Source organism: Salmo salar, chromosome 05 (assembly GCF_965601325.2).
Source record: "Salmo salar chromosome 05, fSalSal1, whole genome shotgun sequence".
Taxonomy (NCBI): domain Eukaryota; kingdom Metazoa; phylum Chordata; class Actinopteri; order Salmoniformes; family Salmonidae; genus Salmo; species Salmo salar.
Window position 1 is genome coordinate 31,261,638 of NC_138295.1, and position 72,089 is coordinate 31,333,726.

The 72,089-nt window shown below is 43.8% G+C and overlaps 1 protein-coding gene across 1 annotated transcript; it reads right to left on the reverse strand.

Moving 5' to 3' along the window:
- Positions 1-1,315: 1,315 nt before the first annotated feature.
- LOC106604621 (ankyrin repeat domain-containing protein 50) lies at positions 1,316-42,592 on the reverse strand. The gene is made up of 5 exons (XM_014199439.3): positions 42,344-42,592; positions 40,332-41,392; positions 19,924-20,159; positions 4,530-8,071; positions 1,316-4,035 (listed from the first exon to the last, which is right to left on the reverse strand). The coding sequence occupies exons 2-4, from the start codon at positions 40,832-40,834 to the stop codon at positions 4,533-4,535; spliced, it is 4,278 nt and encodes a 1,425-aa protein (XP_014054914.3). The 5' UTR covers positions 40,835-41,392; positions 42,344-42,592; the 3' UTR covers positions 1,316-4,035; positions 4,530-4,532.
- Positions 42,593-72,089: the final 29,497 nt, after the last annotated feature.

A 72,089-nucleotide genomic window follows, 5' to 3' on the forward strand; every position in this document is an offset into this window, starting at 1 on the left:
TGTCGCCCTTGTTTGTAGTTGGAAGCTCTGAAGTCCATAGAGCAAGATTAGTCTCTTTGTTTTGATGGGCTCAATTCTGTATTACAGAATAGCCTGAAAATTGCATCGAAGGCACTACTCCACCCCCCAACCCACAACAACAAAACCTATAGTAATTATATTTCTATATTCGAAACCACAAAATAACAAAATTTTCCTGTTCAGTCAATGCCTGGATGAAAAGGGTGCAACGATCGAAGTTACTTACTGTCAAAAGCATGATAACAGAAAAGAGAAATAACCATTATAATCGACAACCTATAAAAATAAACTGCTAATAACTCTGTTTTGATTACAAATGTTTGCTTCAATCGGTTTCAAATCAAGCATAATTTCAACACTTTATTTATTTGGAAGCAGAATAAACAGTTAATCGCCCTTGCAACATACGATACCATCCCTGTGATCAGACCTCTCACGTACCTCTTCCTATGTGGTGAACTGAGTGAACCAGAGCAGTGATGGAGCTTGGCACAGCCCTCTGTTCCACTTCAGTTTGATCCAAGTGCTGCGATGCATGCAATGTCCTGGTTAGGCCCTCCTCCGTCAACTGCACAGTGGGGAAAGATTGACAGTGTAGCCTGTGGTTATATAGCTTTAATAACAGGAAAATCAGAACCTATTCTTTATCTACCTTCTGCATTATGACCAAATGTCCACCCCACTGGGGGCTACTGAATCAGGCTTTTATTTGACTTCATCTATGCTCGGATAAGTTGGCTATAAATAATTATGGTTGCAATACAATCTTCAATTTGAGTCCGATATCCACTATGGAGACTCATTGAAAAATGGGAGTTGGATAAATTTCAGTGTCAATTTGTCAGTAAAAGACATTATCCAATGAATCAACAGATTACCTTTGTATGTTGCATCATATAGCTAACCTCACAGTAGAAAGCCATGTATTATTAATAGATAACACAATTGACACAAGGTTCATTGGGAAATGACTATCCCAGAACGTGACATACTTCTCGAGTGGATACAGTAATCAAATCAATCTGTGTGTATAAGTAGGCCTCGTGAGATTCAACGCATTAAGGCAGGCAACAATGACAAAACGGGAAATTATTTGACAAGAGATGAAATGGTTGCTCAATGCTTAGGGATGCATGTAATGGCCTTCAACATGTAAGGTTATCCAATAGGGAACAGACATGGCATAGTATGCATCTCTGTTAAGTGTCTGGTACAGTGGTTAACAGGATTAATTGAGAATATGGTGATAATTAAATTACAATAATGTAACAATAGAGAGTCTAACTTCCAGCAGTAAAGCAAATATGTTTATTAAGCACTTTAATATACATCAGAAAATTCGGCTTAATAGAGTACAGGAAATACGTTTTTTTAAATGAAAAGTTCAATGTACATGGTAAGCTATTTACAATCAAATTGTTTAGGGTCAATTCAAAACAATATTACAGACAACACAGGCAAGACAAATAATGACAGTTTGATAGATGGCGAAACAAGTTTGAATACTTGTCCAGAATTGATCCTAAAACGAGACCTTCCTTTATACCTTCATACTGTAGCACACCTTCAAGCTGTACTGGAGAGCGGAGGGCTTTGACTTGGGCTTATACCGTATGCGTTTGTGCATGCGACAGCTTTCCGTTTTTTTTCTTTTGGCACAAAATTGCTCACTGTTAACATTGTGAAAAGCCTGCAAAAATATGAGACGCAAATGCTCACACAGCTTCACATAGTCCATTAGAAACAGATGTTTCCAATCCGAAAGCACCACCTCCAGGACCCTCCCCCTCCCTTGCCAGCGGCGCTAGAGCTGGGGTAACTGATCTGCAGCCGCTCGGGCGAAGAAGAAAAAAGCAGTTTCAACTTTGGCATGATAAGCATACATTTCAAACAATGCCTAAATAACATCATATTACTGAAGTCTACTACTAGGTGAAGTCGTGACAAGTGAACCTTAAGCCTTTTTTGTGTCTTGCCCCAAAATATACTGCAATTATCAAAACATAGCCACACCACAATAGGGGAAACAAAGCTTGAATTTAGTTTCTTGCATTGCAGGTTATATATAGAATTCTGTCAACGAATGCATTCACCCTGGCTTAAGCTTGAGACCTTTGCATCAGCACCAAACCCTGTAGTTGACAGTATACTAATGGTTATTTTAATCAATTTAAATGCACACAAAAACAAATGAAAAGTCCCACAGGGACAAAATGAAATCACATTGGTTTAACGTTTTCAACGAACTCTCCCCCTTAGGTACTGTATCTGCAGTACTACAATACACATAGCAAAGAAAATAGTATTAGGATGATCAAAATGGAGTCCAAAATAACTGCAGGAATTTTTTGAACACAGCACCATGATAGAGCTTACAATACAAATGAAAGTGGCTTTTTCCTAAATAAATATGCTTGATTATACTTGTATAGCAAATTGCCTTAACTATTATCATATTACACACAACATAGTCTACATGACCAGAAGTATGTGGACACCTGCTTGTCGAACATTTCATTCCAAAATTATAGGCATTAATATTTCCCTTAAATGGAATTAAGAGGCCTAGCCTGAACCATTTTCTATTTAACGAGGCAAGTCAGTTAAGAACAAATTCTTATTTTCAATGACGGCCTAGGAACAGTGGGTTAACTCCCTTGTTCAGGGGCAGAACAGATTTTTACCTTGTCAGCTCTGCGATTTGATCTAGCAACCTTTCGGTTACAAGTCCAACACTCTAACCACTATGCCACCCCATGAAAAACAGCCCCAGATCATTATTCCTCCTCCACCAAACTTTAGTTGGCACTATGCATTGGGGCAGGTAGCGTTCTCCTGGCATCCACCAAACCCAGATTCTTCCGTCGGACTGCCAGATGTTGAAGCGTGATTCATCACTCCAGAGAACGCGTTTCCACTGCTGCAGAGTACAATGGCGGCGAGCTTTACACCACTCCAACCGACACTTGGCATTACGCATGGTGATCTTAGGCTTGTGTGCAGTTGCTCAGCCATGGAAACCCATTTCATGAAGCTCCCGAGGAGCACTTATTGTGCTGACATTGTTTCCAGAGGCAGTTTGGAACTCGGTAGTGAATGTTGCAACCGAGGACAGACGATTTTTATGCGCTTCAGCACTTGGTGGTCCTATTCGGAGCTTGTGTGGCCTACCACTTCAAGGCGTGCCGTTGTTGCTCCTAGACATTTCCACTTCACAATAATAGCACTTACAGTTGACCGGGGCAGCTCTAGCAGGGCTGAAATTTGCCGAACTGACTTGCTGGAAAGGTGGCATCATATGACTGTGCCATATTGAAAGTCACTGTGCTCTTCAGTAAGGCCATTCTACTGACAATGTTTGTCTATGGAGATTGTATTTCTGCGTGCTCGATTTTATACCCCTCAGAAGCAGGTGTGGCTGAAATAGCAGAATCCACTAATTTGAAGGGGTGTCCACATACTTTTCTTTATATATAGTATATGTTTAGCACACTGAACAAAGTTAACACCGATTATTTGGGGTTTTCAGAAAGAGAGAGTATCAATGCGTACAACATTATCCCATGTCATCGATTATCCTGATGTCCCTCTGATCAGATGCGATAATGTACTCAGCGGTAAATTGCTGTTGGTGTGTATGATTGCAGGACAAAAACAAAAATTATATATATGATCCTTTTGAACAATTAGTTTGAAACACATGAGCATAAACGGGAGACTGAACAAATGCATGTTTGTCATTCTCTTTTTAAAAAGTGCATACACTGCATAAATATCAATACATTAAATTAAATGATAGTGTGCATGATTACACTGAGAAGACTGTAACAGATGTAGGCACATTGAAGTATCAGTTCATGTAAGCCTTGTGCAGCGATCAACATTCTTCCCTTAGGTTTTCTGAGGTGTTCCACTTGAGAGTGGAAAACAATTCAATCGGTTCTTATGCGGATGAAAATAGTTGCTTTGGCACATTCCCTCCGATGTCTGCATGACGAATGGCATTCAAGACATCTGAAACGGTAATGAAAATGATTTGGGTTAGTGCTGAGTTGGAAAACATTGTAGTCTTCTTGGCCAGAAAAGGACATTCTTTGAAATGCATCAGTCATGTTAAAGTTTGTTTAAGTTCTACTAATGATAATAAAATATTGACAGGAAATTTCCATACAGTGTTTCCAGTAGTGGTGAGTGAGTCATTAGATTGTATTTTAATAACAACATACTGTATCAACAACGTGGCTATCAATCATACAAGTAATATACAGACATGTATACAGGGATTCTGATCTTCAGTCTACATCCCATCCCTGCATGTTGTTAACTTGTACTTCTATCTTCAAGATGTAATGAAACCATTTGAAATCATACTGAAAATAAAGCACGTCTGAATTGATCATCTACTTATTATATCCTTAATAAAACAACTGTTGAACCCCAGAAGAACTCTAGAGCCAGTGTTTAATGCTTAAAAAAAAGCATGACATCAGATTAGTTTGAACACTTACCAACTATAATGGAGTTTCCTTTTTGTAGTTAAACCCAGGGTCAGATCCTTCTATCTGCAGTTTCAAGACTTGTTTAAGGCTTAATTCAGTCTCCCCTATAGGGTAGTTCCCCAGAACGTCTTGGTGTCCTCTATTCTGTACAGTCCTATGGACAGAAACCCTCCCGAGGAAAACCTGATTGCCCTGAAGATGGTAGTTGGGGTTGGTCATAATGCCATTTCGCTTCTTCTCTGCAATGCTCTGCTGTTGGATGAATAACTGCTCTTGGGTTAGTCCCCCTTCTGGCTGGGTGGAGCCACCAACCATGATCTTGCAATGAGGATCTTGCACCGCAATGCTCGCTACAGACTTGTTGAGCGCAATCCTCTTATCAAACTGGGTCATCTCATATTCTAACACCTGACCCTGGGTTGAGCCAATGCTCTTGAGCCTTTTCTTGTCTCCAGAGCCCCCTTTGCTGTTGGATGTGGTATTTTTGGTCTTACTCCCTTTGGTCGACTTGAGACCTGGCTTAACCTGATCCCAGTCAAATTCACTTGGAGACCCCGGCTGATGTCCAATGGACTTGGTGGTGGAGGAAGGTGAGACGATGGATTGTCGGCTCCGACTGCGAGGCAGAGAGTGTTGCTGGATTTGCTCTGTGAAGGTCATTCCGTGGAAACTATCTATCGGCACAGTCTGTGCAGTAGCTGTGGACGAGGTGGTTCTCAGTGAGGAGTTCTTAGAACTTTTGAGGGAATTATTTGAGAGAGACAACTTCTGTCTGTCCACAGTAGAGTCAGGAGATTCCGAAGGGGAGCTGAAGGCGTGGACAGGACCGTTCTGTAAACCACGTCCACATGACTGCATATCTCCAGCTCCTGTGCTGCCAGAGCTGTTGGATTTGATTGTGAGGGAGTGCATTTTCCCAGATACAGAGAGTGGGATTTTCTGTTCCATAGTGTGTACTGGCGAAGGACTACAGCCATTAAGACTTGAGGCCCCATACTTCTCAAGAAGTTTGATGATCATTGAATGCCCCCCTTTTGCAGCCACTCGCATGGCTGTGCGTCCAAACTGGTCTGCGTGGTTGGGGTCAGCGCCATGCTCCAGAAGGATCTGCACTACATCTCTGTGCCCCTCTTGGGCAGCAATGCCAAGCGCTGTTGCCCCCTGATTACATGTATTATCCACGTGAGTGCCATTGTCAATCAAGAACTGCACAACGTTTGCGTGGCCTTGCCAAGCTGCTGACTGGAGGGCGGATCGCTTCTCGTTGTCACAAGAGTTCACGTCGGCATGATAGTTGATCAGCATCCTGACCATTTCTACATGCCCTTGCCAGCAGGACACGTGGAGGGCTGTCCTTCCCTCTGTGTCGCTGACTTCCACATTTGCCCCATTTTCCAGGAAGTACTCCGCCATTGCTAGCTGATTCTCAAGTGCCAATATGTATAATGTTGGGCGTCCGTCTGCATCTTTATAATCTATATCAGCACCATGACTCAGCAACAGTTCAACAATATCCCTGTGGCCTTCCAGTGCAGCCGCCCTGAGAGAATTCCTCCCATCGTAACCTCTCTGGTCGATGCAAGACTTGTTTTCCAGAAGAATGTGGACACAGTCGTAGTGGCCCTCTTGCGCAGACAATATCAGGGGTATTCGACCATCGTTATCCACCTCTGTGCATCGGGCACCTTGCTCAATGAGGGCATCGCATACTTGCCGGTGACCCTCGAATGAGGCCATGTGCAGTGGGGTCCAGCCGGAGTCATCTCTGTGATTTTCATCCAGCCCTCTGTCCAGCAGAGTTCGGACCACCTCTACATTCCCTTGAGCAGACGCTATGCTCAGAACAGTTCTTCCTTCACTGTCGATGCTGTCTACAGCTGCACCCCAGAAAAGCAGGGTATTGACAACAGAGGCATGGCCCATGGATGCTGCTGCAAGAAGAGGCGTTCGGCCATTGTTGTCAGTGTGATCCACATCAGCTCCACCTTCCAGCAGCAGATCAACTACGTCCACATGTCCTTCATAGGCAGCCACAAGAAGGGGTGTCATGCAGTCTTTATCGCAGTGGTCGACCTCTGCACCCCTGTCAATGAGGAGGCTTACGACAGAGGCATGACCTTTACTGGCAGGCACACAGAGAGCAGCAACTGAGAGGGCTGTCCTTCCGTCCGCATCTTCATGGTTCACCTCTGCCCCGTGTTCCAAGAGGTGCTCTACGATTTCTCTGTGCCCCATGTATGCCGCTGCAATGAGAGCCGTCCTTCCTTCATTGTCTGCTTTGTTGACTTCTGCCCCGTGTTGGAGGAGGTTCAGCACGATGTCTTCATGGCCTCCCCAAGCTGCGGCTCTCAAGGCGGTTCTGCTGTCGGCATCAGCACAGTCAACTTTGGCACCGGCGTAGAGGAGAGCAGACACCACCTCTGAATGCCCACCCCAGGCTGCAGACCTAAGGGCGGTCCACCCATCATGGTCTGTGTGATTGATGTTTGCCTCACAGCCAATGAGGCAGTTGACCACCTTAGTGTGCCCTTGTCTTGCAGCAAGAGTAAGTGCCGTTTGTCCATGGCTGTCCTCCAGCTCCATGTTGGCTCTTCTGGATATGAGAAAGTTCACCACATCCAGGTTTCCACTGTACGCAGCATTGGCCAGCAAAGTTCTGCCACTAGAGTCACATTGGTTCACAGAGGCCCCATTCTCTAGCAATGTCCGAATGGAATCCTCTCTCTCCAATGCCTGCTGCACTATGCAGGAGGCATGGTCGTCCTCGTTGTTGACATGAGCTCCAGCTTTGACCAGAAGCTGCAGCACCTCCTGTTCTTTAGGTATGGAGGTGGAAAGAGAGTCTTTAGTGGGTGTGCCATTCCACACCATCCAAAGAGCCAGGTTGAAAGAGTCTATCTGCATGTTGGATTTGATCAGATGCAGGGCAAACTCCTGCACCTCCAGCGGTTTGAGCTGCTTGGCCCTGCAAGTGTAACTCATTGCCATCATTCTATGTCCCTCCGCTTCATTACACAAGTACTTTTGGGTACAATGCTTAACATCCAGGAGCCACTCGGCAAAACTGTAGTGAAAGAGGATCTTAGTACTTCTGAGGCCATCGATCAACAACTTGGAGAGGATATCCATCTTCTTCTGAAAGTCCTCCATGGTGAGGGCCATGTTTTTGGTCCAGACAGCATAGTAAAGCTCCTTGACAGTAAGCGGCCTGCAGGTTGCGAGGATCACGTTAAGGATGGGCTGGACTTTGGCAAACTGCTTCCGGACAAACAGCCTTTGGCAGAGCCACAAGTAGAGCCCATTGAGCGTGCCCGGGATGTCGCGGATCTCTCGCAGCATGATGAAGTTCTCCACCACCCCATCCAGCACTCGCTCCAGGTACAGGAAGCAGCCGCTGCTTTTGATGTGCAGCTGGTTGAGCATCTCGGCCGTCTCCTTGGTAAGATGATGGCGAAGGGCCTCCTCCTGGTCGAGCCTGTGGAGGATGTACTGCTGCACGTCCTTGACGATGTAGGCTTTGCGAAGGTCATCCAGGCTGATTTTACGGAATCCTAGAAAATAGAAGAAAAAAAACTATTAGTTCACCACCAACTTTAATTTCCACCAACTTCTTCCCAAACATTTCCAATATTAATATGGCAGTGTTACAGTATATCAGAGTAATACAGAGCGGGTATAATTAGTCTTTCTGTAATGTGTGTCGTATAGAGGAGACCAAGATGTGGCGTGTTGAGTGCTCATGATTATTCTTTATTGAAAACTAAACACTTTTACAAAGAAATAAAACGACAGCAAACAGTTCCGTCAGGCAACAGACAACCAAAACGGAAAACAATTACCCACCAACACAATAGAAAAAAACCCAACTTAAATATGATCTCCAATTAGAGGCAACGTGGACCAGCTGCCTCCAATTGGTGATCAACCCAAAATAAACCAACATAGAAATAGAAACCTAGAATAAACATAGAAATAGAAAACCACCCAAAAACACCCTGACCTACTCTAACCTAGAATAAACATAGAAATAGAAAACCACCCCAAAACACCCTGACCTACTCTACTATAGAAAATGACATATTACTAGGGTCAGGACGTGACACTTTCCACTGAATTTCAGCACTCATACGAAGACAAGTAATGCATTTTCCCATGGTGACCCTAAATTCTCAGAAAGACATCTGACCTTCAGAATATAGTCACTCTATTTTCCCATTGATCTTTTACCTTTGAAAAATTCTATTACGTCAAGCTTTCATTTCCTAAAGCAGAGACTAATTAGTGGTAAAGCCATGTTAAAATAAAACCTTTCAAAGGAATTGAGAGCGTGACCCTGGTCTCTGGCAGAGTAATCAGTTCAGCATCAGTATGGCAGATCTTTTGTGAAGGACTGTGGAAAACAAAGCTGCTGTAATTGATGCTCTAAAGGGGTATTTGATGCAGAAGGCCTTTGATTATCCTAAGAAAACACAATGCATTATCATTCCAATACATTTAACCAAAGACATATCAATAGGATTGTAAAATATACTACACAATAATATAAAATACAACATGCAACAATTTCAAAGATTTTACTGACTTGCAATTGATAAGGAAATCAGTCAAAAGTTCATTAGCCCCTAACCTATGGATTTCACATGACTGGGAATACATACATACATACATACATACATATATATATATATATATATATATAAATAAAGGTATTTGTGTTGGCCACAGATACCTTAAAAAAGTAGGGGCTTGGATCAGAAAACCAGTCAGTATCTGGTGTGACCACTATTTGCCTCATGCAGCGCGACACATAGAGTTGATCAGGCTGTTGATTGTGGCCTGTGGAATGTTGTCCTAGTCCTCTTCAATGGCTGTGTGAAGTTGGTGGATATTGGCGGAAATCATGCTGAAACATGAGGTGATGGAAGAATGGCACAACGATGAGCCTCAGGATCTCATCACGGTAGCTCTGCGAATTCAAATTGCCATCGTGTTCGTAGCTTATGTCTGTCCATACCAAAACCCCACCGCCACCATGGGGCACTCTGTTCACAATGTTGACATCAGCAAACGGCTCTCCCACACAACGCCATACATGTGCCAAACAAGGGCACTCCGTTCATCCACCTCTGGCCTGCTCGCCTCCCTACCTCTGAGGAAGCACAGTTCCCGCTCAGCCCAGTCAAAACTGTTCGCTGCTCTGGCACCCCAATGGTGGAACAAGCTCCCTCACGACGCCAGGACAGCGGAGTCAATCACCACCTTCCGGAGACACCTGAAACCCCACCTCTTCAAGGAATACCTGGGATAGGATAAAGTAATCCTTCTAACCCCCCCCATAAAAGATTTAGATGCACTATTGTAAAGTGGTTGTTCCACTGGATATTATAGGTGAATGCACCAATTTGTAAGTCGCTCTGGATAAGAGCGTCTGCTAAATGACTAAAATGTAAATGTAAATGTGGTGTGCGGTTGTGAGGCTGGTTGGATGCACTGCCAAATTCTCTAAAACAATGTTGGAGGTGGCTTATGGTAGAGAAAGTAACATTAAATTCTCTGGCAACATCACTGCTGGACATTCCTGCAGTCAGCATGCCAATTGCACACTCCCTCAAAACTTGAGACATCTGTGGCATTATGTTGTGTGACAAAACTGCACATTTTAGAGTGGCCTTTATTGTCCCCAGCACAAGGTGTACCTGTGTAATGATCATGCTTTTTAACTAGCTTCTTGATATGCCACACCTGTCAGGTGGATGGATTATCTTGGCAAAGGAGAAATGCTCACTAACAGGGATGTAAATTAATTTGTGCGCAAAATTTGCGAGAAATACGATTACTGTGCGTACAGAACATTTCTGGGATCTTCTATTTCAGCTCATGAATCATGGGACCAACACTTTGTATGTTGTGTTTCTATTTTTGTTCAGTGTAAGTAGTTTTGGAAAATAAAGCACGCAAGAAAGACTCTCATACAATACACATCAAAATCCTTAAAGCTCAGGGCCCAACTAATTCCTTAAAATGATCTCTCCTCACATACCACAGAAACATGCATTGAGACCTGTACTGTAATATATTTGAGAAAAAAGCCACAAAGTAGGTAACACCTGGGAGCCATTTCCAGTTTATAGTACAGCGATGGCCATAAGACAACTATATTGCTTCACTCATTAACAGACTACATGCACAGACCAGACTTTTAGAAAGAAATCACCATGGGTCTTAATGAATGACCTCACTAATGTGCAGTAGCAATCCTTTCCCAGATAGGGAAAAATTGCTCCATGCCAGACTGCTAACAGACATGTAGGGGGAAACTTCCTTCATGTTGAAGCAGTTAGCTCAGGCTACACACCCAAGGGCAGGGGAAGCATTTCCGCATAGATTTATTTACGGTTCCCATGGTCTCAGGCCTTCTGGGGCAGAGGGGAAACAGGAGACTCGTTCAATGTTGACATATTTCTCAATTCTAAACGAGCCTCCTGCTGTGGGAAACGGGTGTTAAATTCCTTTCTTTTATCTAATTGTCTAGATCATCAAAAACAAGCCGCCTCTAAATGTTTCCTGAAGAAATGGGCTCATTTCCTGCTGCCTGGGTTAGGGTAACCGGGTTAATTAAATCAAGGTACCTTAAACACACCCACATGATAAATAAAACAAACATTACAAAGTAAGCATCTGAGAGGATTCTAGACAGAGACTAATGACAACATTTAGAGACAATTAACATGCTCAGAATCAATCAGTGCCATTAATACTACAAACTGAGTTGGTTTGATTGTCAGCGCACATGTATCAAAAAGCCTGTGGCATTGTTCCCTCCATTAATAATTCTATGCAGAAAGAAGACTATGAAACCTTATCCCACACAGGGGCAATGGAGCCACACATGTAGGTACATGAGGCACACCCCTCTAATCATTGTCATTGTAGCTTTCGATACATGAACCTGGCAGTACTCATACATGTGCGATAAACCAATCCTTGAAGAATAGAAAATGTTTCATGCAAGTTACGGCTAATTATGTTCTAGATTATAAAATGCCATTCCTAATAATTACAAACGGCTATCTGTGGTATATTACCATTTCATGCTATAACGGAAACGACAAAAAACAATGCAGCTAATCTGTCCTACTTAATGTAGTCACTAATAACAGAGTACAGTAGGATCACCATAATATTACTTAGAACCCAATGACCCAAAGCCTCTGTGTGTCAGTCAATGTTTTTAGCAACAGAGTATTTTCCACTGCCTCTCCCAGGCCCTGTGGCCTCCTGCTCCACCTCAGTCTCATTCTCCGCTAAGCATTCGGGATCCCTCCAACGGAGACAGGAAACCCACTGCCCGAGAGGAGGAAGAGGCCATTAAGAGGGGGGACTGAACGATATCTACGACAGATTACCTAAAAGTCAATTTTAGCCAGCCGGGAGCCTTTGCCTGAGCATGTTGTCTTTTAAAAAGGTTGTCTCAATGTTCGATTTAGACATGTGTAACCTGCCATCAGAGTATCAGTGAATCAGACTGCACTGCATAGCAAATTGTAGCAGTTATTTCTTTCTCTAGACAATGATTAACAACAAATACACTCCTTCTCTCCTACAGTTGAGACTACTGTCCTCCCCCAGTTCCTACATAGTTGTTCACATGTACATCATGAACACTGGTGATGTGGAAAAGTCAAGAGGAGGAAAAGAGAGGGAGCAAGTTAACCACAGCCATCTTGAAATAGAGCATTATCCCTGAAAACATTTCCAGAGGCCCAGAGAAAGGAAAAGAAAGAAATGAACAAGTATGGGCCCCCTGTCTGAACACACCAGAAGTCTTTTAATTAAATTACTAGAAATGGAGGAATCTGACCTACAATTCCCACTTGAGTCACAGACATCACTTCATATGGCCTGAAACTCTGCTGTGCAGTCATGGCAATATCATTGTTCTTCTCGTGTGGCACAGATGAACACAAGAGGAAGTTGAGGCAACAACTTCGGCTCATCGCAGTAGCAGATGTAGTCACTAGCTACACAATTAACTGCTATCAGAGGTCTGCATGACTCATGCTGCACAGGCCTTTCAAGAAGCGTGTTTTCTTTTAACTGCAGGCAAGGACATGATGCCAGGCCTTGAAACTTTCCAGGTCAACTGGACCACAGTCAATTGTAACTGGGGGGCTGCAACAGCACGAGCATGGATGGCAGGGGTCTGAACAGAGAGGGACAGCTAACCAACCAACAACTGACGCATTCATCAGGCCAGGGATGCAGTGCCGAGTACAGGCCTCTGAGCCAGCTGCTGCTCGTTACGGAACTGGATAGTAGCCACGAGAGACACAGCCCAATACAAAATGAGGAACCGTTGTCAGATTACAAATGAGGTAGGGTGTGTGTGTACAGAGTGGGGGGGGGTGGTTACAGGTTCTGACCCATGGTCCTGGTTCTGACCGACAGCGTCTCAAATTTGTCACGTTCTTCGCGTGCCACCATATTAAGTCATAAGATCCAAAAGGTAAACAGAAACCCTAGCTCCTCTCCTCTAGCCTGCCGTAAACCCCCCCACCCCCCCACTCGACAAACGCCTGTCCAACAGCTGCAGAGGTCTTGGCTCCAACACCGAAAACGGCAGCCTCCCAAACACAAGTATGTGGGACGAGACTCTGCTCAAACCGTCTGTAGAAAAATAAGTCTTAAAAGCTTCAGTTGCCTTTTCATTTTGAAAAATGTTTGCTGCACGCTCTAACACTGATTACATGAGACAAATGTTAGTGAACTGTGGAAAGATGCCATAGTCTATTTGTTATTGAGAAATGTAGATGGAAGATGGTATTTATGAAAGTCTCATTTAAAAGAAGTAAGAAACGAAAACTGTAACTGTACTCAAGTTTAGTTGTTGGGAGAAATATAACTATGTAAATTATTTCTGTGCAATTTTTGTCCTTACGCGGCATCCTGACATGAGAAGCAGAACTAAACGTGCCACTGGAAACGACCACATAAATATTCAAACAATTAATTTGCAGAGAGTAATCCTGGTGGCACAAGCATGAACGGGTCTTGTCCGAACGTGCCCTCTCCTGAATTTCAAAACGGGAGAGGAGACCTTCCAGTTAGACCTGTTGTGGTAACTGAGTGGACTGGGGCACACTGAAAGGTATACACTTAAGGCCCTTTAGTACCGCCTAGTATTACAGTCTACAATCTAATGGTCCCATCAAGCCACCTGCATGAAAACGCATCACACGCTGCAGGAATACATCTATCAAAGATGATTTATGTGAAACACTGCAGAGCCTGCAGACTGATTAGGGGAGATATCCAGCCAATGAAACGCTGTGTTGTATTCCAGAGATACTACAGGATAGTGGTATGAGATGAATGCATAAGGCAGCACACCTGGGTGGCTATGCTCAGCTTTAGTCTTTGACCCACAACGGGTCACTATATCTACAGCTGGATTGACATGAAGCCTCCTTTTTACATGCAGCTGCACCAGTGACTAGCCTTTTTCTCCAGATGACATTTGAAAGCCTGCATTAAACTGATGGAGATACTATGTTTCACAACTAGGGCAGCCATTTATCCTTACCACATCACCTAACCAGTAAAGAATAGTTACTAGAAAGAACAGTATTGTTTTGGTAACATCTTGCCATGGTTCAACTCTTAATGACCTAATTCATTTATATATGTTTTAATGTATTGTCATTAGCAGACTCTTGTCTAGAGTGACTTACAGGAGCAATTAGGGTTAAGTGTCTTGCTCAAGGGCACGTCTACAGATTTTTCACCGAGTCGGCTCGGGGATTCGCGCCAGCGACCTTACTGGCCCAATTCTCTTAACCGCTAGGCTACCTTCAGCCCTTTTTGACCCACTCTTTATGATTTTCAATTTTCGGCACAGAGTAACGTGTCCAGCCTTGGATGCCAATCATGTTTTATTTGCCGTCACTTCAAATAAACCTCTATCTGCTATCGGTGTGCAGCAGAGAGTCTGGAACCATTTTGTTCAGCATGTCCACGCACCAGATTTAAAGCTCAGCCCATGGAATGTTCACAGAGCGCGCTGTAAAATCAGGTACTTGCAAAGTTATTCTTGGCATGAGAGTCGGAGTCAGTCTGGCATACCACCCTGTCTTTAGCACACTTTACCCCCCGTTGCAAGGCGAACCATTGGCTTGCCAGAAATTATAGGGCATTTATTTTCCTGAAATCAAATTAAGACCTAATTAAAGATCCCTGTATCGAAACGAGAACCGACATGCCTATACAGAAACCTAAAGAGAATACTGATCTTGTTATATGAAACCGGGATTGTTGGCAGGGCCATGCTGCATACCAAAAGGCCATCACCTAGAAGGCAAAGAGACAGAGTTCTTCAACCGTGTCTTGAGTCATGTTTCTGCGGTGCAGCACCAAAGGTCTCATAGATACACAGACACAGAAGACCTGTAATTTACTTGGCTGTCAGACTGCTCGTGGTAAATACAGCATTCAGGGGGATTATGGTTGTCTTCAGCACAGCCAAGTAGCGCTCAACACGCAGACCCAGAGACTAACCAGCATATAGGAATACAAACCTGATGCACAATCTGTAAACACCAACTCAGCAACTATGATGTTAGTAGATAACCATAATTAGATATAGGTTATATTTAACAATTTGATTGCCTCAAAAGGTATTAGATCAAAAGGTATTAAATCAAACATATCGAAATAACCATAGAACAACCAAATACTATAATTTTAAGGATATTTTAGTCCGTTGAGGCAATGCATTCTGTAAGCAATACCTTCCTGACAAATCAGTGGCCCACATATCTAGCACAAAGTTATTTGAATGGTCACTTCCACTGACATCCCTCCCATTTCTAATGATTTTACATCACCCGTACTATGTCCACGCTTTCTACATCTATGACAATATGTCATGACAGTGGAGCCTGCTGGTTAATGATAGGCCATCCAAACACCATCTTCATCCCTCTTTGGGGAGCATTCCTCTCCTGGTGTCGAATAAATTAACAGTCCTCGATGCTTTACATCCATATTTGTGTTGTCAGCAGGCCAGAATATAGTGAGGCCTCTCCATTTGCACAAAAAAGAAGAAAACAACTCCCAGGATGGAGACGTTTGAGTGCTTTGACTTTCTTTCGGAGGGGCCCTATGCTCTGCGGCCCCTCGTAACCAAGCTTGGGTCTGCAGACAAGGGCTGGTCTGATAGCTAAGGTGGGGGCAGGAGAGGCCTGCTATTTTCATTTCTGGTCAGTGGTGGTAAATCAGGCCTGTCACCTGGCTTTGGTGCAAAGAATGGTCCATTCACAGCCGGAGCAGAGGAGGAGGCACAGCTCCTCACCAGGGTGGACTACAGCTCCTCACCAGGGTGGACTGCAGCTCCTCACCAGGGTGGACTACAGCTCCTCACCAGGGTGGACTGCAGCTCCTCACCAGGGTGGACTACAGCTCCTCACCAGGGTGGACTACAGCTCCTCACCAGGGTGGACTACAGCTCCTCACCAGGGTGGACTACAGCTCCTCACCAGGGTGGACTACAGCTCCTCACCAGGGTGGACTGCAGCTCCTCACCAGGGTGGACTGCAGCTCCTCACCAGGGTGGACTACAGCTCCTCACCAGGGTGGACTGCAGCTCCTCACCAGGGTGGACTGCAGCTCCTCACTAGGGTGGACTGCAGCTCCTCACTAGGGTGGACTGCAGCTCCTCATCAGGGTGGACTGCAGCTCCTCACTAGGGTGGACTACAGCTCCTCACTAGGGTGGACTACAGCTCCTCACCAGGGTGGACTGCAGCTCCTCACCAGGGTGGACTGCAGCTCCTCACCAGGGTGGACTACAGCTCCTCACCAGGGTGGACTACAGCTCCTCACCAGGGTGGACTGCAGCTCCTCACCAGGGTGAACTGCAGCTCCTCACTAGGGTGGACTGCAGCTCCTCACTAGGGTGGACTACTCTCTCTCTCTGAAGAGACGTGAGAAGGAAACAAAAGCTGCTGACAAAACCACCGTTTCAGAGAACGGACGCAGCGTAAATGGTGACACACAAGCGTGGGGGGAGTAACAGGTATGTATGTGGTAGACATTAGTTATGGGAAAGATTTGTGCTCAATAGCCCAATGGATAAATGTTGTCTCGATAAAGAAATGAACAAGTGAAACATTATTTCCCTGTGGAGGGCAGAAGAATGTCCCCTGGAAGGGTTTAGGCTTCCAGCCACTATTCCTGGGTGAAAACTGAAATATGCCCGACTTAAAATCCTGTTGCTATACATGGCCAAAAAGAGAATACCATACTGTGTGTGTCAGCCAATACTGCACTGAAAACTTTATTGGGCAGATGGTATCCATCACTACAGTTCTACTGTACTCTGACAGGGAGACAAGACAGGGCTTCATCATGCATTCTGAATGAGTTTTCACATAATTAGTCAGTCATTTTCAGTCAAGACTACAATGTTTCGCTGTCCGCTGTTTACAAAGAGTGCAGGGCAAACATAGTAAGGCAATCAGACAGTCCGGGAAGAAGCTCTTTCAGCTTAAATCCTGATCATGTTAACCTTCAAGACAAATCTGAGAGAGAGAGAAACTTCCCCCAAAAATATTTGGAGATAAAATGAGTCGATTTCCATGTCAACACTTTTAGGGATACCATCCAAAATATTCTCAAGGATCATTTGAGCTGAATGGTGGCCTACCCAATGACCTTTTGGTCAGAAGTCGTTCTCCAAACTCAATCTTCACTATATTCATGCGACCGCAAAGTTCCCACAACCACAAGAACAGCGTGTACTGGGCTACAAACACCTACTCCACTCAGGATAAAAGTGTTATTTTCAATAGGCGCATGCGGTCGCCTTGCAGAGAACGTGACGCTGCACTCTGGCAGGGCTCTGCCAACACAAACTGGCCTCGTAAACAATACAGAGGACTATTTTTAGTGTACGCTTGGACTCAATTTGATACCCTAAGTCTTGTGGTCTATTTTCATCAAGCATCAATTGTGAGTATTCGCACAGCGGTTAAAATAAGTGGGTGTGTCTAATGGAAGATCAAGTAAGCGTGCATGTGTGTGGGAGGCTGCAGAGCTGAACGGTTGCTGGATGGTGTGGAAAACACAGGACACTGAACACAGACTAAACCAAAACGGATGGCTTGACTACGTCAAGAAACTCTGAATTTTGCATTCTGTGAATGCTAAACCTATTACTCAGAAGCACAAGCCACTTTATCGGGTGTGTAGACTTTTGATTCTGTGACTGATACAACAGCTAGCAGCATTTCAAAAGACATGTTGACATGTTCATTTTCCATCTGCAACAGACAGGTAAAACGTATCTCGCTGTTTTAATGATTCTGTCTGGCGTTTAAAGTGACAGTAGGATATGACATGGGCTTGGCCCTTATCAAAGAGACAACTAAAGGGATAGAGAGGAGGGGAGTCAAACAGAAAACACAAGAGATAACTGTTGTTTGTCGGATTGTGTTCCATGGTGAATCTTCCTCTCAATAAAACCATATCAAAACAACCAAAAGACAGGGCTGTCTGTTTAAGCACAGAGAAGCCTGTAAGTAAAAATACCAGGAATCATTAATATCACTATTAATTATCAGGAAGCAATTTCCTGATAATGCTTCCTGATAAGGATTATCATGTGGGATTTACATTGGTGGCATATGCCAGCGGTAATTCCATCCCCAACAATTGATGTCTCATGAAATCCACAAATACGGATCTACGGTTGGGGGCAATCAAATTTCTGATAGGTTTCCGCTCATGATGAATGGAATAACCGAAACGTTTAAAGTCGTATGCAAATCAGACAAAGTATTCCATTCATGTCAATGTGTGCAATGCATCTGTGTGTTCTGTGGGCTAAGGACAGTACGGAAAGGAGACATGACAGAGCTATGATTCATCGGCCGCTATGTTCGGTTAGATCAATACTGTTAGGCAGGGGGTTCCAGGTCACTGGTGTAATGGGAACTGAATGCCTCTGCAGACCTTCCAGCAACTGTTACGTTTGATTATCTAGATGCAATGCTTACATTTCAATTTCATATCTATTTTATGTCCATCGGAATTGGCATGGCTGGTCCACACAAGGGTCAAAATATTGATTTAAGAATCCTCTCTCAAATTCCTGCTCATGTTGTCGACGTACAAAACAAAACCCTGCCATAGAAGAGCTTCAGGCAGGCTTCCAAAACCCTATCCTTTCATGATTCCAAAAGTCCTTGACTGTGCTCAAAAAAACGTGTTTTCAAACAGCGCATGTAAATACGATTGAATCTCTCTAGACATTTCCTGAGTTGTTTGCCCATCTTATTAACATTTGCAGTTATGTGGCAGAATATGAATCAGTACATCGTCTTGTTCAAAACTGCCAGCTTCCCTGCGTTAACCCTGCCCACAGCCAGTAATACCTAAACTAGCATAGCATAGGAATTCTATTCAGCAGAAAGCCTAATTGCATTTGGCAACCACTTTCTGAATAGAGCACAGAATAAACAGGGCTGTTTTAAATCGGGTTTTACATGATGTTTCAAACAGCAACAGGAGGGCATCCGAATCCCCCACATGTTGTGTTTGGAGAGCTGAAGGGGACACAGCAGTGCACTGCGGCAGGTATTACACCCACACTCTCTTACTGGTTCGATTAATGTTACGCCAGCCTCTCTGCTCATCACCCAATAGTGGGCTGGTATTCTGACAGCTCGATAACGGCCGCTAGTTCGGCTTGTCATGGCACATAGAGCAGTAGTCGTTTTCACAAGACACCGTGATATTTAAGCGTTCTGTGGCAGGACCTAATCTTTTTAGCATTCATGATGTTAAAATCTATATGGAATTAGCTTTCGCTGAGCCAACGTGGCTGGAAGCACAGCATGACATGTGCTTTGTTTAATAGCTGCCGAAAAGGCTGACATTTATCACGACACGGAATAGAATAATCTGTACGCCAGAAGAAAATGGCATAACCTGCTCAGTAAGAGTTTAAATATAACTGAAAAGGCTTTTACTGATTGCCTTACAGAAAACCCAAAGGAAATCCATATATCTCGAGAAACATACGCTTAATGTATGCAAACAAAGTTTTATTCTTCAAGGAGCCACAAGTGGCAGACTAGTGTCAATACAAGATGCCACATTCCCATTAATTGTTTGTTTGTGTGGCAAAGTGTGTTGTCTAAAGGGAACTAAAATGTGTTCTGCGATACATTTTTCCATTCGGTGAAAAACTACTCATTACGTGCATATACTAAACAACATATACCAAATGCTGTACATAAGCCTCACCATATGGATCCCAAAAGAAATGAAAAACAAAGTCTTTCAAAACCTGATAAGAACCCTATCACCCAACCCGAAAGGTACCCAAACAGATTTACTCAGACCTGTGAACAGTTTGGTGATGGCCTTGTTCTGTCGGCGTGCTGAGCAGATGAGGAGGAGCCAGGGTGGGAAGAAGTCATGGTGGCTGGCCAGAAGCTCAGCGATGGTTCTGGGGGTGCCTGAACCCGAAGACCTCTGTTCCCCCTCACCCAGCTGACAGCCTTCGTCAATAGAGTCTACCAGGAGGAAGAGGGCCTGCTGAGGCGGCTTGGAGCTCAAGAGTGGGAGGAGAACACACCTGTAGGGCAAAATAGAAGAGGAAAGATTTAGAAATCTCTCTGTGCACCTAACGCTTCCCACAGCAAGCTGATACTGTTGAGGAGAGGTGAGGATGAAAGTCCACCTACAACAGAAATGGATTTAATGTCAGTCTGTATCAAACATTTGATTGTATCTTAGAAACTTTCTCTCCATCCACAGTTTAGCTTTCAGGCCCTTGACAGGCCTTCACAGTGCAAATGCAATCTAAAAAACTGAAACCTCTTTAGGGAATTGAAATCTGCAGTACACATAACACTGTATATAGACTGTATAACACTGTTTATAGACTGTATAACACTGCATATAGACTGTATAACACTGCATATAGACTGTATAACACTGCATATAGACTGTATAACACTGCATATAGACTATATAACACTGCATATAGACTGTATAACACTGCAATAAACTCAATCCTCTAGATTAGTTTATTAGCTGCCTGCTGAGAGAAAATGTGAGAGAAAATAACAGAATTCCAATTGAAAACAGACCGAGCAGGTCCACATGAATCAAATGAAGACAAGCCATGGTTACATGGCCGACAACTGTCTGAAATAGTAAGGTAAATTATCTGAGTCGTTAAAAAACCCTGTCAGTGTTTGAGCCTACACACACCCATTAAAACAGCCTGGATGCTCTGTGAATAATGTACAGCATTAAACAACCAACACTCAGCTATACTCACAAACCCAAAGGGTTTAAATGCTACATTGACATAACATAAGCGTGCAAGCCAAAGGGAAAAGTGGAGATCCCATTTGCTGGAATGATAATGCGTAGTATGACTGCGTGCATAAATGCCATGATGCCAGCCCTGTATTTGTTCCCGTTATTTTCCAACCACATGTTTGTGCTGGCAAGACTTTAGTGCCTGTGTACAGAGCTGCTACCCCAACCTGATTCCTGTGTTGAAACTGTTATTTTGCTGTTGTAAATTCCCACCACCGCTAAAACAGCCCTTAGTTATGCATGCCCTCGCTGATCCCCAAATTAGAGCATTTTAAATGTTACTTTAAGTCAGACTGCAATTCCAACGGCTCAGCAAACACTTTTTCAGCCAAACCTGCCCTCCAATCCTCTATTTTCCAGCAGCTCATTTTCTCAAGTGCAAGAAAGGGAGGGTAATGCGCAGTCATCAACCTGCAAGCTCCATCATTACATCGCACCATCTCAGAGAAAAATGGCTGATCGCTCTTTCTGACGACTGCAGCCCCACATCGAATCTGCAGTACAGGCAGGGAAACCAGCCAAGAGGAATGTCTATCTGCAGAGTTTGTGTGCTCCAAACTACTGCAGAGACAAACAAATTCACAGTGACAGCAATGCAGGCCTTGTTACGAGACAAAGAGCCATTCTTTCCCTAAAAATCAACTGCTTTCAGAACTGTTGACAACTGAATTTCCTGCAGGAAGGGGACAGGGGCTTGAAATGAACACAACAATGGGATGGGTGCCAGACTAACTTCCTAAGTACCTCAGCCAATGATGAGTGTATTTGTGACGCATCCTGTCCCTCAGACCTTAACACCAACTATTTGGGGCTTTTGTATTCCATCCTCAAAATATGCCAATAGCTGAGGCCCATTATCATTTTGAGAAAGAAAGAGAACGTGAAACGTGCCTAATGCACCCGCCATCTGTTATGCTGCGGTCCCCATCTTCCACGGCCCGGCCACACTGTGCAAAGTGGGTTTCACTATGATGTTTAGTGAAGATGTCTGGGCCTACAGGCAGCACTGGGCACCGTGCCCGTGTTTTACAAATTTACTGAGTCGATTTTATGGAGTGGGCGCTGAGCCTGAAATTTCCCCCGTCATGCAATGGCGCAGGGACACTGGCTCAAGTCCAATATACATGTCCGGCCATGACACCATTCTATTAATGGAGTAGAGCTGCAGGTGAGTCAATAACTCACTGCAGAGATCCCATTGAAAAGCAATAGCTACTAGCATTCCACAGTGGAAACCGAACGAGACTCTTCATTATGAGAATCAATTTGAATGGAGCACCTGGATTTCTTCCTTTCGAGAGTCCATTTAGCCTGCTCAGCTTCTTTGCGGAGTCAGGAGAGCTTAGCAGAAAAAGACTGCATGACAACAGTTGACTCATGCCCCATCAGGGGGGTAGACAGAGAAAATGCAACCAGCCCCCGATTTGGAAAAAGCATATTATTAATTTATACCTTAAAGTGGAACTGACAGCATTTTAACTACTTTGTAGATATGAAACAAGCAGACAATCATATCAGCCCAAAATATACAATTCCCAGTTTATGCTACAAAACCAACTTCATGAGGTTTTAAAATGAGGTTCTATTTGACTCAGCATTCCATGGCATAGAGCTAGGCATTGTTTGCAGAATAGATGGATGCAGTACAATGCATGACGCATAATTCACCAATACATTTTTTGGTAGTTCAACAAATATTGCTATGAGGTTGTAAATCACAGCTGCCTGGTACATTGTATGCTGCCTCCATTCGGGATTCAGTTTCAATGACTCAATATTTTGGAAAGAAAACAAACTAACGTCAATACAATTCAACTAGCAAGGGCAATGATCACAAGTCAGTCATAAACTACCCTATTAGCCACGCTATCTACTGATGTAACTATTTATTTAGCGAGCTGAAAACACAGCGCCTAACTTCAGCTAGTTACTGTTAGCTGCTGGGGAATGTCATGTCGTTGGACGAGTGGCTGAGTGGCTGAATTTTTATCCCCATATAGTTTTTCTGTGGCTACAGCTAGGGATGCAGGTTGGTTAGCTAGCAAGAAATGTGAACTAATTAATAGGACTGTAAAGTTCCCAAATGTAAGAGGACTCCCGTGGTGTTTACATATTTGCAGAAATCCATTCAGCTGTGTTTTGTGGCTTTTGGCTGAATGCATTCTAATGATCTAAAGTTGCACATATACATATATATATATATATATATATATATATATACATATATACACATATATACATATATACATACATATATATATACATATATACACATACATATATATACATATATACACATACATATATATACATATATACACATACATATATACACATACATATACATACATATATACATACATATATATACATATATACATACATATATATACATATATACATACATATATATACATATATATATATATATATACATATATATATATATATATATATATATATATATATATATATATATATATATATATATAAACACACAGTGCTGCTTGAAAGTATATGAACCCCTTGTGCAATTACATTAAACATTTTTACAATGAAATCTTAATTGAATCATTTTTGATCTGACATAAGAGGTTTATATTTACCAACACCATACGTTGGTGTAGAGCAGGGTTTCCCAAACTTAATCCTCAGGACCCCAAGTGGTGCACGTTTTGGTTTTTGCGCTAACACTACACCGCTGATTCAAATAATCAAAGCTTGATGATTAGTTAATTATTTGAATCAGCTGTGTAGTTCTAGGTCAAAAACAAAAACGTGCACCCCTTGGGGTCCCGAGGACCAAGTTTGGGAAACTCTGGTAGAGAGGAAATCATGCATGTAGTAGAAAAACTCAATTACAAAATCATTAGTGTAGGTGCAAAAATAAGTGAACCCCAAGTTGCATTGGTTAAATCAAGTAGGTAAGTAGAATCAGGTGAGTAAATAATTGGGAACCAAATGAACCAATCAAAGGAGAGATCGTTAGGAAAGAGTTTGGGCGGGACTCTGATAAATATAGATAAGAAACCTGGTCAGAAACCCATCCAGGTGAATGCAAAGCACACCATGCCGAGACGAAAGGAGATCTCAGAGGAGATCAGGATGAGAGTAGTGAGATCTCATCAGTCTGGGGAAAGCTATAAAATCATCTCAAAAAGATTTGAGCTCCATCAGTCAACTTTTTACAAATGGAAAATGGAGAGGAGAGCATTTACAATGACAGCAACTCGGCCTAGAAGTGGACACTCTTCCAAAATATCCCCAAGAGCCTCAAGAACAATAGTAAATCAGGTAAAAGCCAACCCAAACATAACATCTAGAGATTTGCAGACCTCCCTTGCTGCATCTCCGGTAACTGTGCTTCAACAATAAGAACACTGAATCGAAATGCCATCCATGGGAGGGTTTGCTAGGAAAAAGCCTCTGCTGTCAAAAAAGAACCAAACTGCCCATTTTAACTTTACCAGAGACTACCTGGAGAAACCTGAAGGTTACTGGAAGTCTATTATCTGGACCAATGAGTCCAAAATTAACCTTTTTGGTCACAATCAACATCGCTATGTTTGGCGAAAACCCAATACTGCCTACCACCAAAATAACCTTACCCCAACAGTCAAGCATGGCGGTGGGAATGTCAAGATCTGGGGCTGCTTTCCTCCTCTGGACCTGGATGACTCCACATCATTAAGGGAACCATGAATTCTGAGGTATTACCAGGAGATTCTGGAACAGGACGTCAGGCCATCAGTCAAGGAGCTAAAGCTGGGGTGAAAATAAGATTTTCCAACAAGACAACGACCCAAAGCTGTCAAGCAAATCTACCAAAGAACGTCTCCGGAGAAAGAAGTTTTGGATTGGCCAAGTCAAAGTACTGACCTAAATCCAATTGAGATGCTGTGGCAGGACCTGAAGCGGGCAGTTCATGCGAGACACCCCTCACAGCTCAATTGGCTGAGTTCTATAAGGAGGAGTGGGCAAAAATCCCTCAAAACATTTGTCAGAGACCGAATACTGGCTATAGGAGACATTTACTCTAAATTATCGCTGCTAATGGAGGTGCCACAAGCTATTGACTGAAGGGGTTCACATTTTTTGGACATATCAAATCTGAGTTTCTGTTAAATAAACCTATTTTGTTAAATAAACAATGAAAATGTATTAAAAAAAAAATGTGTTTCTGTCATTTCCTTGGAATGTATTACGAATTGGGGTTTGGATAAGGATTTAATGTTTATTTTAATATTTTATTGCAAAATAATGACCAGCCCTGTAGGATTCACATACTTTTAAGCAGCACTATATAAATACACACACACAGTGCATTCAGAAAGAATTCAGACCACTTTACTTTTTCCACATTTTATTACATTACAGCCTTATTCTAAAATGTATTAAATAGTTTTTTTCCCCTCATCAATCTGTATACTACCCCATTATGACAAAGCAAAAACTGTGTTTTTGAAATGTTTCAAATGTATTAAAAATGGAAATATCACATTTTTCCTAATTATTCAGACCCTTTCCTCAGTACTTTGTTGAAGCACCTTTGGCAGCGATTACAGCCTCGAGTCTTCTTGGGTATGAAGTTACAAGTTTGGCACACCTGTATTTGGGGAGTTTGTCAAATTTTTCTCTGCAGATCCTCTCAAGCTCTGTCAGGTTGGATGGGGAGGGGAGTGTTGCTGCAAAGCTATTTTCAGGTCTCTCCTGAGATGTTCGATCGTGTTCAAGTCCGGGCTCTGGCTGGGCCACACAAGGACTTGTCCCGAAGCCACTCCTGCGTTGTCTTGGCTGTGTGCTTAGGGTCGATGTTGGAAGGTGAATTTATGCCCCAGTCTGAGTTCCTGAGTGCTAGGGAGCTGGTTTTCATCAAGGATCTCTCTGTACTTTGCTCTGTTCATCTTTCCCTCGATCCTGACTGGACAGTGTGGGCAGCCTAGCGGGTGAGAACATTGGGCCAGTAACAGAAAGGACTCTGGTTTGAATCCCTGAGCCGACTAGGTGAAAAATCTGCCGATGTGCCTTGTGCAAGGCACTACGGACAATTCCTTCAACCTCATGTAAGTTTCTCTGGATAAAAGCGTCTGCTAAGTGACTAAAATGAAGAAAGAAATATGTAAATGTAGTCTCCCAGATCCTTCCACTGAAGACATCCCCACAGCATGATGCTGCCAACACCATGCTTCACTGTAGGGATGGTGCCAGGGTTCCTCCAGATGTTACGCAGTAGTGTAAAGCACCTAAGTAAAAATATTTTAAAGTAGAACTGAAGTAGTTTTGGGGGGTATTTTTACTTTACTATTTATATTTTTGACAACTTGTACTCTTACTTCACTACATTCCTAAAGAAAATGATGTACTTTTTACTCCATACATTTTCCCTGACACCCAAAAGTACTCATTACATGTTGAATGCATAGCAGGACAGGAAAATCATCCAATTCATGCACTTATCAAGAGAACACACTGTCATCCCTACTGCCTCTGATCTGGCAGACTCACTAAACACAAATACATCTTTTGTAAATGATGTCTGAGTGTTGGAGTGTTCCCCTGGCTATCCAGACATTTTTAAAACAAGAAAATGTCTGCTTTGCTTAATATAAGGAATTTGAAATGAATTTGAAATGATTTATACTTTTACTTTTGATACTTTAGTATATTTACAACCCAATACTTTTAGACTTTTACTCAAGTAGTATTTTACTGGGTGACTTTCACTTTTACTTGAGTAACTTTCTATTAAGTTATCTATACTTTTATTCAAGTATGACAATTGGGTACTTTTCCCACCACTTACGTTATGCTTGGCATTCAGACCAAATAATCTTGTTTCTCATGGTCTGAGAGTCTTTAGGGGCCTTTTGGCAAACTCCAAGCAAGCTGTCATGTGCCTTTTACTGAGGAGTGGCTTCCGTCTGGCCACTCTACCACGAAGGCCTGATTGGTGGAGTGCTGCAGAGATGGTTGTCCTTCTGCAAGGTTCTCCCATCTCCACAGAAGAACTCTGGAGCTCTTTCAGCGTGACCATTGGGTTCTTGGTGACCTCCCTGACCAAGGCCCTTCTCCCCCAATTGCTCAGTTTGGCAGGGTGGTCAGCTCTAGGAAGAGTCTTCATGGTTCCACTATTCTTCCATTTAAAAATGGAGGCCACTGTGTTCTTGCGGACCTTCAATGCTGCGGAATTTTTGCTACCCTTCCCCAGATCTGTGCATCGACACAATCCTGTCTCGGAGCTCTACGGACAATTCCTTCAACCTCATGGCTTGGGTGTTGCTCTGACATGCACTGTCAACTGTCAGGTATGACCATATCATGTCCAATCAATTGAATTTACCACAGGTGGATTCCATTCCAGTTGTAGAAACATCTCAAGGATGATCAATGGAAACAGGATGCACCTGAGCTCAATTTCGAATCTCATAGCAAACGGTCTGAATACTTATGTAAATAAGGTATTTCTTCTTTTTTTTTACTATACAATTGAAAAAATGTCTTTCGCTTTGTCATTATGGGGTAGTGTGTGTAGATTGATGAGAAATGTTTTATTTAATCAATTTTGATTAAATAAAACATTTCTCATATATAGTCTTATTCGTGCCCATCTCTGTGAACTAACCCATTGCCGTGGCCGCAGGGATGGCACAGTGCAAGAAGATAGGGCGTGTGTCTAAGATGCACAATGCACGTCTCTCTCCAGACTGCGCTCTCTCCCGCCAATTTGTGCACATTCATTGTTTCATAACTTCATTGTGTGAATTGTTTGCATTTGATTGTTAGTGTCCATCAATTCCCCATTACATACACTATATATACAAAAGTATGTGGACACCCCTTCAAATTAGTGCATTCAACTATTTCAGCCACACCCGTTGCTGACAGATGTATAAAATCGAGCAAACAGCCATGCAATCTCCATAGACAAACATTGGCAGTAGAATGGCCCGTACTGAAGAGCTCAGTGACTTCCAATGTGACACCGTCATAAGACGCCACCTTTCCAACAAGTTAGTTTGTCAAATTTGTGCCCTGCTAGAGCTTCCCCGGTCAACTGTAAGTGCTATTATTGTGAAGTGGAAACGTCTAGGAGCAACAACGAGTCAGGCGCGAAGTGGTAGGCCACACAAGCTCACAGAACGGGACTGCCGAGTACTGAAGCGCGTAAAAATTGTCTGTCCTCGGTTGCAACACTAACTACTGAGTTCCAAACTGCCTCTGGAAACAACATCAGCACAAGAACTGTTCGTCGGGAGCTTAATGAAATGGGTTTCCATGACCGAGCAGCGCACACAAGCCTAAGATCACCATGGGCAATGCCAAGCATGGGCGCGAGTGATGTAAAGCCATTTGACTCTGGAGCAGTGGAAACCTGTTCTCTGGAGTGATGAATCACACTTCACCATCTGGCAGTCCGGCGGACGAAACTGGGTTTGGCGGATGTAAAGTTTGGTGTAGGAGGAATAATGGCCTGGGGCTGTTTTCATGGTTCGGGCCCCTTAATTCCAGTGAAAGGAAATCTTAAAGCTACAGCATACAATGACATTCTAGACAATTCTGTGCTTCCAACTTTTGGGGAAGGCCCTTTCCTGTTTCAGCATGACAATGCCCTGTGCACAACATTTTATTTATTTTTATTTCACCTTTATTTAACCAGGTAGGCAAGTTGAGAACAAGTTCTCATTTACAATTGCGACCTGGCCAAGATAAATGAGGTCCATACAGAAATGGTTTGTCGAGATTGGTGTGGAAGAAATTGACTGGCCTGCATGACTGGCCTGCACAGAGCCCTGATCTCAACCCCATCGAACACTTTTGGGATGAATTGGAACGCCGACTGCAAGCCAGGCCTAATCGCCCAACATCAGTGCCCGACATCAAGTCCCTGCAGCAATGTTCCAACATCTAGTGGAAAGCCTTCCCAGAAGAGTGGAGGCTATTATAGCAGCAAAGGGTGACCAACTCCATATTAATGTGCGCCTGTCGATGTTGAGTAAGGACACACACCTGATTATGCATAGAAGTAGGTTCATAGGCTACCTGGCCTGCACGCAAATGTAGGAATATAAATGTGCCCATTTTGCAATGTAATAGTATTTCTGATTTGGCATAACGCACCACCACTAATGAGCTGTGGAGCTTCTCAAAGTAATGTTTTCTTCACCTCAAACTGCAAGCAAACAAAGTCTGTTTTAACATCCATTGAGATTCACAATAGTTCCTCAATGTATTTGAAAATCTTGAAAATATAAAATCTTTCCACTCAGCGTGAAAGGAAAAATGTCATGCTCTGATCCAGTGGGAACAACATGAAATAGGCCTACCTGATTACTTCTTATCCCTTGCGTAAATTAGCCTACAGCTGTGTTTGTCCTGAGCTCATTGGAGCGGGAAACTCTTGAGGGCCCAAAATATTTTATACTATGTTGCAAGTTTGCTAGCGCAAGCGTCGGGCCAGACCCAAGTTAATAGTTGATACGTTTCAAGTTAGTTGCAGACAGGCCATGCATAGGCAATGTGATTTATGGGATATTCATTTTTATCCGAATATTTTCTATCTGCAGGCTGCAATGTTTTTATTTGTGGCTTTATAGGGTATTTCTACATAGTTGGCAATGGCAATAGAAGTTACTATTTAGGTTTACCATTTTCATTTAGATTTGGATATCATTTTTATTAACCACATGACAATGATTTTGAGATACGAAGACGTTATTATGAATGAAATTAAACTGTTCACCCAATGTGGTCTGGATCTGCTATTTTTTTTTATACTTTAGAACCAGAACCCCCATCAGAAGCTAGCCAGCTAACTAGCTACTAGCTAGTAGTCAGTTAGCCACTGCTAGCGGTCATCACCGTTAACGCGGACATCAGCTGCCTCAGCACGGTCAATTCCTGCCGGTCTGCACAGCGCGATATCAACCCAGAGCATATTGGACTGCTTTTTCTCTAACACATCTCCGGATTCCTACCGCAAGCTCTGAACCTTTACTCTGGATCATCGCAGCTAGCTAGCTGCTATCCGAATTGCTACTCCTGGCTAATGTCTCTGTCCCGAAGTAAGCACCAGTTAGCCTGGAGCTAGGCTCGAGCTAGGCCCATCTCTCGGCTAGCCGAAGAGATCCATCAGACAATTCCTGGATTTCAATACTTCTTTTGGCAATTGGCCTGGACCCTTTCTGCCGACACGGAGACCCGCCAATCCATCACAGCTGGTCTGCCGACTTTCAACAGGGGTTTCAACAGGCTCTTCCATTGCGACGTCCCCCTGAGGACCATCTGCTAGCCTGCTAGCCCCGGCCTGCAAGCTGTCTGAATCGCCATGTCTTCAGCTCGCCTAGCTACTCACTGGACCCTTTGATCACTCGGCTACACATGCCTCTCCCTAATGTCAATATGCCTTGTCTATTGCTGTTTTTTGGTTAGTTATTTTTGTCTTATTTCACTGTAGATCCTCCAGCCCTGCTCAATATGCCTTAGCTAGCCCTTTTGTTCCACCCCCCACACATGCGGTGACCTCACCTGGCTTAAATAGCGCCTCTAGAGACAAAACCTCTCTAATCGTCACTCAATGCCTAGGTTTACCTCCACTGTACTCACATCCTACCATACCCTTCTCTGTACATCATGCCTTGAATCTATTCTTCCTCGCCCAGAAATCTGCTCTTTTTACTCTCTGTTCCGAACGCACTAGACGACCAGTTCTTATAGCCTTTAGCCATATTCTTATCCTTCTCCTCATCTGTTTCTCTGGTGATATAGAGGATAACCCAGGCCCTGCAGCCCTCAGCATCACTCCCATTCCCCAGGTGCTCTCATTTGTTGACTTCTGTAACTGTAAAATCCTTGGTTTCATGCATGTTAACATAAGAAGCCTCCTAACTAATTTTGTTTTATTCACTGCTTTAGCACACTCCGCCAACGCGGGAGTCCAAGCCGTGTCTGAATCCTGGCTTAGGAAGGCCATCAAAAATCCTGACATTTCCATTCCTAACTATAACATTTTCAGACAAGATAGAACTGCCAAAGGGGGCGGAGTTGCAATCTACTGCAGAGATAGCCTGCAGAGTTCTGTCATACTTTCCAGGTCTGTGCCCAAACAATTCGAGCTTCTACTTTTAAAAATCCACCTTTCCAGAAACAAGTCTCTCACCGCTGCCGCTTGTTATAGACCCCCTTCAGCCCCCAGCTGTGCCCTGGACACCATATGTGAATTGATCGCCCCCCATCTATCTTCCGAGTTCGTACTGTTAGGTGACCTAAACCCCGGCCGTCCTACAATCTAAGCGAAATGCCCTCAATCTCACACAAACTATCAAGGAACCTTCCAGGTACAACCCTAAATCCGTAACCATATCATCCCGACCAACGTGCCCTCTAAATACACTTCTGCTGTCTTCAACCAGGATCTCAGCGATCACTGCCTCATTGCCTGCGTCCGTAATGGGTCCGCGGTCAAACGACCACCCCTCATCACTGTCAAACGCTCCCTAAAACATTGCAGCGAGCAGGCCTTTCTAATAGACCTGGCCCAGGTATCCTGGAAGGATATTGACCTCATCCCGTCAGTAGAGGATGCCTGGTTGCTCTTCAAAAGTGCTTTCCTCGCCATCTTAAATAAGCATGCCCCATTCAAAATAGATAGAACTAAGAACAGATATAGCCCTTGAGTTACCCCAGACTTGACTGCCCTTCACCAGCACAAAATCATCCTGTGACGTTCTGCATTAGCATCGAATAGCCCCCGTGATATGCAACTTTTCAGGGAAGTCAGGAACCAATACACTCAGTCAGCTTTTTCAAACAGAAATTTGCTTCCTGTAGCACTAATTTCAAAAGGTTTTTGGACACAGTAAAGTCCATGGAGAATAAGAGCACCTCCTCCCAGCTGCCCACTGCACTGAAGATAGGAAACACTGTCACCATCGATAAATCTACGATAATCGATCATTTCAATAAGCATTTTTCTACGGCTGGCCATGCTTTCCACCTGGCTACCCCTACTCCGGCCAACATCTCAGCAACCCCTGCAGCAACTTGCCCAAGCCCCCCCGCCCTTCTCTTTCACCCAAATCCAGATAGCTGATGTTCTGAAAGAGCTGCAAAATCTGGATCCCTACAAATCAGCTGGACTAGACAATCTGGACCCTCTCTTTCTAAAATGATCAGCCGAAATTGTTACATCCCCTATTACTAGCCTGTTCAACCTCTCTTTCGTATCGTCTGAGATACCCAAAGATTGGAAAGCTGCCGCGATCATCCCCCTCTTCAAAGGGGGAGACACTCTAGACCCAAACCGTTACAGACCTATATCCATCCCGCCCTGCCTTTCTAAAATCTTCGAAAGCCAAGTTAACAAATAGTCTGGACCTCTGGAAGTTTCTATGGGGGTGTCACAGGGTTCAATTCTCAGGCCAACTCTTTTCTCTGTATATATCAATGATGTCGCTCTTGCTGCTGGTGATTCTCTGATCCACCTCTACGCAGACGATACCTTCTTTGGACACTGTGCTAACAAACCTCTAGACGAGCTTCAATGCCATACACCACTCCTTCCGTGGCCTCCAACTGCTTTTAAATGCTAGTAAAACTAAGTGCATGCTCTTCAACCGATCGCTGCCCGCACCCTCCCGCCCGACTAGCATCACTACTCTGGACGGTTCTGACATAGAATATGTGGACAACTACAAATACCTAGGTGTCTGGTTAGACTGTAAACTCTCCTTCCAGACTCACATTAAGCATCTCCAATCCAAAATGAAATCTAGAATTGGCTTCCTATTTCGCAACAAAGCCTACTTCACTCATGCTGCCAAACATACCCTTGTAAAACTGACTACCCTACCGATCCTTGACTTTGGCGATGTAATTTACAAAATAGCCCCCAACACTCTACTCAGCAAACTGGATGTAGTCTATCACAGTGCCATCCATTTTGTCACCAAAGCCCCATATACTACCCACCACTGCGATCTGTATGCTCTCATTGGCTGGCCCTCACTACATATTCGTCGCCAAACCCACTAGCTCCAGGTCATCTATAAGTCCTTGCTAGGTAAATCCCCGCCTGATCTCAGCTCACTGGTAACCATAGCAACACCCACCCGTAGCATGCACTCCAGCAGGTATATTTCACTGGTCATCCCCAAAGCCAACACTTATTTTGGCTGCTTTTCCTTCCAGTTCTCTGCTGCCAATGACTGGAACTAATTGCAAAAATCACTGAAGCTGGAGTCTTATATCTCCCTCTCTAACTTTAAGCATCAGCTGTCAGAGCAGCTTACCGATGACTGTACCTGTACACAGCCAATCTGTAAATAGCACACCCAACTACCTCATCCCCATATTATTACTTACCCTCCTGCTTTTTTGCACGCCAGTATCTCTACTTGCACATCATCATCTGCACATCTATCGCTCCAGTGTTAATGCTAAATTGTAATTATTTCGCCTCTATGACCTATTTATTGCCTACCTCCTTACTCTTCAACATTTGCACACACTGTACATCGATGTTTCTATTATTTTTGACTGTACATTTGTTTATGTGTTGTGGTTTTTGTCGCACTGCTTTGCTTTCTCTTGGCCAGGTCGCAGTTGTAAATGAGAACCTGTTCTCAACTAGCCTACCTGGTTAAATAACGGTGAAATATATATGTTTAAATAACATAGTTTTGATGTCTTCACTGTTATTTTACAATGTAGAAAATAGTAAAAATAAAGAATAACGCTTGAGTGAGTAGGTGTGTCCAAACTTTTGACTGGTACTGTACATGTTTCCTCAACTTGTCATTGGTCAAAGACGACAAAACAAAATCAACAAGAATCTATTAGGCAAATACTTAAATGCAGAAAAGAATGTCTGTGGTAAACAGGCTTGGGAGATCTTATATGTTTTCTTCTATGAGATAATATCAGTCAGTTACCACAAGCTTTATGAATGATGCTCGTTTTGATTACATAAATGCTTCAAAATTCACAAAAAGTGACGTTAGCTAATGAAGATGATCTCATAGAACAACACGTATAAGATCCCCTAAGCCTGTGTTTACCGTAGACCTTAGTTTCTACATTTACCCCCCCCCCCCCCCCCCCCCAAAAAAAAACATTATTTCCCCCATAGGCTTTGGCCAACAAGCCATGTCGGAGTTAGCCTCCGTTAGTGCCTACAAAAGACACCATTACTATTGCTCTCTTGGAGACTTCAGCTGAACGCTTCATAAAATAAATGAAGGACTTTTCACACTGTATGTATACAGAGGTGAATTGGTAACTATGCTGGAATTAACAATACTAGCATTTAGTCGAAGAGGAGTAAAGAAAGTACAGAAAAGCATTTATAGTATAAAGCAATGGGTATCTCAGAAGTCCAAACATTTCTAAAGCTCAAACAACTGCATCTCCACAACCCACAAGTCTCTGCAAGTAGAAAACCATTTCTGACATTTTCTGATAAACTGCACAGTTTATCAAGATCTTTTTTGGCATAAAGCTATTCTACCCACAATTCATATCTCCATGGGATTCCCCCCTCCTCCCTGCAGTAGCAAGGAGTAATGGATTGGTTGACTGGATTTACTGAATGTGGGCTTTTAAACAAAGCGTTTTTCTCAAGAAGGAAGACTAAATGTATGTATAAATGGCTACTACAACTTAGCAGTAACTTGACTCAAGGTGAAAACAGGCAAATTAGTTGGCTACAATTTAGCAGTAACTTGATTCAAGGTGAAAACGGCAAATTAGTTGGCTTACAGACAGACAAAAGGGGAATCTGGTAATGAGTTAATGGATGTTGCAAAATCAATTTTCTGCAGACATCCTAGAAAAGGGAGAGGTCTAGAGCTGTCATAAACAGTGCTCTGTAGACAGTTCATTCAATACAAGGTAAAGACAGGAGTGGTTAGCCTATACAATTCAATAACCTACACAAAAACAACTTATTTTGTGCTTTGGAATTCATCTATTTCAAACAGAGCAAAAAAAACTAAACATGAGTCCAATTTGGCATAACCAGAAAATGTATTTAAATGTTGTGCTTTTAAGCTATTTAAGATAGTTGATTGATCACAAACAGGTTTATTCCCTACACTAACCCCTGAAATGATATAACTTTTTAAGTGCTAAGGTATGCATTCCCGGCCAGGCAGGCTGCCAGTGATTCAACAATGTCAGTGGAATCTGAAATTTCATCCCGCCAACTCCCAGACCAATTTTTATTTTATTTGATTAAACCTTTATTTTGACAGGGAGTCAATGCTGAGACCCAAGGTCTCTTTTCCAGATGATCCCTGTATAGCACCACAATACACATCAAAATACAATAAACACATGAAACTACACATTCATATACACATTAAACTAGACGTTATTATACACAACAACACACAAAAAGCTAAACAAAATCATAAAAAAACAGACACATTCTTCAGTAAAAAAGTTCCCTAAGATCCGTCTGAAATGCCCTAGAGGCACCAATTCCTCCAATTCTAAAGTGCATTCTACATCATTCCACACACAACGGATCTACCTAACTCCCTTGACATCAAAGGAGTCTCCAGAGTTAATCAACCCTTGAACGGGTTTGATCACTTTTCATTTTAAATCTTAACAGTGATGTTAGGTAAGTCAGAAGTTTGTGGAGTAGGCTTTTGTAAATAAAAAGAGTGTAATGATGTGATCTACGTGACTTCAAAGCGGTCCAGACAATCTTTTGGTAAAGAATATAGTGATGAGTGATAAAACTGTCTCCAGTGATAAAACGGCATCCAGGGGTTTAATAGTAGAGGCAGATTCACTTTGATAAATACTATCACCATAACCAAGAACAGGTAGAAAGGTTGACTGCACAATCTGCTTCTTGCTGACAAGAGAGAGACCAGATCTGTTTCTGTAAAAAAAAGCCCACTTTAAATCTTAGTTTCTTAACCTCCTACCCCTATGTATATACTCCTGTTAAAATTGGACTCTGGGACACGCTACACAGTACACACACAGCATGGTAAATGTCTGATGAAGCAGCCTGTGGGGACAATGAGAGGGTCTCCTGTATTTCATCCTGATGAGGACACACAAGAAGACATCATGTGCCAGACAAAGCATACGCAACTTCCTTCCCTCCCATTCACTCCAGTCAGCGCGAGACAGAAGTAGGCATATCCCACACGGCATTGCCAAATTGACATCCTCTGAATGCACAAAAAAAATCTGCCGGGGCTTTCATTTCACATCACTTAGCGACCTCCCCGTTTCCTAATGTGTGCAGCCAATAGCTCAGTTAACATTTAATATGTTCGTCATGCAAACACGCAAAGGGGATCCGATGAACGTGTTTGGGCTATTTGGTGTCATAACATCCCCTCCCATACCCACCGCCCCTGTATGCCAAGTTAAAGCGACGTGGACAGAGGGGCTGGCTCCAGAATGCTGAGTCATAGCTGCAGCCACTGAGACCGTCTCTTTGGCTGTCTGGGGCTGAGCCTGACGCGCCACAGCGGCATCCTTTAAAACGTGGCCTAATCTGCAGTGAGTCTTCCGCAGCCGTGCACCACATGAAGGGCGCGCGGCGCTTTCATCTTCGATTAGCATCCTCTTCTTTCCCCCCCGACTGCCGCTCTGCAGTCCCCAACCTTCTAGCAACAGTACAATAAGTACTGCAAAGTACAAGAAGTACTACAAAGTACTACAAAGTACAATAAGTACTACAAAGTACAAAAACAGAGTACAGGTACTGATCCAACTTTACAAGAACTGTGCCTTTATAATAATGTATTTGGATGGTAGGCAGATACATAGTTGCACCTGTTTGTGGCATGCAAATAAGCTCAGAGTTGAGATGTATTTTCAGGATACCAGCGATGTTATGGTGAATTGCACCAGATAATCATGACACAGGTTTGTGAGGTTAGGACAATCATATACCATGAACATAAGTGTCAGCAGAGTTTCAATACATCCATATCACTATCCATCATTTATGGAGTTTATGAATGTTGATGTTATTAATAACATCCGAAGCTCCAACTACAGTAGACAAAAAGCAGCATATTGCTGTCAATGTGATTTGTAAAGGCTAGCAACAACCTTGTCATCGCCTTCAGTCCTTGCATGTAAAAAGCTTTAGAGCATTAGCTTGTTATGCTAGCTGTAGGCCTATGTATTTAACAATGTTTTTATTTTGTTTTCGGGAGTCAATTCAATTAAGTGGATAATGTTGATTTGGAGCAAATATAGAACATTTGGAAAAACCTCAATCAACTTTCGAAGCAAATGGGTCATAAATGCAAGAACGCAGACAAAATTCTGCCAAGAAACTCAAACCTGGTTTTCAGATTCAAGCCAGATTCAAGCCACAAGTTCCCTTTGCTACCACGTACAGATTTGCCTGGCAGTTATTCAAACTACTGCACGCTCATTTGGAAATTAGACTTACAAACAAACCCCAAAAGCTCTCACCTAAACAAAAAAGTAATCTGCCCTCTCAGCACATTTCCCAGTGCCTTCAGCTTCTAGAGTGCCCACATGACTGAGTTAATTCCAGCTATTTATGTGCTCTTTTGTCCTGAGGAAAAAAAAGACATGTTGGGGAGAGAGAGACTGTTGTTGGATAGTTTCAAACAAGGCCTAATTTAATTCCACTGCTAGTGCTCTAGTCAAAACACGGTAGAGGCCATTAATAGAGGGGAAGCATATTGTAGTTAGATCCCCTCCCTCACAGGTTTTCATGTTGCTGTTGTTCCTATCCAAGATATCCTATTCAAGATATAGCTTACTCTGGTGACTAGAAAAGCACACAATGGTGAATGGAGAGGATGGCAGTGCATAGGATGGAGATGTCAAGCAACGACTGAACCAGGTTTAATGTATTGACACACAACCGGTGATTACGATCAACATACATGCTTGTTTGGCTTTGACGAGGACAAAGAACTTGGTTAACCTCTCTGGCATTCGCATGCTGGTAAGGTTATAAAACTGAGTGGGGGCCAAAGGCTCCACCAGTCTTGTTCAGCAACAAATCTTTACTTGGAGGCGGCAGGTAGCCTAGCGGTTAAGAGCGCTGGGCCAGCAACCAAAAGTTAGCTGGTTTGAATCCCAGAGCCGACTAGGTGAAAAAATCTGTAGACGTGCCCTTGAGCAAGACACTTAACCCTTAACCCACTTAACCCTATCCAGAGTAAGTCACTCTGGATAAGAGTGTCTGATAAATGACTAAAATGTAACAAATGAACACACTAGTTTTCCTTTATTGATCGAGAATATAGCCTAGTTATTGGAACACGTTCACCTGAGATGAGTTTTCCACCCACTGTGAAATTATGTCCCTAAAGTCAATTAGGGGAACCATCATTTTGAAAGAATAATACACTTTTTTATATTCCTCCATTACTTGCTTTGCCTATTGTACATGCCAGTCCGCAAAAATAAAGCAGAGGATCTTGGCTTGGCTACAGATCTTCCACATTCCAACGTTCTGCAACCTGACAACATCTAGTAGATTGCCAAGGGGCCGTGAGATTATTTGTGTACAACAGCATCCACGACACTTTTACACCTGAGATGGTGATAAGAAATTCTTCAGAGTTCATATTTACTCCACAAACAAAAGGCTGTGATCTTCATTGGATAACATTTCTGTCTGTTGTCTGAACCAAACCTCAAGCGGTAAAGAAATACCCTTGTTTAGGGCAGGATTAGTTGGCAATGCAGTCTGTGAGAAGCTTTCCATTCCTTTGACACCGACCAGAAATGGACCTCTGTATTTCCACTGGTTGTCCATGTCCCCATGTTAACCTGTCTTCTATCTTAAAGTTCACAGTCAAGTCCCAGGCATCAATAGTGCCTTATTACTATACTAACTGACACAGGGCTACTTCCTCAACTTCCGTTGGGAAAGGTGTAAAACCCAAGGGAAATCAATGAGTCTGTTGACCATTTAAAAATGATTTACCTCGCTGAACGTTTGACCTACTTTCCCAGTGTGTGATGTAGAGATGGTGCAATAAGCATCACCAGATGGCCAGACATGAGGCATGTGTGTTCAACACTGCATTCCATCCATGTGTGTAATAGTATAGACTGGCTAACCCATCCCATGTGTGTAATAGTATAGACTGGCTAACCCATCCCATCTGTGTAATAGTATAGACTGGCTAACCCATCCCATGTGTGTAATAGTATAGACTGGCTAACCCATCCCATCTGTGTAATAGTATAGACTGGCTGACCCATCCCATCTGTGTAATAGTGTAGACTGGCTAATCCACCCCATCTGTGTAATAGTATAGACTGGCTGACCCATCCCATCTGTGTAATAGTATAGACTGGCTGACCCATCCCATGTGTGTAATAGTATAGACTGGCTGACCCATCCCATGTGTGTAATAGTATAGACTGGCTGACCCATCCCATGTGTGTAATAGTATAGACTGGCTAACCCATCCCATGTGTGTAATAGTATAGACTGGCTGACCCATCCCATGTGTGTAATAGTATAGACTGGCTAACCCATCCCATGTGTGTAATAGTATAGACAGGCTGACCCATCCCATGTGTGTAATAGTATAGACTGGCTGACCCATCCCATGTGTGTAATAGTATAGACTGGCTGACCCATCCCATGTGTGTAATAGTATAGACTGGCTGACCCATCCCATCTGTGTAATAGTATAGACTGGCTAATCCACCCCATCTGTGTAATAGTATAGACTGGCTGACCCATCCCATCTGTGTAATAGTATAGACTGGCTAACCCATCCCATCTGTGTAATAGTATAGACTGGCTGACCCATCCCATGTGTGTAATAGTATAGACTGGCTGACCCATCCCATATGTGTAATAGTATAGACTGGCTGACCGATCCCATGTGTGTAATAGTATAGACTGGCTGACCCATCCCATCTGTGTAATAGTATAGACTGGCTGACCCATCCCATGTGTGTAATAGTATAGACTGGCTGACCCATCCCATGTGTGTAATAGTATAGACTGGCTAACACGTCTTGCAGACAAGTCGTGCAAGTAACATACACACATGGCAGTTACTTTAAAAATACAGGTTTAAACCCCTTTTAAAGCCCCAGTCTAACATGTTTTTTTTATCCTGTATGTCCAATTGTACTTGTTTCAGATATAGGGCAATCAGTCAAACACTTCAAAGCTGTATGTTCTTCCCTTTGGCCACCTGAGCTTTGGTGCCACTTAAAATAACTGACCTTTCCTTAACCAAGGGCTAGTGGGGACAGTCCCACAGCATGCCACACGAGGGGAAAACAACAACACAAACATTTCATCAATGAGTAGGGGGACAGAGGAGGGTGGGGTTAAGGAAAGTGTTTGAGCAGTGAAAAGGGGAGGGGTGGGGTAAGGCAAGGAGGGGAGAGGAGGGAAGGGGGTGGGGTAGCAGGTTTCACTTACCTCTTGAAAGCCTCAGTGGGGTTTCTCTCACACTCCCCGGGCTGCAGGGCGCTCTGCACCGCTGGCTCATGCACCTTCTCCTCGTAATCCGGCACCAGGCCGCTCCGGCAGATCTGGGCCACAAGGCCTCGGATGAAGCCGCCAAGGCAGAGTGTGTCCGAGTCGTCCGCACGGCAAAAATGGAACGCCAGACTCTGCTGCTGCAGCCCCCGATGAGCACCCTGGACTGAGGTGGGCCACAGGAGCTCTGTGCATAGGGCCGTCTTCCCACTCCCAGGCCCTCCCACCAGTAACACCCCCCAGGTGGTGGCCTTCGCAGAGCCTGCTGCAGAACTGCCGCTGGGGTTGGGTGCGCCAGTACCGGAGGCAGAGGACTGCTTGCTGGGAGTGGTGGTCACACCACTCAGGCCATTCGTTTTTTCCCGGATGCAGTGCTGGATCTTGTGGAAGACCCAGTCCCTGCAGTAAAAACGCTTCCCCTGCAGCAAACTGGTTTGGGCCATTTTGAGATACTGCTATTCCGACTATTCCTCATAGGGCTTTCCTTGCCCTCACATTTTCAACCCAGAGTGGGCCAGCTGTAAATTCGAATATCCATTTTGTTGGCTCCACATGTGCCTTTCCAAGTTGATTGCAGCTGTCCTTAGTGTTGTCATAAAGCCAAAGTGAAACTGAGGCTCCCTTCTGAGAAAACACAGAATGGTTGTGGACAAGAAAACCAGTTTTTGAGACGTCGCTTAATATATGGGGCAAAAAAGAGTCACAATTGAGGCTTATACTGTACATTTTCCACAAACTTTTTCCATGGCTTTCTCATTGGCTGGACTGAATGCTCAGTGATATTCCAGGTTTGTTGCTTTAACATGGTGTTGTGCATGACAGGGCACAGTGCTTTGAGTACATCCACTTTCAAACTCAACCACTGCTTGATTAGCCCTGAGAGTCAGTTATTTGTTTCCCTTGATACATTTCAAAGAGAAACTGGAGCAGAGATTTGTTTCCATTACATTTTCCAGAGATGCGTTGGTCTCTCCATAAACATTGAGCGCCTGGTCACTTTCCTGGAATAAACAGTTTGGTGTAAAAAAAAAAAAAATCAGATTACAGGTTCAACTTCTATCTAGCAATACAACTACACAGTTCACTCTCATTTCGAAAATGCATAGCATTGGTTTGCTGAATGGGGAGTTTGTTTATAACACTGTAACTAACAAGAGATTGCGGATGGTCCTCACACTTGGATTGTGGGCATGGTTTCGTTCAGTTTCTCTAGCCGACTCTCTGATCCTTCTTCCTTCCTATGTGGCTGTGTCGCAAATAATTCACATCCGTCCTGAACGGGGGAAAAACTCCAAAATGAGAGGACCCCCTTTCTCTTCCTACTACATCGATGTTCCCCATCCCACAATGCAATAATGACTAAAAGCAATAACCTTAAAGTGTCGGTTTCTATTCAGATCTGTAATACAGGTGGGCGCTATACTGCATAACAGTAATAGGTATGTCACTTTAAAACACATGTATTATGTCCGGTAAATGTTATTATTCACCTTTCTCCAGTTTTCTAGGCACACACTTTATCAAGTAACCATTATAGCCTGCTACGGCGCTCTCATTTTAGAAAGAAATTACAGAGGTAGTTTTTAACTCATTACTGAAACGCAACGGCAAGAAAAAACCCTACGAATAGGTAGACACAACCACTATTAGGGGTAAACTGTCATAGGTGTCGATGAAACGTGGACCAGACTGGTTAGGCTACACCGTCTTTTGTATGACAAAAAACCTCACCCATTTCAGATAGAATACAATTGAACACCTTTAGTCAATCTAAAAACATACACTATGTAAAGATAATGTCATGCCCATAAACAGCAAATAGGCCAATTAACGGAATGCTGCCCTTAATCTTGTAAAATACAATGCAACTCTTTTTTAAACTTTAAGCAAATGTGTATAACGTTTTTCAATGTTACATTTTGAAATGTCTCGTATAGCCTACGGCTTCTCACCTCTTGGTGAATCTCCCTTTTCCTTTGGTTTCTGTGTCCGTGGTAAAACCATCTGTCGTCTAACCAAATGCTATGCTTTAAAAGCAATATTTGATTTGCTTAATCGATTTCCAAGCCCCATCTTCCACTTCGTCCATCCGCGTCTTTGCATTATTCTTTATTTAAGCAGCGGCGGTTCCTGCTATCCAACACAGCACCGTAGCCAGTAAACCATTCTCTTCCTCCAAACGCTCTCCAAAATTCCATCCCTCCTTGCATACAGAGCACACACGCAGGATGGACGCAAAGTCTGATGGGAATTGGGGTTTTGGCTCCCCAAGCCGCCATTATAACGGCCTAATAATCGCACAATTTCTGCATTATAGAACAACAGTAATTAGTAAAAAGTGTTAGCGTTAAAACCAGCTGTTTTCTTTCTTTACATAGATGTATAACAACAATGCTAATATAGGTCTAATGTTATTACGACAATGTTGCATAGAGGAAAAAGTGACAGTAAAAAATGTTCCAGACAATTTATAATCACTGATGACCATTGAGGTACCGTTAATCATTCAAGGCACTATGGTGTAAAACATTGTTTTCCAACTGGTTGATCACATGGGTGTTTTCAGAACAGAATACAGGAATTATCAGGCTAACTGCCTAAGATCACTGACTATTTGATGCAAGAATGACAAGAATGGTGTTGCAGTTGTAACATGTTGTAATTAAAAACAGTGTTGCTTGTGCCTGCAGATCACACAGAATCAATTAGGGTTTTCATTTCAAAGTAAACACCTTTCCTTCTTGTAAAAGTGTTGTCTGACCCTTACCCTCTGGGGAAGGCATGCTTATAGAGCTGCCCCCAGTGGACAGACAGAGAGAGATAAGCAAATCTATATATTGAACCCAGCCTTTCTCCTGTAATCATACACACATACACACTCATCTCCCCTCTCTGTCTCCTCCTACATTTACCTCTCACTAATACAGTATGCCATGCAAGGGTCTCCACAGAGAAGTATGAATCTATGTTTCATCTGGCTGTTCACACGAAAATAACAAAACACAATCACCTCCAATGTACTATTCACTTCATACAGTCAACATTTGCATGGCACTCTTGTGAGAAGAGAGTGGTTGTTATTGTGCACTGCACCCGATTCTAATATCAGCTGGAATTGAGGTGTTACAAGCTCCTTCCCTTAAGCTCTGGTAAGGCTGCATGTTGCTGTTTATACCATGCACAAACTGCTCAATAGGTGTATCCAACAATGCATTCAAGCCAATCTGCGGAATTTGGGTAATTTTCCCTCTCTGTGCCAGTTAAATACCAACTGGTTCATTTCAGAACAAGACACAGGTCAGGGGGGTCATTGTGTGCCATAATAAGGATTCTCGTTTGTAAATATGTCCAATATATTCCGCCTCAACAGTTTAACACATTTGGTGTATTAGGTTGGCAGCAGGGTATTTATTTTGGGAAATTAGTGTAGAGAGAGTATCCATGTCTTTGCCATTTTGTACTCTTGCTGAAATGTTGGCAGATGCTCTACTGCCCTGTAAAAAGGTTGTTGGTATATAGGTATCTAAAACACACAGATCTTCAGGGCCTGAGAATGTAGGTTAGTGGGTTACTGCTGGCTCTTCATATTGCACCTTCTTGACTTGCAACTTAAGGATAAAGAACGGGACCTTTAAAATGGCAATCAAAACAAAAAGATATTGGCCATTTGCTGATGTGTTTTGCAGATCTGGGGTAACAAATATTTGTAATATATCATTTATTTCAACACTACAGACAGCAAACAAAGCCCAGAGGACTGCAATGTGCATCCAACATTTTGAGTGTATCCACTTCAAGCTTATTCCACTCAAATATTACAGCATGCTTTCCAAAACAGACATGTATTGTATACAAGCATACATGCAAATCTATATATTCCACAGTGAAGACAATGTAACATTGATGAACAATAAGGGGCATCATATTCTTTTTTTTTCTTCACATGCAATAGCACTTAGTGTACTTTACAAATCCCAGCAGCAGGTCAGCAGGTGAATAATAATTAGCAATCACTCAATTTGAGCTCCTTGATTTGAGCATGCTAAAGAACAAATACGTATTTTAAGGTGTGTGTGTGTGTGTGTGTACAGGCACAGCATAGTTATTGAAGTAATTTAGGGGCATGATTATTGTGCATAGCAGTAAATGTTTGGCTTGCTGCATCATGGACTCAAAGCATGAATCACCTTCTGTAATAGATTAGCAATCATATAGTCTAAATATCAATATCCCATTAAAGTGACATATTTAGAGACTATTGATATTTGGGGTGACACTGACATGACCTTCTCACTCCCAACATCTTCTCTAATTGTAGATATGGAAAATACTTTGATACGAGCATGTATGTTTACTAATATTTTATCTTCTTAAGGCTTGATATGTTGCTGTTAGACACAATACTCCCTTGCTGTTGGACCATTATTGGAGCTAAACATGTTTCATATGTCACGCTTTCCTCTCACTGTCAGTTAGAAAAATCCTTCATAACACAATGTCTTCAGGGCTACAGAAACAAGTTGAGAGAAACTCAAGTGTCATGCTTCAACAGAGTACTAAGACCCCTCAAACAATGAGGGCAGTTGGCAATTTCAAGGCCATTGAGCTCCACTATGTTTGAGGTTAAGACATATCATTAGGTTTTGAGGACCATAATGAGTCTGCTGCCTTCAGGACAGAGAAACACAATACAATAGACCTACTTTTAGTTTTGCTGCTGGGTTTTTCTACTGTGTGAATTCATCTCAAATGACGTGAATTGGTTTGACGGGATGTCAGAAATCACACCAAGGCTGAGCCAGGCAATTAATAACAACACCTGATAGTGTAAACGTAATCTGTCACCTGTCTACCTGGAGTGGGTTTAGTTTTCTCATGGAAAATAAGCTTTTGTTCCTTGCAGTTTTTTGGCCTCCGAAAATAAATAACTACCATCTACTCCAAAGAAGTTGTGGATTGGAGAATAATGCTGTCAATCACTTTACAAGACAGATTCACACAGCTCTGGGGCCAAGTTGACACTCTTTGTACAATGTTGTCCAGCAGACTGGAACTAACAATAACTACTCTCTGAAATATTAATATCCCTGGAGTGAGAGTGTGTGTTGGCTGTCGATGGGAAACTGGCACAACATTGATGCATTACTAAAGGGGGAAGTCTTCTCTCTCTCTCTCTCTCTCTCTCTCTCTCTCTCTCTCTCTCTCTCTCTCTCTCTCTCTCTCTCTCTCTCTTTCTCTCTGTGTGTGTCTTCAGGCTACATCTCCCACTATCGATGCTAAAGATCCTGTGACTTCCAAGCATTGCTATATTTGTCATACAAATGCCCTGTTTACTGTATACAAAAAGCGTCCACTCTTCGTCCCTTGCTTGGAGTAATTACTGATCTGACAAGGTTTGATTGGTCAAAGAAAGAGAATGGAAACTACACTAACCATCCACGTACAGATCAGTGAGCACTTCAAAGAAGGATACATTTTAAAGTATTTAAGGGGGGCATTAAAAGTAATGCTTTTAATGGATGCTTTTAATGAAGTGTGGTTTTAAAAGAACTGTTACAAGTTTATGCAGTCTGCCGTCATTCTTACTATTTCCCTATGAGACATAAGGTATGGTATTCACATAAGCTATATCATTGAATTTAGAACAAGGGTTATATGAGTCAACATGTGAAGGCACCCTCATAACAATCAAAACCACTTTTCATTGAGATTCTATTGCAGCACTGTTCCCAAATTCCATACCCAAATTCTCATTGTAAATTCATAACCTCTTGAGTACTGAATTATTAATTCTAAAATAACAATATAAAACATGAAACAATAACATGTAATCTTCAGAAATCTAGGACATGGACATTGAATCGTGAGCATTGTAAAACAATACAGACTTAAATAATTGATGAAGTCTTGGTGGAATCAAAGGACTTGTGATAAGCCCCCAGACTGCGGTGGATACTCATGAGAGTATTAGATGTCTGTGTCTATGTGTCTCTGAAGGACTCCTTTGAAAAAAGAACAGCTTTGTCTCTCAGCGTTTCGCTTACGTAACTGGCTCATCCAAGGCTACAAGTTTCACTCTTCTCTTTATTTCCAACTTTCCCTCTTATCAAAACTATGAGATACGAGCGCCTTTGGAGGAGAAATATGTTGTGCAATGACTCATCATGGCGCACTATTGACAGAGACGGAAGAGGTAGTGAGACACCCCACTCGCTGTTTTTTTCTGGTTCAGTAAAAGTCAATGATCTAAGCAGACCAGACCCAGCTGCTATTGCATTGGTGTCTTTGGGAGACACCCACTTACGTAGAGCGGAACTGACCATAAAAAAAGGAAAACGGCCTGAGTGAACTCTTCATTTATCCACCGTCTTTGCTAGCGAGTCACTTGAGACAACGTATGTTCACAAGTAAAGAGCACGGCGTGTCGGTGTGGAGTGATGTCCTCGTGCATTCTCTCTGGGTGCGGAGTGATGACCTCATACCAAGAGCATAAACTCTTGGTCCTCCACCACACCATGTTACCATTGTTTGCATGGTTCCTCGTACTGCACGAAGGACTAGAAGTCGTTTAAGTAGTGGTGAGAATATGTAAAATAGTCTAGTTGTAAAATGGATCTGAATAGAGGCCAAAAAGGTGCGGGTGGAGACCTATGTTGCTCAAAAAACTAACCAGTAATTAATAACGTATTACAAGTAATTAGAAATTCATTATGTTCATTTATATAACATTAATCATTTGTGCCACACAGTCTGCAGCGCTGCTGGTTTGCATCCTTTCCCACTACTCAGGGATTGAGAGTAGACTTTCTGTCCCATTCATGATATAGGAGAAATTAAAAGCAGCAGTACTGAGGACATTGGGGCAAGTATTTGGGTATCGGTACCCTTGACATACCCAGATATAATACCTAATGTGATTACAACTATTAGAACTGCAGAAGTTATTTGACGATAGAGGTAGATTGGTGCGTGGATACCTTTGCTGCTCCTCCGTCCGGACAGTCCCACTTCCTTCCCCTTGCAGTGACCTCCAACTGGCCTGGAGATGACATGTCTGTTGTTTTGCCACACTGCAAAACTGCCTATTTAGCTGCCTATTTCTAACTGCCTATTTCTTAGCTGCCTATTTTTTAGCTGCCCTATTTCTTAGCTGCCTATTTCTTAACTGCCTATATTTTAGCTTTCTTATTTCTTAGCTGCCTATTTCTTAGTTTTCCTATCTTTAAACTGCCTATTTCTTAACTGCCTATTTCTTAGTTTTCCTATTTTTTAGCTTTCCTATTTGTAGCTGCCTATTTGTAGCTGCCTATTTCTTAGCTGCCTATTTTTTTACTTTCCTACATCTTTGTTTTTCTATCTTTTAGCTGCCTCTTTCTTTGCTGCCTATTTCTTAGTTTTCCTATTTCTTAGTTTTCAATGCCTTTTTAAAAAAACAAGGACGCTGTAAAGGACCTTCATTATAACAAATAAAATGTGTAAATGTGTGAAGACAGGTGACATTAGTTTTAAAGTCTATTGCGTTTGTCTAATTAGCTTGAGTGACTTTCAAGGTCAGTGATGACCGGAGAGATGCCGTCGGGGATATCTGTATCATGGTGACTGGAGAGATACCATTAGGGATATCTGTACCATGGTTACTGGAGAGATACCTTCAAGGATATCTGTATTATGGTGACTGGAGAGATACTATCAGGGATATCTGTTTCATGGTGATTGGAGAGATGCCATCAGGGATATCTAGATTTGTCTTATATTACTTACAGTACACTAACGTTTTTTGACACGTTTATTTTTATTGTGAAGCACTACCTTAATGAATAGCATAATTCTACCATCTACGATTCCAAGACTCTGCACTAGTGTTGTCGGTGTTTTCAGAAATACACATGATGCCTAATACTTCTCTCCCTTGTTAACCATGTTAACTGTGGTTTCAGTATTGCTGAGGAGATTACACTGTAAGGTAGCCATTCACAGGGTGGCATTTCCTTTCCCTTACCCACTATGCAATTACTGCCTAAACTGGGCTCTGTCTGAAGTCTTACCAGGTGCGGCTGGAAATTGTGTGTTTGGCAAGAATGCCATCTGTTCAGGGAATACCAACATTATCATCTCCCTCACAGGCCTTTTATGGTTCTCTGTCATCGATAAAGCTAAAGAAACACAGCTGGCAATCTTGAATATTCTGAATGCACTGTTGCATATAAACAGTAGTTGTTGGCGTAGGGCTTAGGCCATTCATATTTTTTTCTACACTTAGCCCGAACATACAATGGCACGCATTCATGACAATATATTGTATCTCAGCAGATGCGAACTGCATTCACAATGTAGGCTACCCATCTGTCCCTGGCACAATACCCCTCTACTCTGTACACTGGAGTCAAGAACAGTCTGTTGACAAATGGACGAAAGCACGTTTGCTCGCTTCACGTCCAGATAGCCATGTCATGTTGTTAAATCATCTCCATTTGTTAGAGTGAAAGGGTGGATTCAGACGTTTTTCTTGCACTGGAATAATGTACATTTGGATTTTATGTACTGAACGAAACAATGTTCACCATGTAAAACACGCTTCTCTTATGTGTTAATATTGTTTATTTAGACTTATTGCAGAACTGATCATCCTCAGTTATATGAACAGTCCATTTTGAGTGGGAGAGGAGGACAAGGACTAGGGAGGTCTCAAAGCTATGGAACATAACATGACTAAATGGAAGGCAGGCTTGGTATTGTCAGAGGAAGTGAGATCCCAGATCTATGTTGTTCTCTGGGCCATCTGAAGAGGCTGTCCGGAAATATATGGAAGCCAGTCGTATGGCTGTGCTGCATAGGTGGAAGAAAGAGAACATATGGCTTGTAAATCTCACCAATGGGGGTCTATGAGGGATGTGATGCCAGGCTTGCAAGCCTATTCAAACATTTTCTCCTGCACGTTAAAAGAGAAAAGAGGGTGAAAAGAGGGTGTCCTCTTAAGGATCTGACCCTTTTTTTCAATTTTCGCCTAAAATGACATAGCCTGTAGCTTAGGACCTGAAGCAAGGATATGCATATTCTTGATACCATTTGATACCAGAGACAGCAGGGATTACAGATTACATGTAATCCATGTAATTTAGAAATGTCATTGTTTTCCATGAAAACATACATGAAATGAGTTGCAACATGAATAGGAAATATGGTCAATATAATATAATTTCCTACAGGCTCAAATTTCTAAGTGACCCCAAACTTTTGAACGCTAGTGTATATCAAAATCAAATCAAATCAAGTTGTGTTTACATGTACATTTTAGTCATTTTTTGTGTGTTTGTCACATGCGTCGAATACAACACCTTACAGTGAAATGCTTAATTACAAGCCCTTAACCAACAATGCAGTTTTAAGAAAATAAAAGAAAAAAAGTATGGGATAAGAATAACAAATAATTAGAGAGCAGCAGTAAACAACAATAGTCGGGCTATATACAGGGGGTACTGGTACAGAGTCAATGTGCGGAGGCACCGGTGTCGAGGTAATTGAGGTAATATGTACATGTAGGTAGAGTTATTAATGTGACTATGCATAGATAATAACAGAATAGCAGCGGCGCAGAAGGGTGGGGGGGGGGGGGGGGGGGGCAGGGGGCAATGGAAATAGTCTGAGTAGCCATTTGATTAGCTGTTCAGGATTCTTATGGCTTGGGGGTAGAAGCTGTTTAGAAGCCTCTTGGACCTAGACTTGGCACTCCGGTACTGGTTGCCGTGCGGTAGCAGAGAGAACAGTCAATGACTAGGGAGGGTGGAGTCTTTGACAATCTTTAGGGCCTTCCTCTGACACCGCCTGGTATAGAGGTCCTGGATGGCAGGAAGATTGGTCACAGTGATGTACTGGGCCAAACGCACTGCCCTCTGTAGTGCCTTGCGGTCGGAGGCAGAGCAGTTGCCATACTAGGCAGTGATGCAACCCATCAGGATGCTCTCGATGGTGTATCTGTAAAACCTTTTGAGGATCTGCCCTATGTCGTGCCCTCTTCACGACTGTCTTGGTGTGCTTGGACCCTGTTTGTTTGTTGGTGATGTGGATGCCAAGGAACTTGAAGCTCTCAACCTGCTCCACTACAGCCCCGTCGATGAGAATGGGGGCGTGCTCTGTCCTCCTTTTACTGTAGTCCACAATCCTTTGTCTTTTTCCTTTGTCTTGATCACGTTGAGGGAGAGGTTGTTGTCCTTGCACCACATGGTCAGGTCTCTGACCTTCTCCCTATAGGCTGTCTCATCGTTGTCGGTGATCAGTCCTACCATGTTGTGTCATCAGCAAACTTAATGATGGTGTTGGAGTCGTACCTGGACGTGCAGTCATGAGTGAACAGGGAGTACAGGAGGGGACTGAGCATGCACCCCTGGGGGGCACCGTGTTGAGGATCAGCATGGCGGATGTGTTGTAACCTACTCTTACCACCTGGGAGTGGCCCGTCAGGAAGTCCAGGATCCAGTTGCAGAGGGAGGTGTTAGTCCCAGGGTCTTTAGCTTAGTGATGAGCTTTGAGGGCACTATGGTGTTGAAAGCTGAGCTGTAGTAAATGAATAGCATTCTCACATAGGATTTCCTTATGTCCAGTTGTGAAAGGGCAGTGTGGAGTGCAATGGAGATTGCGTCATCTGTGGATCTGTTGGTGAGGTATGCAAATTGGAGTGGGTCTAGGGTTTCTGGGATAATGGTGTTGATGTGAGCCATGACCAGCCTTTCAAAGGATTTCATGGCTACAGACGTGAGTGCTACGGGTCGGTAGTCTATAAGGCAGGTTACCTTAATGTTCTTGTGCACAGGAACTATGGTGGTCTGCTTGAAACATGTTGGTATTACAGACTCAGACAGAGAGATGTTGAAAATGTCAGTGAAGACACTTGCCAGGTGGTCAGCGCATGCACGGAGTACATGTCCTGGTAATATATATATATATATATATATATATATATATATATATATATATATATACATACATACATACATACATACATACATACATACATACATACATACATACATACATACATACATACATACATACATATATATTTATACTACCGTTCAAAAGTTTGGGGTCACTTAAAAATGTCCTTGTTTTTCAAAAGAAAAGCTACTTTTTTGTCCATTCAAATAGCATCAAATTGATCAGAAATACAGTGTAGACATTGTTAATGTTGTAAATTACTATTGTAGCTGCAAATGGCAGATTTTTTATGGAATATCTACATAGATGTACAGAGAACCATTATCAGCAACCATCACTCCTGTGTTCCAATGGCACGTTGTGTTATCTAACCCAAGTTTAGCATTTTAAAAGGCTAATTGATTATTAGAAAACCCTTTTGCAATTATGTTAGCACAGCTGAAAACTGTTATGCTGATACAGGAAGCACTAAAACTGGCCTTCTTTAGCCTAGTTGAGTATCTGGAGCATCAGCACTTGTGGGTTTGATTACAGGCTCAAAATGGCCAGAAACCAAGACATTTCTTCTGAAACTCATCAGTCTATTCTTGTTCTGAGAAATGAAGGCTATTCCATGTGAGAAATTGCCAAGAAACTGAAAATCTCGTACAACGCTGTGTCCTACTCCCTTCACAGAACAGCGCAAACTGTCTCTAACCAAAATAGAAAGAGGAGTGGGAGGCCCCGGTGAACAACTGAGCAAGAGGACAAGTACATTTGAAGGTCTAGTTTGAGAAACAGACACATCACAAGTCATCACAAGTCCCACATCACAAGTCCCCCTGATGGCAGCTTCATGAAATAGTACCCGCAAAACACCAGTCTCAACGTCAACAGTGAAGAGGCGACTCCGGGATGCTGGCCTTCAAGGCAGAGTTCCTCTGTCCAGTGTCTGTGTTCTTTTGCCCATCATAATCTTTCCTTTTTATTGGCCAGTCTGAGATATGGCTTTAACTTTGCAACTCCGTAGCAAGGCGTTGATAGTAGCCTCAGGGTTGCCTGGGTGCTCCCGTCGAGGTTAGAAATCTTTATCCTTTACATTTATTTTGTCTGTTGACACTTTTTGTTTACTTTACAGTATGCCTACTGATATGAGAAAACATCCTGGATGATAAGAAGCATATCTAGCACTCTACCTCATCAATGTTATATGGTTATAATCTTTTTTTACACAACCATGTTTTGAGAAAATGCGTTATTTATAAAGTCCAGATGACATTCTGATGTTTATTCACCACAGACTGCCATTAGTCAGGCTACCCATGGTGTATTATGAGACCATTTGAACATTAGCAGAAGTGAGTTTGTCTGAGAATGTTAGGCATCTGGGGTGGGAGGGTAGACTGATTGACAGATAAGTCATTCTGGGACATGTTCCATTGACCAGTGAGAGGACTTGCTCCTTGGTAAATTTAAGAGAAAGTGGGGAAAAAATAGATACATTAAAAAGCCTCACGTCTGCAGCCCAAAGATAACAGACATACAATTTAACACGTGCATGCACACACACACACACACACACACACACACACACACACACACACACACACACACACACACACACACACACACACACACACACACACACACACACACACACACACACACACATAAACACACACACACACACACACGCACACACACACACATGCGCACAGGCTGCTGCTGTCACAACCAACAAAGCAGTGAGTGACCCCGAGGTGTCTTGGAGGCGTCACTGAAATCAGCTGTCTTTATGTAAACACACTCGCCCGCTGGTAGTACAATAGGCCAGACTGCACCTGAGACTGTCCCGTGTGTTGCAAAGCGTGCCGAGAGTATCGAGCCACCATAATTCACATATATAGATTTTGTTTTCTAAAAAGGTTTGCATTAATGTTATTTGTGTCCCACTTCAAAACTCCTATATTTATATACAGTATCTATAACTAGCCTTTGGGTTGCATCTGGAAACATGCCCGTCAACTGTAGACAGCAATGAAACGTGTCATTGGCCCACTAATAGAGGCTGTATAATGACAGCAGAGCCCTGTCAGGTGCCGTCTGAGCAGTCTGCAGCCGTCCTTCCCAGCCTGCCTTGCAGCAGTGTCGCCCAGCGCTGTTGAGGGCCCTAAATCTCGTCTGCTATTCTGCTGACGAGCCAAAGGCGTCCATCTCCCACAGACAAAAGTAATTAGGTTTCCACTGACTCCTCAGTATACTGCAGCCCTGGAGTTTGCCTCTCTCCATCCAGCCCTGAATCAGACCCATCCTCCCATCCTGCAACAGGAAGCAACACATTTTATAAATTACATTTCTGGAATACACTGGTCTGGCTTTCAGGCAGAAGTAATGTTTTTGGTTTAGTCCAAAATCTGAAATGATGCATCTCCAAGTGTATTTTTTAGGCCATAACTATAAGCCAGAGTCATAGAAATCCATCTTGGTGTTTCTCTTCCATCAACATTTGCGCCAGCCTTACTATATCTGTTCATGTCAAATTCTGGCATGTGTAATTGGTTCCAGAAGTTCATAAAACTCTGCCATCAGAAGTTAGTTAGTGGGTGTCACTGTCAAACTAGCCTGGTTGCAGTGAGCGTCAAGCGAAACTTCCTAATAGAGGTAAGCATTGTGCTGTGAATTGGAGAGCAGTAGAGGTCCGCCAGCTGACACATTCTCGATTAGAAGGACTTGGTTGTAGACAGGGTTTAGCTAGTTCAGATCTACTGATAGTGCCCCTGAGAAACGCAACAGCTGCCTTCTCAATCAGAGGTTGTTCAGAGAGAGAAAGAAAAGCCTATGTCTCGCAATGTTAGCCTCTAGAAGAAAAATGTCTGTCGAACATACTACAATAAAAATATAAACGCAACATGTAAAGTGTTGGTCCCATGTTTCATGAGCTGAAATAAAATATATACCAGAAATTTGCCGTATGCACAAAAAGGTTATTTCTATTAAATGTTGTGCACAAATGTGTTTACATCACTGTTAGTGAGCATTTCTCCTTTGCCAAGATAATCCATCCACCTGACAGGTGTGGCATATAAAGAAGTGGATTAAACAGCATGATCATTACACAGGTGCACCTTGTGCTGGGGACAATAAAAGTCTGCTCTAAAATGTGCAGTTTTGTCACATAACACAATGCCACAGATGTATCAGGTTTTGACGGAATGTGCAATTGGCATGACTGCAGGAATGTCCACCAAACCTGTTGCCATAGGATTGAATGTTCATTTCTCTACCTTAAGCCACCTCCAACATGTTTTTAGCGAATTTGGCAGTACGTCCTACCGGCCTCACAACTGCAGACCACATGTATGGCGTCATGTGGGCGGGTGGTTCGCTGATGTCAATGTTGTGAACAGAGTGCCCCATGGTGGGGTTATGGTATGGGCATGCATAATCTACGGACAACAAACACATTTGCATTTTATTGATGGTATAATTTGAATGCACAAAAATATCATGATGAGATGCTGAGGCCCATTGTGAGGCCTATTTTTTTTAAAGATATCTGTGGCCAAAAGAGGTATATCTGTATTCTCAGTCATGTGAAATACATAGATTAGGGCCTAATGAATTTATTTTAACTGACTGATTTCCTCATATTTACTGTAACTCAGTAAAATCAATGAAATTGTTGCATGTTGTGTTTATATTTTGTTGAGTATATATTTACATGTTGAGTAAGGTCAAAGCTTCACATAGCATAATACAACATATGGGCAGCATTTTTATTTTCACCTGAAAGTAAGGGACCAGCTTGCATTTAAAGGGGCAATCTGCAGTTACTACGTCCATTTCTGGACATATACAGTGCCTTCGGAAAGTGTTCAGACCCCAACACTTTTTCCACATTTTGTTACGTTACAGCCTTATTCTAAAATTGATTAAATAAAACATTCTCCTCAGCAGTCTACACACAATACCCCATGATGACTACATGAAAACAGGTTTTTAGACATTTTTGTAAATGTATTAAATATGAAAAACAGAAATACCTTATTTACGTTAGTATTCAGACCCTTTGGTATAAGACTCGAAATTGAGCTCAGGTGAATCTTGTTTCCATTGATCATCCTTGAGATGTTTCTACAACTTGATTGGAGTCCACCTGTGGTAAATTCAATTGATTTGACATGATTTGGAAAGGCTGTCTATATAAGGTCCCACAGCTGATAGTGCATGCCAGAGCAAAAACCAAGCCATGAGTTCAAAGGAATTGTCCGTAGAGCTCCGAGACAGGATTGTGTCGCGGCAGTGATCTGGGTAAGGATACCAAAAAAATTATGTAGCATTGAAGGTCCCCAGTGGCCTCCATCATTCTTAAATGGAAGACGTTTGGAACCACCAAGACTCTTACTGGAGCTGGCCGCCCGGTCAAACTGAGCAATCGGGGGAGAAGGTCCTTGGTCAGGGAGGTGACCAAGAACCTGATGGTCACTCTGACAGAGCTTTAATGCTGCCTGGTGCTGGCATCAGCATGCTGTGGGGATGTTTTTCAGTGGCAGGGACTGTGAGACTAGTCAAGATTGAGGCAAAGATGAACTGAGCAAAGTACAGAGAGATCTTTGATGAAAATCTGCTCCAGAGCACTCAGGACCTCAGAATGGGGGCAAAGGTTCACCTTCCAACAGGACAACGACCCTAAGCACACAGCCAAGACAACGCAGTAGTGGCTTCGGGACAAGTCTCTGAATGTCCTTGATTGGCCCAGCCTGAGCCCGGACTTGAACCCGATCGAACATCTCTGGAGAGACCTGAAAATAGCTGTGCAGCAACGCTCCACATCCAACCTGACAGAGCTTGAGAGGATATGCAGAGAAGAATGGAAGAAACTCCCAATATACAGGTGTGCCAAGCTTCAAGGCATCTGAATACTTTCCAAAGGCACCGTAAGTTAGCTTTAGAGTATCAACAATGCCGGTGTGTGTCCAATCACATAATCTCTTACTGTAGTTCACCCGTCTCGCCCACTCATGTCCGTGTGGATCAAAGCATCCATATTCGGACATCCTCAGACATCAGGCTTCGATAAATAATAATTTAAAAGTTATGGTAAAATCAAACATTTGAGGGTTTCTATTATTTGATGTTTCAAATCTAGTTTTGTCCAGTGTGCCATTTAAATAAAGATCAAAAATTGTGTACTGTTCAAATGAACATGGTGTGTCAGAACTGTTTGAAGTCTACTTTTTTAATTTTTTATTTCACCTTCATTTAACCAGGTAGGCTAGTTGAGAACAAGTTCTCATTTACAACTGCGACCTGGCCAAGATATAGCAAAGCAGTGCGACACAAACATCAACAGAGTTACACATGGAATAAACAAACATACAGTCAATAATACAATAGAAAAGGTCTATATACAGTGTGTACAAATGCGATAGGATAAGGGAGGTAAGGCAATAAATAGGACATAGTGGCGAAATAATTACAATATAGCAATTAAACACTGGAGTGATAGATGTGCAGAAGATGAGTGTGCAAGTAGAGATACTGGGGTGCAAAGCAGCAAAATAAATAAAATAAATAACAGTTTGGGGATGAGATAGTTGGATGGGCTATTTACAGATGGGCTATGTACAGGTGCAGTTGTGCAGATGTGAGTCTCCAGCTTCAGTGATTTTTGCAGTTGGTTCCAGTCATTGGCAGCAGAAAACTGGAAGGAAAGGCGGCCGAAGGAGGAATTGGTTTTGTGGGTGACCAGTGAAATATACCTGCTGGAGCACGTGCTATGGGTGGGTGCTACTATGGTGACCAGTGAGCTGAGATAAGGTGGGGCTTTACCTAGCAAAGACTTATAGATGACCTGGAGCCAGTGGGTTTGGCGACGAATATTAAGTGAGGGCCAGCCAACGAGAGCATACAGGTCGCAGTGGAGGGTAGTATATGGGGCTTTGGTGACAAAACGGATGGCACTGTGATAGACTGCATCTAATTTGCTGAGTAGAGTGTTGGAGGCTATTTTGTAAATGACATCACCGAAGTCAAGGATCGGTAGAAGAGTCAGTTTTACGAGGGTATGTTTGGCAGCATGAGTGAAGGATGCTTTGTTGTGAAATAGGAAGCCAATTCTAGATTACATTTTGAATTGTAGAAGCTTAATGTGAGTCTGGAAGGAGAGTTTACAGTCTAACCAGTCACCTAGGTATTTGTAGTTGTCCACATATTCTAAGTCAGAACCGTCCAGAGTAGTGATGCTGGACAGGCGGGCAGGTGTGGGCAGCGATCGGATGAAGAGCAGGCATTTAGTTTTACTTGCATTTAAGAGCAGTTGGAGGCCACAGAAGGAGAGTTGTATGGCATTGAAGCTCGTCTGGAGGTTAGTTAACACAGTGTCCAAAGAAGGGCCAGAAGTATACAGAATGGTATTGTCTGCGTAGAGGTGGATCAGAGAATCACCAGCAACAAGAGTGACATCATTGATGTATACAGAGAAAAGAGTTGGCCCGAGGATGGAACACTGTGGCACCCCCATAGAGACTGCCAGAGGTCCAGACAACAGGCTCTCGGATTTGACACACTGAACTCTGTCTGAGAAATAGTTGGTGTACCTGGCGAGGCAGTCATTTTAGAAACCAAAGCTGTTGAGTCTGCCGATAAGAATGTGGTGATTGACAGAGTTCATAGCCTTGGCCAGGTCAATAAATACAGCTGGACAGTATTGTCTCTTATCGATGGTGGTTATGATATCGTTTAGTACCTTGAGCGTGGCTGAGGTGCACCCATGACCAGCTCGGAAACCAGATTGCATAGCGGAGAAGGTACGGTGGGATTCGAAATGGTCAGTGATCTGTTTGTTAGCTTGGCTTTCGAAGCCCTTAGAAAGGCAGCGTAGGATAGATATAGTCTGTAGCAGTTTGGGTCTAGAGTGTCACCCCCTTTGAAGATTTAGATGCACTATTGTAAAGTGGTTGTTCCACTGGATATCATAAGGTGAATGCACCAATTTCTAAGTCGCTCTGGATAAGAGCGTCTGCTAAATGACTTAAATGTAAATGTAAGAGGGGGATGACCGCGGCAGCTTTCCAATCTTTGGGTATCTCAGACGATACGAAAGAGAGGTTGAACAGGCTAGCAAAAGGGGTTGCAACAATTTCGGCGGATCATTTTAGAAAGAAAGGGCCCAGAGGGTCCCGGCTGATTTGTAGGGGTCCAGATTTTTCAGCTCTTTCAGAACATCAGCTATCTGGATTTGGGTGAAGGAGAAATGGGGGAGGCTTGGGAAAGTTTCTGTGGGGGGTGCAGGGTTGTTGACCGGGGTAGGGGTAGCCAGGTGGAAAGCATGGCCAGCCGTAGAAAAATGCTTATTGAAATTCTCAATTATCGCATACTTATGGTTATGAGCTGAGTGATCTACATTTCCATGCCTGGTATTGTATGATCGCAGGCTATGCTGTTTCTACTTTAGATGCATCTTTAGGCCGTGATGGCCCAGGCAGAATAAATGTTGCCCATACTGTAAGAACCACCCAAACTGACTGAATGGGGAATATACTGAAATTGCATCAAAACACAGCTTCTACTACACAAATATAATTATTGTTCTTCTCTTCTTAAAAGCCACATTTTCTCCCATAAGATCAACATTTTGTCTCCGCAATGTAACTTCAACTGACTGCTTCCCAACCAGTTATCATGATAAAAAAGCAGACACTTACACATGGCCCCTGAAATAGTCAAACTCCCTCTCCCAGCCACCCAATAATGTGCTATGGTGTATGTATGACCGTCTCAATAACACAATAACCCTGCATAACATTAAAATGTCAGAGTATTTCATAGTGATTGAAATCTTTGTTGGCTACCAGTCATGCTGAATCCTCTGAGCATTGCCATTCAACCGTGTATTTGTCTCAGCACAATGTTTGTTTTGACTACAGGGGTTCAGATTCTATCTACAAGAAGACAAAACTCTTTATGCATCTGCTACCCTAAGAGAACATCTGGTGCCACTCACTGATAAAACCGTTTATGACACATGTTGCAAACGGGAACCTACTTAATTTAAACCATTTACAGAATTTCCTATGGATAATGCAAAAAGCTAAGAAAAACAAATAGACTATAAGAACTATAACAATCCTCTTTGTTCTCCCTGACCAAGGCCATGCTGCCGAAACGCGTCAGCGTTTTAAACTTTTTGTTCTATTGAACATTCCATAACTTAAGGCATTTAAACTAATTATATGAAGAGTGCCTTGGTCATTTTTTTGAAAGACTATTTAACCCTTTTACCAAAGAGCTCCTTCTACCTACAGAGTTCTACTGTTGTATCCCAGCAGCATTCTCTTTCGTCCTTTTTTTCTACTAAAATAATCAATGTTGGAATTATTTTTATAATACAACAGTGCTTACTGTGTTAAACTAACGACAAGTTCTACTTTCAATGGATTCAAATGTGACTTCTCACAGAGCAAGACTAATCTTGTCCAACCCCAGTGAACCTGGATAAAGGTTTTGTGTCACGACTGTCTAGGACCAGTGGAGAGGTGGAATCAGGAGCAGGAGACAGAGGGCCGGAGCAACGGTGTTTTAATAATATTATTGACACGCAATAGCCGTAGGGCACCAGGCGCGTGGCGAAGTCTGCCAGGGGAAAAACACCTTCCCAAAATAAGCGCACTGGAAACGAAAAGCGCACGGGGCGCAGCCCGGCAATAATAATCTACAATCACAATTTATAATCACAACTGTCCTGAGTGGACAATAAACAATCCCGCACGAGAACCCCAACTGAAAATACACACTAAATAACCCCCCACTAATGACAAACACAAAACAGGTGCGAGATAGACAGACAGACAAAACCAAAAGACACAGAAACAACGATCGGTGGCAGCTAATAGGCCGGCGACGACGACCGCCAAGCGCCGCCCGACCGAGGAGGGGCGCCACCTTCGTTAGATACTGTGACAGTACCCCTCCCCCTCCGGGCCTCGGGGACGGCCCGGAGGGCGAGGCGCCGGCCGATCCGGACGGAGACGATGGAATTCTTGTAGCATAGGTGGATCTAGAATGTCCGCCGCCGGAACCCAGCACCTCTCCTCCGGACCGTACCCCTCCCAGTCCACGAGGTACTGCAGGCCCCCGACCCGACGTCGGGAGTCCAGGATGGCTCGGACTGTGTACGCCGGGGCCCCCCCGATGTCCAGGGGGGGCGGGGGGACCTCCAGCACCTCATCGTCATGCAGTGGACCAGCTACCACCGGCCTGAGGAGAGACACATGAAACGAGGGGTTAATACGGTAATATGAAGGGAGTTGTAACCTGTAACACACCTCGTTTATCCTCCTCAGGACTTTGAACGGCCCCACAAACCTCGGACCCAGCTTCCGGCAGGGCAGGCGGAGAGGCAGGTTCCGGGTCGAGAGCCAGACTCTGTCCCCCGGATTATACACGGGGGCGTCACTGCGGTGGCGGTCAGCGCTCTCCTTGTGACGTTCACCAGCCCTCCTTAGGCACTCCTGGACACCATTCCAGGTCTCCTGAGAGCGCTTCACCCATGCCTCCACCGCAGGAGCCTCCGTCTGGCTCTGTTGCCATGGCACCAGGACCGGCTGATACCCCAATACCACCTGGAAGGGTGATAGGTTGGTAGAGGAGTGGCGCTGAGAGTTCTGGGCCATCTCGGCCCATGGCACGAACTGCGCCCACTCCCCTGGCCGGTCCCGGCAATACGACCGCAGGAACCTGCCCACATCCTGGTTAATGCGCTCCACCTGCCCATTACTCTCGGGGTGGAACCCCGAGGTCAAGCTGACCGAGACCCCCAGCCTCTCCATAAACGATCTCCACACCCTGGACGTGAACTGGGGACCCCGATCAGATACGATGTCCTCGGGCACCCCATAGTGCCGGAAGACATGGGTGAACAGGGCCTCCGCGGTTTGCAGGGCCGTAGGAAGACCGGGCAAAGGGAGCAGACGGCAGGACTTAGAGAACCTGTCCACAACGACCAGGATCGCCGTATTCCCCTGGGACGGCGGGAGATCCGTGAGGAAATCCACCGAGAGGTGAGACCAAGGCCGCTGTGGAACGGGGAGGGGCTGTAATTTCCCTCGAGGCAGGTGCCTAGGAGCCTTGCACTGAGCGCATACCAAACAGGAAGAGACATAACGCCGAACATCCTCAGCCAAGGTGGGCCACCAGTACCTTCCCTTCAGGCCCCGCACTGTCCGTTCCACCCCAGGATGACCCGAGGAGGGTAGAGCGTGGGACCATCGGATCAGACGATCGCGGACACTAAGCGGAACGTATTTCAGGCCCACGGGACATTGAGGAGGAGTGGGTTCTGACCGACCCGCCCGCTCGATGTCCGCATCCACCTCCCATACCACCGGTGCCACCAGACAGGAGGCGGGAAGTATGGGAGTAGGATCGATGGTCCGCTCCTCGGTGTCGTAGAGACGCGACAGTGCGTCAGCCTTCCGGTTCCGGGAACCTGGAATGTACGAGAGGGTAAAGTGAAACCTCGTAAAAAACATGGCCCACCTTGCCTGACGGGGATTAAGCCTCTTCGCTGCCCGAATATACTCCAGGTTACGGTGGTCGGTCCAGATGAGAAAAGGGTGACGTGCCCCCTCAAGCCAATGTCTCCACACTGTCAAAGCCCTGACCACGGCTAACAGCTCCCGGTCCCCCACATCATAGTTGCGCTCCGCCGGGCTCAGCTTCTTAGAAAAGAAGGCACATGGGCGGAGCTTCGGAGGAACGCCCGAGCGCTGCGATAGCACAGCTCCTACCCCAGCCTCGGACGCGTCCACCTCCACTATGAATGGCAAGGAGGGGTCCGGATGCGCCAGGACAGGTGCATTGGTAAACAGAACCTTCAGACGATGGAAGGCTCTGTCCGCCTCTGCTGACCATCGTAGCCGCACCGGCCCCCCCTTCATCAGTGAGGTAATGGGAGCCGCCACCTGACCAAAACCCCGGATAAACCTCCGATAATAATTAGCGAACCCCAAGAACCGCTGCACCTCCTTCACAGTGGTTGGGGTGGGCCAATTACGCACAGCCGTCACGCGGTCACACTCCACCTCTACCCCCGAGGTGGAAATGCGATATCCTAGAAATGAGACGGCTCGTTTGAAGAACTCGCATTTCTCAGCCTTGACGTATAGGTTATGCTCCAGCAGCCGCCCAAGCACTTTACGCACGAGGGACACATGCTCGGCGCTTGTGGCGGAGCAAATCAGGATGTCATCGATGTACACCACCACACCCTGCCCGAGCATGTCCCGAAGGACCTCGTCCACAAAGGATTGGAAGACAGCGGGAGCGTTCTTTAACCCATACGGCATGACGAGGTACTCATAATGGCCCGATGTGGTACTAAATGCGGTTTTCCACTCGTCTCCATCTCGGATACGCACCAGGTTATATGCGCTCCTGAGATCTAATTTCGTGAAGAAGCGCGACCCGTGAAATGACTCCACTGCCGTAGCAATGAGAGGTAGCGGGTAACTGAAACCCACTGTGATAGCATTTAGACCTCTATAGTCAATGCACGGGCGCAGACCTCCCTCCTTCTTCTTCACGAAAAAAAAGCTTGAGGAGACGGGGGACTTAGATGGCCGAATGTATCCCTGTCTCAAGGATTCAGTGACGTATGTATCCATAGCCACTGTCTCCTCCTGAGACAGAGGATAGACGTGACTCCTAGGAAGAACCGCGTTGGCCTGGAGGTTTATCGCACAATCCCCTCGTCGATGGGGGGGTAATAGAGTCGCCTTCGTCTTACTGAAGGCGATAGCCAAATCGGCATACTCTGAGGGAATGTGCACGGTGGAGACTTGGTCTGGACTCTCCACCGTAGTCGCACCGATGGAAACACCTATGCACCTACCTGAGCACTCCCTCGACCACCCCGTAAGAGCCCTCTGTCTCCACGAAATCTGCGGGTTGTGCGTGGCTAGCCAGGGGATTCCCAGTACCACCGGAAACGCTGGGGAGTCAATGAGGAACAGGCTGATACGCTCCTCATGACCCCCCCACATCTGCATAACCAGTGGCACTGTGACCTCCCCTACTTGGCCTGACCCTAGCGGTCGACTATCTAGGGCGTGCACAGGGAAGGGGTGGTCCAGCTGAACCAGGGGAATCCCTAACCTCTTCGCTAACCCACGGTCCATAAAACTCCCAGCTGCACCTGAATCGACTAGTGCCTTATACTGGAAGTGAGGGGAAAAATCTGGAAAACAAACAGAGGTGTACATGTGGTCGACAGGGGGCTCTGGGTGTGGCTGGTGCGGACTCACCTGGGGGTTCGAAGTAGTGCTCTGCCTGCCCTCCGAACTCCCCGGGGGACCACTCCAGCACCGGTTCACAGTGTGTCCTCTGCGTCCACATCGGGTGCAGGAGAGACCCCCCCCTCCGGTCCTCCTCGACGCAGTCCCCCCTATCTCCATGGGCTGTGGAGCGGGGGGACTGGGAGGCGGAACGAACAGGCCCCGACTGGAACGTCCCCGGGAAGCCAGCAGGTTGTCCAGTCTAATGGACAAATCCACCAGTTGGTCTAAGGTGGAGGTGTTGTCCCTACAGGCCAGCTCCCGGCGGACGTCCTCGCGAAGGCTACACCTATAGTGGTCTATCAAGGCCCGCTCGTTCCACCCCGATCCAGCGGCGAGAGTCCGGAATTCTAGGGCGAAATCCTGAGCGCTCCTCGTCTCCTGTCTCAAGTGGAATAGCCGCTCACCCGCCGCCCTGCCCTCCGGGGGATGATCGAAAACCGCCCGGAAGCAGCGGGTGAACTCAGGGTAGTCGCCCCGAGCCGAGTCTGGGCCATCCCAGACCGCATTGGCCCATTCCAGGGCTCGACCCGTGAGACAGGAGACGAGGACGCTCACTCTCTCCTCGTCGGAAGGGGGGGGGGGGCGGACGGTCGCCAGGTATAGTTCCAATTGGAGCAAGAACCCCTTGCACCCAGCGGCCGTCCCATCGAACTCCCGGGGAGGAGTAATCCGGATACCACCGGCGGCCGCTTCAGGGGGTGTGTGTAGGGGCGCAGGGTGAGGGACCGGAGCTGGTCCAGCTGGGGAAGCACCTCTCTCCCAGTTCTCCAACCGGGCCAACACCTGGTCCATGGCCAAGCCTAGGCGGTGGAGGAGGCTGGCGTGTTGAGAGACCTGCTCAGCCATGGACGGCGCTTCTGCTCCTGCTGACTCCATATTCGGTGCGGGATTCTGTCACGACTGTCTAGGACCAGTGGAGAGGTGGAATCAGGAGCAGGAGACAGAGGGCCGGAGCAACGGTGTTTTAATAATATTATTGACACGCAATAGCCGTAGGGCACCAGGCGCGTGGCGAAGTCTGCCAGGGGAAAAACACCTTCCCAAAATAAGCGCACTGGAAACGAAAAGCGCACGGGGCGCAGCCCAGCAATAATAATCTACAATCACAATTTATAATCACAACTGTCCTGAGTGGACAATAAACAATCCCGCACGAGAACCCCAACTGAAAATACACACTAAATAACCCCCCACTAATGACAAACACAAAACAGGTGCGAGATAGACAGACAGACAAAACCAAAAGACACAGAAACAACGATCGGTGGCAGCTAATAGGCCGGCGACGACGACCGCCGAGCGCCGCCCGACCGAGGAGGGGCGCCACCTTCGTTAGATACTGTGACATTTTGATTGAATAGGGCATTGTGTCTACCACAGCTGTTGTTCACACCATGCTTTTGGCTGGACTATTCTCCATCAACAGTGCCAATCAATTATATTTCCTGTTTTATGGTTACATAAGCTTCTGTTCTGTTTGCATCCTTTGCTAAGTGGCGCATGGAAGGATCCCAGAGCAAATTTTGTGGCATAACTGATGTTGATTAATTTGAAGCTGAGTAAAACAGTGTAGATGAGATGTGTTATAGCTCACACATGTAATGGTTGCTCCGGTCTTATCGGTGATGATTTTGAACACATTGTCTACAGCCAATGGCTGGCTTCCAATACAGGAAGTTAGTATGATTCTCCATATCAACACTGCCTCAGGTTGTAAAAACAAAACACTAGCAGGATCCAGGGCTTGTTTCAGACACCCTGCTATAAATCTTATGATACACAGACTAGATGTGTCATTGTCAAAATACATTTAATCTCACCTGGGACCAAAAACATTCTTCATGTCTAGATTTCATATTTTCCACCACAAACGGATCCAATTCTTCTCAGAAAACCACTCCAGGGCCCAGTTTTTCAAAAGTTATCTATCTGGATTTCGCTTATCCGATGGGATTAAATGCATAGAAATGGAATGAATAGAATGGACAAATCATTGACTTGAGTGGGGAATCCTCTTCTATTTTTATGCATTTAATCCTATTTTATAGGTGAAATACAGATCACTTTTGAAAAACTGAGCCCAGGACATTTGTCAGATGAACATCCTAGAATCCTAATGTTCCGATGACATACAAAAAAAACCTCACATTCTCATTCATACACAAATGGCCAAATGGAAATACATGCCGCTTGATCTATGGAATACGCATTATTTCCCTTTCTAATGAGAAATAAAGTTAAAAGCATCTAGTGAAAAACCATTGGAATCCTATGGGAACAGGGTCTGTATTCTAGAAGCTAGACCTGCTGCTCTCTGCTGAGCTCTTGTAATACCCTCCTCCATCATGGATGAACCGGACTCAGACACAACAGGACCAGGCACGTACTGGAGAGATGAATATACATCTCACTCAGTGCATTATCAAGGCCAGACCTGGTGCGCTCATTCGATTCAATTCCATCTCTGCACTCTCTGGCGGGGTCTGGCGGTTTTAACTGAGTTGTTTAGTATCTTCAAAATGGCAATTTAATTCTGGTCTGCATATCAAAAGCTCGAAATGAGGAGCCTGGCCTAACTCACCGATTTAGGAATCTCCGCTATGTTTTAATTGGATATAATTATCATTCACAGGCTAAACTCTATAGGGGACTCAGAGTCAAAGGATTAACATTTTTGTTTGACATTTAATTGAATTGGTCACTCTTTGTACGTTCGCACAGATACGTTTAAGGTGATCGTGGAAAACAAACAGAACCTTAATCCTTCTTAATATACGGTACTTCTAAATAAACTACTGGCTGGTCAATTTGATTCATGGTGTAAGGTTCTGTATTTATTTTCTTAGTCAACCTTGTGTTCTGTTTCGTTGTGTTCTTGAATGTAGCCCTGTCTTTCATTTTTGTTCATTGATTTCACCTGTGTTAGTTACTCACCTGGTCTCATCAGCTCCTTATTTAGTTCAGTTCATTCTGTTTGTGCCTTTGTGAGGTATTGTTTGTTTTGACTCTACTAAGCCTTTTCCTAGCTCGTTTGTGAGAACCAGTTATAGCCTTCAGTTATAGTCCTAGTTTTGATTCACCTGCATGTTTGCCTACCTGTGTATGACCATTGCCTGCCTGTGACCACGATTCCTGATTTCTGCGACGGCGAAATAAACACCTACCGTGCTCTGTGAGTGAATCTACACCTTTTTCTCTCTGAGTATTCATTACACATGGCAGCTGCTTCATGCGGCGTAATTCTCGGTAACGGAACCACAAGGCTTTTCCTCTCAAACTGGATTGCTGGTGCAAGATGTTAGCAATCTTATTAACGTGGCCTGTCCAAGCAAACCGTGATCTGATCCAGCTGGGATCACACCGCTGGCATCTGCAACCTCCCTAACACCCCACCGACAACCTCTCCCTCACCTCGGAGAGACGTAATTGGCTGGGTGTCAGGTTTGCTTACACTCCTCTGTGGTAGGTGTATAGTGCAGAATTAATAGCAGACGAAGGTTAGCCCATAATCACCGTTATGAATACGGAGGACCCTTTTGGGTTTACACAGGAGGGCTGCCAAAAATGATATCGACCCCCTTTGTGCCTCCTCTGGGGTCTATATGTTCTCATCTCAAGGTTGAGACTGACACACAGCCACTGGCTTAAGAGGCATGGACACTGTTGCTTTTATTTATTAATCTGTTTGACATTTTAATACATTTGCTAAGAAAATGAAAGATACCTAGTTGTAACAGAATGTGTTCTTAAATGCATTAGCCTTGCAAATTTAAGTAGTCTCTCACTGTCCTATGAGACAAGGAGGAAGAGGGAAACAGTGTATATATCTCTCATCACAACCAGTCAAAATTGAGGTGGCGAGGAAAAACAGTAGCATAATAGTGGTTCGATCATGGGTCGTCTGGTTTATTTTCTAGTGCTTTGGTCAAGCCACCCGTAAATTAGGCAGCTGTGTCAGATCAGCTGTGAGTTATATGGGCTAATTAATGTGGGCGGCATGCTGTGACAGGCTGAGCGTTGGCTACTCTGAGCCCAGTCATTTCCCCTTATCTCCATCAGCTACTCCTGGCCACTCAGCAACGTCACCCTCCTTATTCATGGCCCCGCCATTAGATTCTATATTTTGGGCTGGGTGAAAGTGGTCACAGTTGTCCTGCATGGCTGCATAAAGATACTACTGAGCCACTAGCTACCACACTGTCCTTTGTCGGCCATCTTGAGCCTGTGACTTGTTGGATACTAGAGGCCTGGTCAGACTGGCTAGACTTCTCCTGACCAGGTTAACAGTTAAGTCCCTTTTTTAAATCAGTTACTTGAAGAGATACATTTGAATTCAATTTGCGCATTAGCTCAATGAAATTGCCCTGCTCCTGACTATCAAGAGAAACATTAATAAAGATGTAGATGTAAGCATGACTTGGCATGACCCTCTATCAAAGAGAATGTGCCAAGGTTCAAAGTCCTGCAGTTGAGACTCTGGTGGGAGAGCCCATCTCCACTCTAAACAGGGCATTAACTTAATGTAGTTTCTATGGCTGCCAAAGTCGATCAATTGTGCACTGAGGTACAATAACTATAAGCGATATCATCAGTTGATGGAAATGGGGTGTTTGAAGGGCTAAGGTACCGCATTATGCGCATCATTGAATTTACCATAGGAGAGCTTTAACCCAATATTGTGCCAGGGAATAAGGTTATAGACTGAGAATAATTTAGTAGTAGTTGGCACAGCAGATAATCCACAGCAGATACTGAAGACAACCAGAGCAAATGCATACAGCAGTTATTCTGTAAAAGTCCCCATGCTGTTTTGCCCAACAAAACCATCACTCCTTGATCTGATTTCAACATAATCACACTGTGCTTTCAGGGCTGTTCATTCTGACTTATATCACATGGGTTGGTATGTAAACTCAGCAAAAAAATAAACGTCCCTTTTTCAGGACTCTGTCTTTCAAATATAATTTGTAAAAATCCAAATAACTTCACAGATCTTCATTGTAAAGGGTTTAAACACTGTTTCCCATGCTTGTTCAATGAATCATAAACAATTAATGAACATACATTTTAGTCATTTAGCAGATGCTCTTATCCAGAGCGACTTACATGCACCTGTGGAATGGTCATTAAGACACTAACAGCTTACAGACGGTAGGCAATTAAGGTCACAGTTATGAAAACTTAGGACACTAAGGAGGCCTTTCTACTGATTCTGGAAAAACACCAAAAGAAATATGCCCAGGGTCCCTGCTCATCTGCGTGAACGTGCCTTAGGCATGCTGCAAGGAGGCATGAGGACCGCGGATGTGGTCAGGGCAATAAATTGCAATGTCCGTACTGTGAGATGTCGACGACAGCGCTCCAGAGAGACAGGACGGACAGCTGATCATCCTCACAGTGGCAGACCAAGTGTGACACCTGCACAGGATCGGTACATCCGAACATCACACCTGCGGAACAGATACAGGATGGCAACTGCCCGAGTTACACCAGGAACACACAATTCCTCTATCAGTGCTCAGATTGTCAGCAAAAGGCTGAGAGAGGCTGGACTGAGGGCATGTAGGCCTGTTGTAAGGCAGGTTCTCACCAGACATCACTGGCAACAACGTCGCCTATGGGCACAAACCCACCATCGCTGGACCAGACAGGACTGACCCCCTCTTTGTTCAGGGACACATTATTCAATTTCTGTTAGGCACGTGTCTGTGGAACTTATTCAGTCTTTGTCTCAGTTGTTGAATCTTGTTATGTTCATACAAATATTTACACATGTTAAGTTTGCTGAAAATAAACGCAGTTGACCATGAGAGGACTTTTTTCTTTTTTTTTGCTGAGTTTATTTAACTCTGGGGGGATGAAAAGGCCCCATCAACAGATGAGATGCCCTGTCATGGATAACCACACACAGGTCACCACCACCCCACCCAAAACACAGGCCACCACCAACCCACCCAAAACACAAGCCACCACCACCCCACCCAAACCATGAATAAAGTAATAGTGTTATTCGACAGAGAAGCCTCTTTTTGTATTTTGACTAAAACGTTGAGAACTGAATAAAATAAGTAATGTAAACATTTTATCAGTAATCACCAGGAAATCTAGTGCCTGAAATCAGGCACTGTACTCTTAAGAGTTTTGCTTAATGGAATTTCCCTGTTGTGATCTAACACAGGACTTATTATGTAAATGATGAATTCTCCCTGTTACTAGTTATTGTGTTATAGTCTCACAGCAATAAAACAACCCACAAAGACAACTGATCGTGAGAACATATACATCTGAAATCCTTAAACGATCAAATATTACATGCTGTGTATTAACCTTCTTTGATTCTACGGTACGTGTCACATGTTGGATCTTTAGTCAGCTAATTACATCCACAGCACAACCAGGTGTGCACAGCTGTCCTTTTCCTGCAATGATCTGTTCAACCTCTGTTCAAATGTTGAGGTGTCACCTGCTTCAGTGGCTACAGCACCTGATTATTGATATTTGTTTCATCATGCTACGCAACTTAGTAGACCACTCCAACTCCCCTTCGTTGGGCTGTATAGGAACCATTAACTTTAACAGAATTCACTGGAACACAAAACTGCATTTTCAAAACAAGCCATTTTAGTGCTTGATAATGACTTATTTCTTGTAGTGTCATGAATGACTATTTCGTCAACATATAGATTGAACATATTTGACAAACAATTGTCTTCGCTCTAAGAAGCAACGTGTCCTCAACTAAATATATCTACAGCTCTGGAGTCAAAATCCCTTAGCCTGTTTAGAAGGCTGAACGTAAACATATTAGACATACAGTTCCTTTGAGAGAGAAACAGATCCACTCCATTAAATCACTCATCTGTATCCTCTCGTCGTCCCAACCCCCATAAGCACAGAGCAAACAGCAGCTTTCCTCTGGGAAATAAAGGACCTTCTCAGAAAGGGAAGACATCACCAGTGCTCTGTGGAAATCAGGCCAGTACAATTGCTTTGGGCATTATTCTTACTTATATTTGTATAATATTTAAAGCCTTGGTTTACAGCAGAGCAATTCATTATAGAGGTACTGGAAACATGATTGTCAGCATCATCATTATCATTGCCCTTCCTATTCCCTGGCTACCTTGAGTCAGTAGGTGTGATCTCCGAGAGCCACGGGGTCTGGGTCGCTGCGTGTTCAGCCCCCATACCCTTTCCCAACTTCTGCGGAGTGAGTCAGTACAATGTGTCTGTACTACTGTATGTGCAGTCATCAAGTATAATTCATGTTTGTTAAGTAAATATAGTGAATATATCTTATGATTATTTCATTAAATAAACAACAGCTCATTCTAAACCCCCTGTGTTCTTCACACACTGAGCTGAAAATGTAATTGGGGGAGGGTGGGGCAACTCGCAGGCAAAACATTTTAGTGGGCCCCCTCTTGACTGCAGAGGTTTTTTGTTGTTGTAGTCTTACAGTTAATTTCCTGCAATTCTACACATTTTGCAATGACTACATTGTAGAATAATAGTGAAGACATCACAACTATGAAATAACACATATTTTGTTAGTCACTCTCACACAGATAAAGCTGTCAAGGTAAAGGGTGACTACTTTGAAGAATCTCAAATAAAAAATATTTGATTTGTTGAACACTTTTGGTTACTACATGATCCCATATGTATTATTTCATAGTTTTGATGTCTTCGCTATTATTCTACAATGTAGAAAATAGTCAAAATAGAGAAAAACCCTTGAATGAGTTGGTGTGTCCAAACATTTGACTGGTACTGAATCTGTGAGAGTGACTAACAAAGTCAATGGGGTCCCCCTGGAGGTCAGGGCCCCTGGGCATTTGTCCTACGTACCCATTCGCTAATTCGACCATGATTACTACAAGTTTAGATAGCTGGCTAAACTAACTTAACAATCTAAACAATGTCAGCTGACATGGGCTAATTGAGTGATTGTCAGTGATTGACAAAACAAGAAAAAATGCAGATGGACATCACCACATTTCCAAATTGCACCTTGTGTATTCTACTTTTCTAACTCTCAACAGTAAGTTGAGACCAACACTGAGTTCCTATTTTTTGGGGTCGTGGGCCGCCTAGTGGCTGCGGGGCCCTAAGCGGTCACTTATATCGCTTAATGGCTAGGGCCGGCTCTGACTGAGCTTCTAGAACTTCTGAGTTGTTCTCATGGTAAGGACACTGTCAAATTACTCAGGGCAGCTGCACTTTGAAATATGCATCAGCCGTAAAAAACTGGCAAACGTCAACATCAGTTTCAATTAGCTCTCAGTTTCTAAGTATCATATCATCATCATTTGACATGCTCTGCACTTTTTTTTAAAGTATGTTTCAACCTCAAAATATGATACAACTCTGCAACCTCAACATAGCAAGTATGGTTGATGATTGAGGTGGATGGCTGGTGCATGACGATGAGGAAAGAAATGAAAAT

Bases quoted from the DNA above. Each gene is read 5' to 3' on its own strand.
- LOC106604621 (XM_014199439.3), bottom strand. From the start codon at position 40,834: ATGGCCCAAACCAGTTTGCTGCAGGGGAAGCGTTTTTACTGCAGGGAC. The intron at 20,160-40,331 runs GTAAGTGAAACC...TTTGCCCTACAG, and splicing joins CCCACTGAGGCTTTCAAGAG to GTGTGTTCTCCTCCCACTCT. The intron at 8,072-19,923 runs GTCTGAGTAAAT...TCTATTTTCTAG, and splicing joins CATCACCAAACTGTTCACAG to GATTCCGTAAAATCAGCCTG.